Raw genomic sequence first — 72,089 nt, 5'->3', positions numbered from 1 at the left:
TCAAAGGAGAAAGCTTCCAGTATTGCTTTTGCTGCTCAGAGTTGGAGTTCAACCTGTTTGGTGATAGATTCGGAAAGGTAATCTGCACTCTTGCTTTCTTCTTCGCTTTTTTGTCTCAATTCCGATTCGGGAACTTTTTGGAATTTTACTGCTTGACAGTTATTAATCCTATTCTTTTTACTGCAGCGACTTAGAGGGAGCATTGATTGATTTTTTTTTTTAACTGCCTGTGACCATGTGAAGGAATTCGTGACTTTCGTCTAAGTAAAGCAGTATCCATAATACTTCCAGCCGGTAGACCATCAACGAAAGAAGTCTTGAAGATGTTGATCGGTTGCAGAGATCCGCGGGCCAAAGCAAGGACGATCGTTGGTATCTATGATGATGCTCCACTTTTTGTGAATTCTTCAGTCAATGGCCCCCATCAACCACAAGAACTTCCCAAGAAAACTCCCCGAAAATGAGGATAGTCGGCAAGAACCCTTTCAATGAGGTTAAAAGCACATTAATCTTATAGGCTTCTGTTTTCTTATTCAGTCCGCTTTGATCACTTGCAAGCCATTCAACTGTCGAATTATAACTCTTGCTTTTGCACAACCATGATATTGAACCACATTCACATCTGGAGCCCAAAGCGCAAACTCAGTGAGCCAATTGCCCATCCGTACCCATTGTCATCAGCCACGCCGGTAACAAAAGCTCTTTTACCTTTCAAATTAATTGGTAATATTGGAATTTGGCTTGTTTTCACGGTTTTGCCTGGCCCTTTGTTGTTTGTTGCAGGTTTTGAAGTCTGTTCGAAAAATCTTCTAGATAAGATCGTCGGTGGCAGCGTCGACGGATATTGTTGCTTCATCACGTACAAGTATTTTTGACTGCTTCAATAGAGTTCGGCCAAGAGAAACAAGTTGCCGTTGTCCTACACTCTAATTGTCTCCATCTGCTTTTTTCTATGTTCAAATTGTGGAGAAAATTGCATCTGATGTTGCCCTTGCATCTGACCCGTTTCTTGCATTGCAGGTATTGATGTGGGCTTGTTTTGGCGCAGGAGGCTGGACAGGTGGTTTTGGTTGTCTTGCATAGCCATTGCAGTCATAAATGCCGGTGTCTTGGAAATTGATGCGACTGGAGAGTGCAGCTGCTAAGTTTTCCAAATCTTCCCTTGTATGGACAGCACTTAGGGACACTCGCAGCCCGCATGAGTTAGGAGGCACTATTGGTGGATATTATTATGGGAATTACCGCGTATGAAAGAGAACATGCAGAGCACCAAATGAAGCTACTTGAAGCTCAAAATGCTGCATCTGAAATTTCATTGGATGAGACAAATACTGATTCATAACTTCTGTATCTTGATGTTATCATTGTTGTCAAATTTGTATGGTCAGACAATTGTAACAAACTTAATGCAATTTTACGGCAGCCTGATCAAATGTGCCTTCAATCTATGTTCCGTGAGCATCATAAACAAGAGTTGTTTCTTCTAAAGACGTGTCAAGCACACAATGTGATAAAATAAGTGATGCATGTTCCACTCCCACATTTCTAAAGAAATTGGTATTAATATTTTGTAGGCATCCAAAATAACATCATGATCAAACCAACCCAAACTAGATGTTGTATTCAGCTGACGAAGAAGTTTGGCCACCGTAACACTTAATGACTCTTGAGTAGCAGACTGGCCCACATGAATGATTAATTAAATGAGCGATGCTTCCTGCTCTAGTGGCATCAAAGTCTCTTTGATGCATGCTCTCATCATTAAATAATAAAGGATGTAAAACAGATGACAAAAAAGCAACAATCGAAGCAACTCTTTGCTTGTTGTAATTTATATGTAATATCCAAGATGAATGCACCAAATTCCAAGTAAATTGTGCATCTATCACATGACTACAGGAAACAACTGCACTTGGTGTCACTTTGGCAACTAGCTCAAATAACATTCTGAGTGATCTTAGCATGGATAAAACAGGACTTCCTCCAGCATTTTCAAAGCTCTCAACGAGATCACCAAAAATGCATCTCAGAGTGTCATCTGAGAAGAAAGTGTAGTTTTCTTCCAAATGAATCCCATTTTTGAGAGCATGAGAAAGAACTGACAGCAACGATTCAGGCATGCCCACTTAATATCCAACAAAATAGCCCTTCGAGATCTTGCCAAAATTCCGGGTCCTAGGAGATCATTTGGCGCTCACGAAAAAGGAGTACCATATTAGAGGAATAAAATCATGAGGACTAAATGATGAATGAAATGATGATACGAATATCAGGGTCAAAATCAGGGTGTGACAGTTGCCCCTATTTAAGTATCTTCAACTAGAGAATATGAAGTAGGACACTCTTCATATGATCATAGTGGGAGATGGTTAAATACTAAGAAGACCCGGATTTTGATCCTGAATTCCTATGACATGATGTGATATGATATGATATGACATGATATGATATGATATGGATATGCATGGATATGCATGGACGCATGATTCTTTTTTTTGTAATTTTATCTGCTAGGGATATGATGGACCCTTGACAGGAGATGCTAACAGACAGACCAAACTGTGGGGAATGCTGATGATCCACAGGGAGACAGACAAATGGTAAGAAACAACTTGCTGGGGAAAACTGTCCCGCTTGGAGAATCAGGCACACTGGGGAGTATTCAAAATGAGGTTTGATGAACGACACTTAGAATACAACCGAATAAAGGAAAAGATGCTACAACAGGTTCATAAACGACCTGACAACGCTGGGGAAAAATCAAGGAGAAAACTCTTCAGAACAGGTTCATGTATGAACTGACACCGGAATAAGGAGGTTCAATGACACTTTCATACATGACCTGAATAGGATTGAACAAAGAATCTTCAGAGTAGGTTCAAGCATGACCGGACCCCGGAATAAAAAGGTTCAATGACAGGTTCATATAAGACCTGAATAGGATTGAACAAAGAATCTTCAGAGCAGGTTCAAGCATGACCGGACCCCGGAATAAAGAGGTTCAATGACAGGTTCGTACATGACCTGAATAGGATTGAACAAAGAATCTTCAGAGTAGGTTCAAGCATGACCGGACCCCGGAATAAAAAGGTTCAATGACAGGTTCATATAAGACCTGAATAGGATTGAACAAAGAATCTTCAGAGTAGGTTCAAGCATGACCGGACCCCGGAATAAAAAGGTTCAATGACAGGTTCATATAAGACCTGAATAGGATTGAACAAAGAATCTTCAGAGCAGGTTCAAGCATGACCGGACCCCGGAATAAAGAGGTTCAATGACAGGTTCGTACATGACCTGAATAGGATTGAACAAAGGATCTTCAGAGCAGGTTCAAGTGTAACCTGACCCCGGAATAAAAAGGTTCAATGACAGGTTCATATAAGACCTGAATAGGATTGAACAAAGAATCTTCAGAGTAGGTTCAAGCATGACCGGACCCCGGAATAAAAAGGTTCAATGACAGGTTCGTATAAGACCTGAATAGGATTGAACAAAGAATCTTCAGAGTAGGTTCAAGTGTAACCTGACCCCGGAATAAAAAGGTTCAATGACAGGTTCATATAAGACCTGAATAGGATTGAACAAAGAATCTTCAGAGTAGGTTCAAGCATGACCGGACCCCGGAATAAAAAGGTTCAATGACAGGTTCGTATAAGACCTGAATAGGATTGAACAAAGAATCTTCAGAGTAGGTTCAAGTGTAACCTGACCCCGGAATAAAAAGGTTCAATGACAGGTTCATATAAGACCTGAATAGGATTGAACAAAGAATCTTCAGAGTAGGTTCAAGCATGACCGGACCCCGGAATAAAAAGGTTCAATGACAGGTTCGTATAAGACCTGAATAGGATTGAACAAAGAATCTTCAGAGCAGGTTCAAGCATGACCGGACCCCGGAATAAAGAGGTTCAATGACAGGTTCGTACATGACCTGAATAGGATTGAACAAAGAATCTTCAGAGTAGGTTCAAGCATGACCGGACCCCGGAATAAAAAGGTTCAATGACAGGTTCATATAAGACCTGAATAGGATTGAACAAAGAATCTTCAGAGTAGGTTCAAGCATGACCGGACCCCGGAATAAAAAGGTTCAATGACAGGTTCATATAAGACCTGAATAGGATTGAACAAAGAATCTTCAGAGCAGGTTCAAGCATGACCGGACCCCGGAATAAAGAGGTTCAATGACAGGTTCGTACATGACCTGAATAGGATTGAACAAAGGATCTTCAGAGCAGGTTCAAGTGTAACCTGACCCCGGAATAAAAAGGTTCAATGACAGGTTCATATAAGACCTGAATAGGATTGAACAAAGAATCTTCAGAGTAGGTTCAAGCATGACCGGACCCCGGAATAAAAAGGTTCAATGACAGGTTCGTATAAGACCTGAATAGGATTGAACAAAGAATCTTCAGAGTAGGTTCAAGTGTAACCTGACCCCGGAATAAAAAGGTTCAATGACAGGTTCATATAAGACCTGAATAGGATTGAACAAAGAATCTTCAGAGTAGGTTCAAGCATGACCGGACCCCGGAATAAAAAGGTTCAATGACAGGTTCGTATAAGACCTGAATAGGATTGAACAAAGAATCTTCAGAGTAGGTTCAAGCATGACCGGACCCCGGAATAAAAGGGTTCAATGACAGGTTCGTATAAGACCTGAATAGGATTGAACAAAGAATCTTCAGAGTAGGTTCAAGCATGACCGGACCCCGGAATAAAAAGGTTCAATGACAGGTTCGTATAAGACCTGAATAGGATTGAACAAAGAATCTTCAGAGTAGGTTCAAGCATGACCGGACCCCGGAATAAAAAGGTTCAATGACAGGTTCATATAAGACCTGAATAGGATTGAACAAAGAATCTTCAGAGCAGGTTCAAGGATGACCTGACCCCGGAATAAAAACAAATGGACTTCGACCGTAAGCAATGGACTACAACCAGCTTTTAACGGATTTTGCCAATAACAATTGGACTTGAAAATGACCACGAAAACCGGATGTTGGTTTAAGGATACCAACGACAAACTGGAATTAGAGGTCCAAGGGCATAGGATCGACAACAAGACCTGGATCAATGCAAAATGAGCACGAGATACATTTCGGCTATGCATGATTTGCATTTCCTTTTATGCATAATATATGAATGATCATGATTATGAGAATGCTGACACTTGACAGACTGGGTGTTTGTAGAGACAGAGATTCTGATTTATCAACACCAATAACTCATACTCGTGCAATTAACAGGCGCAACTATCATGACTGACAGTTATAAATAACCAAAGGTCCATCCTTCTAGAGGATTCATGAGTTGTATTCCATGGGGACTTTTGTTGGTGATCCTGGAGTATTTATGCAAACTTTGAGCCTTTTGGGGAAGCAAATGATTTTCCTTCGATTTTCACATGTATCAAAGTAAATTTGTTCTAAGTTTCAAATTCTTTTTCCAAGTTTCAAAATTTCATTATTAACAAATAAATGACATTTTGCATAACAAAAGAAAGCATAGATGAGCACAAATTGACAATGATTGGGAAAACTTGTATTTTATTCAAGAATGGTAGCACACAAATGGCGTAGCTCCATAGAGTGTTACAAATTTTTGAAAATGGCAATAAGGAAAGGTTTACATTGAATTCAGTGACCACTAACATCCTTAATAGGTATGATTCCCCCAAAAACCTTGCTTCTAAGGGGAGTGACTGGATTAATCTTCCACCTCAAATTCTTCAGTGTAAATCAGTAACAACTGATGCAGTTTATGCCTTTATGCCCCTAACTTTTGCCTGGATCGCCCTTTCGGGTTTTCAATCCACCGGGACGCTCTTTTTTGCCTAAGTCGCCTTTTCAGGTTTTCAACTTAGCGAGCTACCAATTTTTATTCATCCCTAACTTTTGCCTGGACCGCCCTTTCGGGTTTTCAGTCCACCGGGATACCCCTTTTTTTTTTGTGCCTAAATCGCCCTTTCAGGTTTTCGATTTAGCGGGTTTTTATTAGGCATAGTATTTTTTAACTGCATCAGAGTTCACGGGATGTGAGAGTTCTTCATCATCCATAGTTGTGAGAATCAAGGCTCCTCCGGAGAAAACTCTCTTTACAACATATGGGCCTTCATAATTGGGAGTCCACTTCCCACGTGAGTCTTTGTGTATTGGCAAGATCTTCTTAAGCACGAGGTCTCCTTCTCTGAATTCCCGAACACGTACTTTCTTGTCAAAAGCCCTTTTAAGCCGTTTCTGGTATAATTGTCCATGGCACAAAGAAGTCAATCGCTTCTCATCTATGAGGTTCAACTGATCAAATCTATTTTGAATCCACTCAGCCTCTTCTAGCTTGGTCTCCATCAAGATTCTCATTGAAGGTATCTCTACTTCAATTGGGAGAACTGCTTCCATCCCATATACTAAAGAGAACGGGGTTGCCCCTGTTGAAGTGCGGACGGAAGTCCGATATCCATGCAATGCGAAGGGTAGCATTTCGTGCCAATCCTTATAGGTTTTTACCATTTTCTGCAGGATCTTCTTGATGTTTTTATTAGCGGCTTCAACAGCGCCATTCATCTTTGGACGATATGGTGAAGAGTTATGGTGCTCAATCTTGAAGCTCTCGCATAATTCCTTCATGTTCTTATTGTTCAGATTCGTCCCATTATCTGTGATGATCCGGCTTGGAATTCCATAACGGCAAATGATCTCTTTCTTGAGAAACCGTGCAACCACTTGTTTTGTCACATTAGCATAAGAGGCGGCTTCTACCCATTTGGTAAAGTAATCAATGGCAACCAGGATGAAGCGGTGACCATTGGAAGCTTTAGGCTCGATGGCGCCAATCATGTCGATGCCCCACATTGAGAAAGGCCAAGGTGACGTCAAAACATTTAGTAAGGTCGGAGGCACGTGTACCTTGTCGGCATAGATTTGGCATTTATGACATTTTCTAGCATAATTGAAACAGTCAGATTCCATGGTCAACCAGTAATAACCAGCTCTCAAAATCTTCTTGGCCATGGCATGTCCATTGGCGTGAGTCCCAAAGGATCCTTCATGAATCTCCTTGATCAACATGTCCGCTTCACGTCCATCCACGCATCTGAGCAGAATCATGTCGTGATTTCTCTTGTACAACACACCATTGCTCAAGAAGAATTTGGATGCTAATTTCCTCAATGTTTTCTTGTCAAGGGTTGTGGCATCTGTTGGATATTCTTGATTTTGCAAAAAGCATTTGATGTCGTGAAACCAGGGTTTACCATCGGCTTCCTCTTCAACTGACTGGCAGTAGGCAGGCTCAACTTTCCGCTCGATTTGAATGAGAGGTGCTTCATTATGGAATCTGACTTGGTACATTGAAGCCAACATAGCCAAAGCATCAGCAATTTGATTCTCAGTTCTCGGGATGTGCCGGAAAGTGATTTCGTCAAAGTATTTTATTAATTCCATGACATAGGCACGATATGGGATCAACTTGGTATCACGAGTTTCCCATTCGCCCTTAACTTGGTATATCACCAAGGCTGAATCTCCACATACTTCAAGGATTTTGATTCGGAGATCAATTGCCGCTTCAATGCCTAGGATGCACGCCTCATATTCTGCTATATTGTTCGTGCAATCAAAACACAACCTTGCTGTGAAGGGAGTGTATCCACCATTTGGATTCAACAGGACAGCTCCTACGCCATGCCCCATGTAGTTGGAGGAACCATCAAACATGAGCTTCCACCGAGATCCGGGTTCTGGTCCTTCATCAAGTCCTGGGATTTCACAATCCTTTACTACCATAATGTCTTCATCAGGGAAGTCAAATTTCAACGACTGGTAATCTTCAACGGGCTGGTTTGCCAGGTAATCAGACAACACACTCCCTTTGATGGCTTTCTGAGACACATATTGGATGTCATACTCAGATAGTAACATCTGCCAACGGGCGAGTCTTCCAGTCAAAGCAGGCTTTTCAAAGATGTACTTTATTGGATCCATTTTTGAGATCAACAAAGTAGTGTGGCAAATCATGTATTGTCTTAGACGACGAGCGGCCCATGCTAAAGCGCAACAAGTTTTCTCCAAGAGTGAGTATCGGGTTTCACAATCGGTAAATCTCTTACTTAGATAGTAGATAGCATGTTCCTTTCGACCGGTTTCGTCATGTTGTCCCAACACACATCCCATTGACTTTTCAAGCACAGTTAAGTACATAAAGAGTGGTCTCCCCTGAACAGGTGGAATTAGAATAGGGGGCTCTTGCAGGTATTGTCCGATTCTTTCAAAAGCCATTTGGCAATCAGAATTCCATTCAACTGCTTGATCTTTTCTGAGCAACTTGAATATAGGCTCGCATGTGGCCGTCATATGTGAGATAAACCTCGAGATATAATTCAAACGTCCCAGGAAGCCTCTGACCTCTCGCTCGGTGCGTGGAGCAGGCATCTCTTGTATAGCTCGGACTTTGTCAGGGTCCACCTCAATTCCTCGTTGGCTAACAATGAAACCAAGCAACTTTCCGGATCGGACACCGAAGGTGCATTTAGCAGGATTTAGTCGTAGTCGAAATTTCCGAAGACGCTCAAATAGCTTTTGCAAGTGGTCTATGTGATCCTCTTCACTTTGAGATTTTGCAATCATATCATCCACATAAACCTCAATTTCCTTATGCATCATATCATGGAAAAGGGTGACCATTGCTCTTTGGTAAGTTGCCCCAGCATTTTTGAGACCGAATGGCATTACCTTGTAGCAAAATGTTCCCCAAGGGGTGATGAATGTGGTCTTTTCCATGTCTTCTGGATCCATCTTGATTTGATTATAACCCGAGAATCCGTCCATAAAGGAGAAGACTGCGAACTTAGCAGTGTTGTCTACCAGAGTGTCAATATGTGGCAAGGGGAAATCATCCTTTGGACTAGCTTTGTTTAGATCCCTATAATCAACACACATCCTGACCTTGCCATCCTTTTTGGGTACTGGCACAATGTTGGCTACCCATTGAGGGTACTTTGCAACTGCTAGAAAACCGGCATCAAATTGACGTTTCACCTCATCACAAATCTTCAGAGCCATGTCGGGTCTTGCTCTTCGGAGCTTCTGCTTTACTGGCGGACAATCTGGCTGAAGTGGTAGCTTGTGGACAACAATGTCAGTATCTAAACCTGGCATATCCTGATATGACCAAGCAAATACATCTACATATTCATGTAGCAACTTGATCAATCTTTCCTTGATGCTTGCCTCAAGCGTAGTCCCAACTTTGACCTCTTTCTTGTCTTCCTCGGTGCCAAGGTTGATCGTTTCCACTGGTTCTTGATGTGGCTGAAGGGCCTTTGACTCGTGCTCGAGCATCCTTTCCAGTTCTTCAGGGAAATCACAATCTTCCTCACTCTCCTCTTCCGCTTGGTAAATGGGGAGTTCAAAGTTATAGGAAGTAGCGGGGTCATCGAATTCAACTGGTTTATTGATTATTCTGCATGTGTTTTTAATGATGTTTTTTTTTAGAAAAATGGAAATAAAATGCAAAAGAAATAAAAAATATTTTTGTAGTTTTTGAAAAGATTGCCATTTTAAGAAAAACAACAGATAAATGAACGACAAGAATTTGAACAAAATGCTCTTTATTTGTCATAATGATTTTTTTTGAAATTCAAAAGGGGCCCTACAAATGATCCGTTAGCCTTGGGCAGAGCTAAGGATTTTCAAAAAACACACAAAGGAAAACAACAATTACTTTGACACAGGAAAAACTTCTGGAATCTCAACCGCTTCCCAGTTTGTCAAGGCGGCTTCACACCGGTATACCAGATTCAATGCTTCTTCATCTTCAGTGTCATCTTCCACTGCACCAACTTGTTCTCCATGGATAAATCCTTTGCTCAGGAAAACTTCTTGAATGCTCCGCACACGGTCCTTTGCAGGGACCAGGGCTCCTCCATTAGCAGAAGGCTCGTACCCCAAACCAAAACGGTCATTCTTCTCGTTGACATTGATGACTTGCCCCCAACCTGCAGGGCCTCCACTTTCAACTGCTGATTTTGCGCTCTTTAAAGAGGCGAATGACAAACTAGCTTTCTCAACAGGATCCTTAACCTCTTCAAGTGTAGCATTGGATATTTCAAGGGCTTGAAAGGAGGTTTCTAAGGCATCCTCATCAGCCTCAATATAACGGAAAGAGGAGAGTTGACTGATGATAAAGTCCTCTTCGCCTGAGACAATAACAAGCTTGTTATCGACAACGAACTTCATCTTTTGATGTAGAGTAGAAGTCACTGCCCCAGCGGCATGTATCCATGGGCGTCCCAAAAGGCAGCTATAAGCTGGATTTATGTCCATGACTTGGAAATTGATGGGGAATACATGCGGTCCAATCTGTATCGGCAACTCTACCTCCCCCACTACTGTCCTTCGAGAACCATCAAAAGCTTTTACCACAAGCGCACTAGGTCTCAACTCTGAACCTTGGTAAGACAGCTTAGCAAGTGCCCTCTTTGGTAGAACATTGAGAGATGATCCAGTGTCAACTAAAACTCTGGCTAGAGCATCTTCTTGACATTTTATGGACACGTGCAAAGCGCGGTTGTGATTCTTCCCCTCTTTGGGCAGCTCTTCATTACTGAAGCTTAGAGTGTTGCAGGCTGTGATATTGGCGACCACTCCATCGAATTGGCCGACCGTTATATCCTGGGTAACATGAGCCTGAGCAAGCACTTTTAGCAGAGCTTCCCTATGAGCTTCGGAATTCAGAAGCAAGGACAAGATAGATATTTTTGATGGCGTTTGATGCAACTGATCAACTATCTTGTAGTCAGATTTCTTTATTATCCTTAAGAACTCACTTGCTTCATCTGTTTGTACAGCCGGCTGTGCCCCTCCCTGTTCTGGGGTAGGATTTACATTTACAGCTCCCCTTGTTGGTTCTTGAGGGTTGACATTAACATTGGGAGTATAAATCCGACCACTACGGGTCATCCTGCTTGTTCCTGCGATATTGGTGATGTCGGCGTCAACATTCTCCACACTTTTCTTACTTTCAGTGGCCTCAGCTTTTCCATCTACCACTCCATCTACCACTGTTATGCCGTACTTCCAGGGTACTGCCTTGGTACTTTCAAAAGGAAATGGTGTAGGCATGCATACCACCACAGGTGATGGGTGAACAACGTCTCTTCTATGATAAGTCACCTCAAACGGTTCTGGTATATTAAAAACAGGCTCAATGACCGAAACTTCCTCATTAATTGGTGGACCAGAAATTTGCAAAACGCCTTGATCCATCAAGTTCTGAATATCCTTTTGTACTACCTTACATCCCTTCGGCTGAATGGCACATTCTTCACAGTTATCATGACAAGTATCAATCAATCTAGCCCTCACCAATCCTGCATGAAGTGCTAGCAACGGAGTTTTGACATTCTCCACATTCTTGATTACACACACATCAGAAGCATCTTCGACGGCATTGACGTCACCATGTGCTGGCAAAGGGTTGTTCTTGACATTGGGTCCGGCGTCTCGAAAGGACAGAATCTTCTTTTCAACCAGGTCTCGCACAATATGCTTTAAAGCATAACATCCTTCTAAATCGTGTCCCGGGGCACCCCCATGGAAAGGACAATGAGCGTCTGGATTGTACCATGGAGGTAAAGGATTTGGTGGAGGACCCAAAGATCTGGGCGTCACTAACCCTTTCTGTAGCAATGACGGGTACAATTCAGTGTACGTCATAGGAATTGAAGCAAATGGAACTCTACTTCTTGGTACCCTGTTTTGATTTTGAGGATTTTGTGGTCGAGGAGCCTGTGCCCTCGGCTGTTGATAAGCAGGTGGCGCGGGCGCTTGCTGATATATCGGCGCTTGTTGAGCAGGAACAGGTTGATAAACTGAAGCTTGTGGTTGGTTAAAATTTGGTGTGACAGCTGCCACATACGGTTGTTGGACATATTGTACTGGGTAAATTGGTTGTTGTTGAGAAAATTGGTGTTGTTTCTTCCATGACTGACTCCTTCTTTGGCTGGTTGACACTGCATTCGTATCCCCCTCCTTCTTTCTTTGAAATCCTCCAGGAAACTTTTTGGCATTACTACCAGATGTTTCAGAGGTAGTCGTCATCTTTCCATTCTTTAATCCAAGTTCGACCTTTATGCCTACAGCGACCAGGTCAGAGAAACTTGCAGATACGCTACTTACCATTCTTTCATAGAACACAGGTTTAACTGTATCCATGAACCAATCCGCTAATTCCTTCTCAGCCAGAGGTGGTTCGACTTGCGAGGCCACTTCCCTCCATCGTTGCGCATACTCCTTAAAAGACTCCTTGTCTTTCTGGGACATACTGAGTAGTTGTCTCCTATCCGGGGCCATATCCATGTTATACTTGTAGTGTTGGATGAAGGCATCAGATAAGTCCTGGAAACACCGAATCCTACTCTGATCCAGGCTTAGGTACCACTTGGAGGGAGCACCCCTCAGGCTATCCTGGAAGCAATGTATCATGAGCTTGTCATCCTCTACATGCGCAGCCATTTTTCGATAGTACATAATGAGGTGACTCTTAGGACATGAGTGGCCCTCATACTTATCGAAATCTGGGGTCCTGAACTTTGCTGGGATCACAAGACCGGACACCAGGCACATCTCCTTAGCTGTAGCACCAAAAACTTGGTCACCTTCCATAGCCCTCAATCTCTTCTCAAGCAGCTGGTAGTTCTCCTTCATCCCTCTTAGGTCCTCCTGCCTTTCCTCATCTTCATCTGAAAAGTCTGGGGCGTGTTGTTGGTCCTCAAAGTAGGGTTGCACGTGTGCACGAACGAGAGGAGGTGCGAACGTGTGAACCACCGGATGGTTTTCATTGATGGTCGGTAAAGGAGCTGTCTGCTGAGCAGATGGTGCAAAACCAGGGGCACCTTCAACTGCAGGAGTGAAACCAGGAGGTAAACCATAGGTGGGCCAGGTTGTTGGTACCGCCCTCGCAGGTTGGGGTTCAATCGTTGGACCGGCGATTTCAGAAACAACCGTTGTTTGGGTGTCAAGCTTTGCCCTGATAACCTGTAATATCTCCATGACCTGCCCCATGTTTCCACGCAGGTCTTCTAACTCTGAGCTCACTCGCTCCAATTCATGCTCTTGATCTGCCATCCTTTGACGAGCTCGGGCACGAGTATTGTATTGGTGTTGAAAATTCAGCGTGAAACTGGAGGAAGAAAGGACAGAATGAGACTCTGTTTTGAAAATGCATGAATGCATGTATGGATGCATTTGGTTTGCAAAACTCTTGGTTAGTTTCAATCATTCATTTCAAAAATGTCACAACACTTGTTTGCAAATATTCAAAATAATAAGGAAATGAAACACAATAAAATGAATCTCAAAAGCAATTTTTTCATTAATCTCATATTCAAGTTCAAATACAAACAACGTGCTCATGGTTTATGGGCTTTCCGAACCGTAGCCAGGTCGGTAGTTAACCCTTCTAACATTGCCTTACAAAACTTAATGAAATTATAGACTTGATGCGGTGTGTTCTCTGGACACATGCACCAATCCGCTTCTTGCAGCTTCTCAGGTAGCTCACGCATGATGGAACTCGCAAATCCGGACAGCTTCAAAAATTTGCCCTTCCACTCAGTGTACAGCCCTTGGAGATCTTGGATAATGCGCACATCTTCAGCCTTAGTCACCTCTATGTCCCTATAGAGGTTCCTCCAATATCTGCATTCATTCAGCAACACCATATAGGCAGCATCCTGATCCCCACCTTCAAGTGCTTGGATTCTAGCATCGGCTCGATCCAAATGATGCTTCAACCGTGTGCACACTTTCTCTGACTCTTCGGTCTTCAGCTTCTCACGTTCTAGAGCATCCTTGTACTTCTGAATTGTATTCTCCAATTCACGAGTACGAATCTCAGAAATTAACCGTGCTTCCCTTTTCATCTCAAGGGTCAGCTCCAAAGTCTTGTTGAGCTTTTGAATCCGGAGTAAAGCTCTATCCAACTCCTCTTCCTTTGATTTGAACACAGACTTAGTGCTAAAGAGTGCTTGTCCAAACTTTTCTCTCCTCGCTTCAGACTCTCTAGCTCTTTTGTTGGAGACTTCAAGCTCTTTGTCTTTCTTTTGTTGATCGTCTTTCAAGTTCCCATTCTCCACCGAGACTCGGCCAAGCCTGATTCTCAAATCAGCATTTTCCAATTCCAACTCCTTGATACGATTGTTGAGCTTCTCCACATCTTCAGGTAATATGGGCTCTGGCTCAGGAATCACTGGATAGATAGAAGGATCAAATGGATACGGGAGTTTAATCATCTGAACCCTCTCTCTAACCCAACAAGTGTAAGGCTCTTGGGCAATGACATTTCTCCTACCCAACTCCTTACCTTTTCTGATAACTGCTTGCCAAGACCTCCTGATCTTTTTCACCATGGGATGACCCATTTCAACACCATGTAGGATGAAAGGCTCTAGAGCTTCAACTTTTGGAGGGCCATTCATAGGGTACCCATGCTGCCTCAGAGATAACATGGGGTTATAGTTAATGCAACCCTTGGTTCCTATTAACGGCACATTAGGGAAGTCTCCAATGCTGACAATCACATTCTCGGTTTCCCAATCTCGGATATACCACTTAACGTGACTGGAGGTGAGGGAAGCCAACTTCTGGAAAGGCTTAAGTTCTTTGGAGACAAAAGGACCTTCTTCAGGCATGTGGGATCTGAACCAAGCATGTAACAACTGTGCACAACACAAGATGATTCCTCCCTTCCTCTCATGACGATCATGGAGAGTGTAATAGAGATCTGCCAAGAGGAACGGTACAGGGTTACCAGAGAAGAAAATTCTCACCGCCAGGTGGTCCACAAAATGGTCAATATTTGGGAAGAGGACTATCCCATATACCAACACGGCTAACACAGCATAAAAGGCTTCCCAATTCCCTTCTTTTTCCATCTTCTTGGCCTGATCTTCCAAGAACTTCCTAGAGAAACCACTGAAAGGTCCTTTCACATCCCAATTATCCACTACTTCGGAAACTTTCAGACCCAACGCTGAAGCTATTCTCTCGGGAGGGATATCTTCATCGAGCTTAGGAAATGGGTTATGGTTCTTCAAGTTCCGGCCTATGATCCTCTCAACTTCCTCCAAGGTAGGAGCCAACTGGAAGTCAGAAAATGTGAAACAACGGAGAGGTGGATCATAGAACTGAGCGATAGTCACTGCGGTCATCATGTCCATCTTCTCATTTAGGATGTCAAGAATTCTTCCATAGTTTTGTACGAAGCTGTTGAGTTTGAGGGGTGTTACTTTAGCACTCAACTTCTGTAGGCTGGTAAGGTCCACGTTCTTGTATTTGAACTGAAAAGTAACCCTTCTCTCAGGATTCATCTTGCTAACAAGTCTTGGATTCCTGAAATAATGCGAAACAACTAAGAGTTTTGCTTTTTATGCATATGCAATGAATGAATGGATGCAATGCCTTTTTTTATTTTTTTATTTTTTTTTGGATAGGTTCAACGGTTCGAGGTATGGATAAATTTGATTGCTTTCCAAAACGGGGTTCTCACCGGGTATGATCTAGGGCTTTGTTACAAAGGATCCCCAGAGTCATTGATTCACAAGACTGTTTGACGCTTACGGGAAATACTTCCCGGTCGTCAACTCCATCAAGGGAATCTATTCTGGGTGAGGTTCTCGTACCGACTCTTACGAAGCATACACCTCGCGAGTCCGTACTACGTAACCATCGACTGGGTTCTAGACAGGGTACTCAGAGTCCTGGATTCAAAAGACTGTTTGACGCTTACGGAAAATACTTTCCGGTCATCAACTCCATCTAGGGAATCTATTCTGAGCGAGGTTCTCGTATCGATTCTTACGAAGCATACACCTCGGGAATCCATACTACGCAACCATCATTTCTAGTCGGCCAAAGGTTTAATGTTCTAAAAGGTTCTTAGAGTCATGGACCCCTTTGAAACATCGCCGCTTACGAGGTATACACCTCGGGCGACAATATTTGCAAAAGGATCTACTCTAAGTGAGGTTCTCGTACCGACTCTTACGAAGTATACACCTCGGGAGTCCGTACTACTCAACCATCGTCCTATCTTATGTTTTTTCACTCTAGACTCGGGTGTAGAGTCTTTCCCACATGGTTTGCAATCAAATACCCAAGTACCAACAATCACAATAGAACCAATATACAACAGATATCAATATAACAATAAAGATATTAAAAGCAATAAATAAGGAAAAGCCACACAATTAAACAAACAAAGGCACACAAACGTCCTAACTAGGCTTGACTCACTTAGGGATTGTCTCCCCAGCAGAGTCGCCATCTGTCGCACCTCGAAAAAAATGGGGATACGACTTCAAAGCGAAGCGCGATCGCACGCTCGCAATGATGGACTGAACAGAGTCGCCACCGAACTTTATTTATTCCTAAAAAGGAAAGGGAAAATATCGATAAAACCCAAGACAAAAGAAAGGATAAGATATGGTCATCGCAACCAATATCCGGGTTCGGGAGTCGATTACGCAAGGGGAAGGTATTAGCACCCCTCACGTCCGTTGTACTCAACGGGAACCATTAGGTCAGTTGTGTGCATTAATGTTAGTTTGAAATGTTAGGCTTTTCGAATTATTAGGTGGGAAAGAAAGGAAGAAGAGAGAAGAGAAATGTTTTTGGATTTTTTAACGAAGGACTAAACCTAAGTTTTTTTATTAGTGGGCCTGACAAGATTTACAAATCCTGCTCCTACGTATCTCAAAAGAGAAATCAAGGCTTACGTAGTTCTGGGTAGAAAAATGTTTGTTTGTTGGTCGATTTCAGCGAAAGCTATATTGTATTAATCGACGAAAACATTGTTTTACCCAAAACAGATGAGGAGTGGACGCATACCACACATCGAACGGATTTATAGATCTACATTCGGAAAAGCGTCGTTTATCTCTACTCAACAATCGTGGCCGAAACATTGTTTTGTATCACTTAAGACAATATATCTTTCGTTTATGAAAAAGGTTTTTGATTAATCGCACGGCGGCGAGAAAAGAGTTTGATTGGTTGGATGTATTTTGAGTGATGGCGAGGACTTGGATGAGCGAGATATACATCTCGAATCCTAGCCTCAGGAGTGCATGGTATACACCATGTTCCATTTCCATCTTTATTGAAAGAGATTAAGATAGGAATTAAGTATTTTGGAATTTGATTGTGAAAGGGTTTGAAGAAACCGCATTGACAATTTTAGACGATGGCGAGAGTTAAGATTGGCGAGGCATACGTCTCGAATCTTAACCTCAGGAGTGCATGGTATACACCATGTTCCATTTCCATCTTTATTGAGAAAGTGTTAAATAATAATTAGGTATTTTAGGTTTGATTGAGAAAAGGTTTAACGAAACCACATTGACAATTTTAGACGATGGCGAGAGTTAAGATTGGCGAGGCATACGTCTCGAATCTTAACCTCAGGAGTGCATGGTATACACCATGTTCCATTTCCATCTTTATTGAAAAGGTCTTAGTTATGAATTAGTATTTTTTGAGTTTTTATTATGAAAATGGCTTGACATTGGATCAAGCATTTGATGAAGTTTTTGAAAGGGGATGGAATAGGAGGGAGAAATGAGTTGGTTCGTTTATTGAGAAAGCACTCGACGTTGAATCGAGTCACACTTTTGTATTTTTTTGAAATTTGTTGATTTTATTCTGGTGTTAGTAGCTAATTAAACAACCAAACAATAAAAGGAATAAAAAGTACAAAATTATTACACATTGGGGGAGTGGGGTACATCTTGTCAAATGGGGATTAAAAAAATCATGAAATAAATAAAATCGGGCCCAAACAAATAATGCATGCGTGTAAGTGCAAGGGAACCGGCTCATTGTAAGAAAGCCCAAGAGTAAGCTATGTGAGGTTGACGGCGATGCTTAAAAAGCAATCGACTTACAAGGGTGTGAAAAAGGGGGGGCTCGATGTTAAATCGAGAAAATATGATTTTTATAAGTTAAAAAAAAATGGTTTCGAATGCATGATGCAATAAAAAAAACAAATCAAATTATTAAACAATAATAAATAAATAAAAAGAAATAAATATGAATAATAAAGCCTAAATATAATAAAAACAGAAAAACTACACCTAGGAGTATCGAACCCGCTACCCTAAAGATCTAGAAGTCACTCCTCTCCACCAGGCCACTTACCAACTAATTGTTATTTTAATACTAATTTAAATATATAAACTAAAATAAATTAAAAAGGATTAAAACAAAAAACTAAATAGAAAGAGGACTGTTAGTCTACTAGTAATCAAACCCAGCCGCATGGCTGTTGGGTTTACCAAGAGGGATAGATTGGAAAACTAAAACATTTATTAACTAACTAACCTAGGAACATTAAAGGAAATTTTTTCATAATGTTTTTTTTTTTTAAAATTAATTACTCTATTTAATTAAAAAATGAAAAAAGAAAATAAAGAAAGAAACACAAAAACGGATCTGTCTCTCTCACGAAGCTCGTTCACTCTCCATCGCTCAAACTCACTCTCTCTGCCTCGAACTCTCTCAACCTTGTTCTCTCTATCGCTCTCAAACTTACCCTCAATCCCTCATCTCTCATCGAAACTCCCTATCTCGAAAGCTCCCAAACCTCACGCCTTCCTCAGAATCGCTCACGATGCCAACGAAACTATGGTTCAAAAGAGGGTCGAGTGAAAATCTCACCTTCAGCGGTGAAGATAGCTCCGATGATGCTTTAATCCTCCTTCCTCGCCTCTCTAACCCAGGTTTGTTTTTATTGATTTTGGATTTTGGGTTTTCTGATTGGCCGCCGTTAACTCCTCTCAATTTTTCCTTCTCTCAGTTTTTTCTTTCTGGCTAGGGTTTGTTTGAATCGCCTCCGCCCCCTCCTCTCTCTCACTCGCTTCCTTTTATGCTGCGGATTAGGGTTTCAGTTGGTGTGACTGGCTTTCAAAGGAGAAAGCTTCCAGTATTGCTTTTGCTGCTCAGAGTTGGAGTTCAACCTGTTTGGTGATAGATTCAGAAAGGTAATCTGCACTCTTGCTTTCTTCTTCGCTTTTTTGTCTCAATTCCGATTCGGGAACTTTTTGGAATTTTACTGCTTGACAGTTATTAATCCTATTCTTTTTACTGCAGCGACTTAGAGGGAGCATTGATTGATTTTTTTTTTAACTGCCTGTGACCATGTGAAGGAATTCGTGACTTTCGTCTAAGTAAAGCAGTATCCATAATACTTCCAGCCGGTAGACCATCAACGAAAGAAGTCTTGAAGATGTTGATCGGTTGCAGAGATCCGCGGGCCAAAGCAAGGACGATCGTTGGTATCTATGATGATGCTCCACTTTTTGTGAATTCTTCAGTCAATGGCCCCCATCAACCACAAGAACTTCCCAAGAAAACTCCCCGAAAATGAGGATAGTCGGCAAGAACCCTTTCAATGAGGTTAAAAGCACATTAATCTTATAGGCTTCTGTTTTCTTATTCAGTCCGCTTTGATCACTTGCAAGCCATTCAACTGTCGAATTATAACTCTTGCTTTTGCACAACCATGATATTGAACCACATTCACATCTGGAGCCCAAAGCGCAAACTCAGTGAGCCAATTGCCCATCCGTACCCATTGTCATCAGCCACGCCGGTAACAAAAGCTCTTTTACCTTTCAAATTAATTGGTAATATTGGAATTTGGCTTGTTTTCACGGTTTTGCCTGGCCCTTTGTTGTTTGTTGCAGGTTTTGAAGTCTGTTCGAAAAATCTTCTAGATAAGATCGTCGGTGGCAGCGTCGACGGATATTGTTGCTTCATCACGTACAAGTATTTTTGACTGCTTCAATAGAGTTCGGCCAAGAGAAACAAGTTGCCGTTGTCCTACACTCTAATTGTCTCCATCTGCTTTTTTCTATGTTCAAATTGTGGAGAAAATTGCATCTGATGTTGCCCTTGCATCTGACCCGTTTCTTGCATTGCAGGTATTGATGTGGGCTTGTTTTGGCGCAGGAGGCTGGACAGGTGGTTTTGGTTGTCTTGCATAGCCATTGCAGTCATAAATGCCGGTGTCTTGGAAATTGATGCGACTGGAGAGTGCAGCTGCTAAGTTTTCCAAATCTTCCCTTGTATGGACAGCACTTAGGGACACTCGCAGCCCGCATGAGTTAGGAGGCACTATTGGTGGATATTATTATGGGAATTACCGCGTATGAAAGAGAACATGCAGAGCACCAAATGAAGCTACTTGAAGCTCAAAATGCTGCATCTGAAATTTCATTGGATGAGACAAATACTGATTCATAACTTCTGTATCTTGATGTTATCATTGTTGTCAAATTTGTATGGTCAGACAATTGTAACAAACTTAATGCAATTTTACGGCAGCCTGATCAAATGTGCCTTCAATCTATGTTCCGTGAGCATCATAAACAAGAGTTGTTTCTTCTAAAGACGTGTCAAGCACACAATGTGATAAAATAAGTGATGCATGTTCCACTCCCACATTTCTAAAGAAATTGGTATTAATATTTTGTAGGCATCCAAAATAACATCATGATCAAACCAACCCAAACTAGATGTTGTATTCAGCTGACGAAGAAGTTTGGCCACCGTAACACTTAATGACTCTTGAGTAGCAGACTGGCCCACATGAATGATTAATTAAATGAGCGATGCTTCCTGCTCTAGTGGCATCAAAGTCTCTTTGATGCATGCTCTCATCATTAAATAATAAAGGATGTAAAACAGATGACAAAAAAGCAACAATCGAAGCAACTCTTTGCTTGTTGTAATTTATATGTAATATCCAAGATGAATGCACCAAATTCCAAGTAAATTGTGCATCTATCACATGACTACAGGAAACAACTGCACTTGGTGTCACTTTGGCAACTAGCTCAAATAACATTCTGAGTGATCTTAGCATGGATAAAACAGGACTTCCTCCAGCATTTTCAAAGCTCTCAACGAGATCACCAAAAATGCATCTCAGAGTGTCATCTGAGAAGAAAGTGTAGTTTTCTTCCAAATGAATCCCATTTTTGAGAGCATGAGAAAGAACTGACAGCAACGATTCAGGCATGCCCACTTAATATCCAACAAAATAGCCCTTCGAGATCTTGCCAAAATTCCGGGTCCTAGGAGATCATTTGGCGCTCACGAAAAAGGAGTACCATATTAGAGGAATAAAATCATGAGGACTAAATGATGAATGAAATGATGATACGAATATCAGGGTCAAAATCAGGGTGTGACACCGTGTCAATAACCACTTGTCATTCGTTCAGGGATATTTTTTATTTATAACTGTTTTGTGAGTAGCTAAGTAAGGTTCAACTACACTAATATTATTCAATATATATAAATGTGCTTCAAGTATTACATCTTGATCCATTGACTTAACATTTAAACCATGAGTACCTTTACCTTCAAATCTGTCAGTATGATGAGACTTTGGAATTCCAATAGATGTTGTTTCCGATAAATAGTTTGAACAAAACTCAACATCTTCTTTTGTTATGTACCTTTCAACGATCGAAGCTTCATCTCGGTGATGATTCTTCATATATCCTTTAAATATCTTCATATATCGCTCTATAGGGTACATCCACCTTAAATAAACCAGACCATAAAATCTGATTTCTCTGACTAGATGAACAAGTAAGTGAACCATAATGTCAAAAAATGATGAAGGAGAATACATCTCCAATTGACACAACATTATTTTAGCCTCAACTTCTAATTCATCTAATTTTTTAAAATCAAGAACTTTATTACATATAAAATTGAAGAATAAGCACAATCTGGTTATACTTAGTCTTACATTTTTTTTGGAAGGATGCCACAAGTATCCACTGGTAGAAGTTGTTACATCAAGACATGAAAATTATGAGATTTTAAGCAATTAACTCAAGGTCTTTCATTGATACAAGTTTCTTGATGTTTGAAGAGTAACCTTGGGTAACTTTGATATCATGCAAACACTCGTAAAAACTCTTATTTTCCTTTTTAGATAGAGTGTGACATGCCAGAGGCAAATAAAATCTTTTTCCTCTATCTTATGGAGCCAATTGTTGTCATATACCCATCTCTACCATATCTAAACGAGAATTCTTATTATCTTTAGTCTTACTTGGAGTTTTTTAAAGTGTTCCTATCAAACTATCACACACATACATCACATCAAAACAATGTCTTACGTCGAGTCTAGACCAATATAGAAGGTCAAAGAACACCAATCTCTTTTTCCAAATATTTCTCTCAACGGGACCATCTTTATTCTTTCCAAACACAACATTAAGGTGAACGATAAGGATGGTTGAGTTTTAGAATTTTTTGATGCTCAAGGTAAACAATCTTTTTTCTAATCTCAAGCTGGTAAAAACATGTATTGGATTCACATATAGGACACACTTTATGTCTTTTGACACCATTTCTGACCAAATTACCATATGCAGGAAATTTGTTGATTATGCAAAATAACATTGCACGCACCTTAAACTTTTCACCAAAATATGCATCATCAATGTCAACACCTTTATCCCACAAAAGTTTTAAATCATCAATTAATGGACTTAGATAAACATCTATGTCATTTTCAGGTTGCCATGGTCCAGAAATCATCATAATTAACATCATATACTTGTGCTTCATGCTCAACTAAGAAGATAGGTTGTAAATCGTGAGAAGAATAAACCACGAAGAATGGTTAGTATTGAGATTACCAGAGGGGTTCATTCCATCTATGACAAACCTAAGCCTAAGGTTTCTTGGCTCAAGGCCAAAATCATGAAATAATGAACCATTTTTCTTCCATTGCAAAGAATAAGCTACATGGAAAATGTTTCCATCATATTTTTCTTTCATCTGCATGCCATCTAATATTCTTTGTGTCATTCACATTAGCAAAAAGTCTCTCTAACCTTTAAATTATTGGCAAGTACCATAACACTTTAGCAGGAGGACGCTTCTTACTAACATTATCATTGTCATCACCATTGTTGTTCTTTAACTTGTAGCGCGAGTCACCTTATTCTGGACATTGATCCAAATTTTCATACTTTTTCATGTATAATATGCAATCATTAAGGCATGCATGTATTTTGACATACTCCAAACCCATTGGACACAATATTTTCTTGACCTCATAACAATGATCTAACAATTGTTATCTTATAGTAACATTTGTTTCCACAAATCAAACAATTATGTGAAACTTTTATCTGACCACCCGCCTTTTGCCTTCAAATTAAACAATTTTAATAACACAGAAAATCGTGTAAAACTGGTGCACCCCTTATATAAGGTGCATCTTTGTCGCTACATGAAGTATAATAAATATGGGATTTCATATAAGACAAATCTCCAATATCATATATCATATCTTTTAGTCGATCATCCATATCTTCATCATCTTCATCCATTTGTGATGTCGCATTTTGATTATTATCCACTTCTCCATGGCACGTCCATGTTGTATAATTTTTACATATTCCATCACACCATAGGTGATGTAATATTTCTTTCTTTGGCCGTTTTTTGTTATCCCCTCAAACAACACAAGGACAATAAAAGATACAATTATTGTCAAGAACATTTTTTTCAAAGAATTCAAGGAATTCAAGAACTCATTTCTCATACACCGGACCTAATCTACCAACTTTCATCCAACTACGATCCATAACAAATTCTAAAATTTATACCAAAAGACTGATGTGATTGACACACTAATGTTACACACACAACATCCTAATATGAATATATGCACATGATTTGAATAAAATTTGAACATGACAACATGAATAAAATGGTAACACCTAAAGCATATTAAAAAAATTGCAACATGAATATGGCAACATGGCAACACCTAACGCATATTCACAAAATCTTAATAAAACATGAACGTGGAAACACGAATAATACACATGACATGTCAATGTCGAAAGCGTTGATTCATGAAATGCAACAAAATCCAGCAACATTTATCTGTTAAAAATAAGAAACCAATAACCCTAGCAAAGAAGATAAGCATTCATAAACGTCAGAGAGAGAGAGAGAGAGAGAGAGAGAGAGAGAGAGAGAGATAGAGCATGATAAATAACCCCAGCGAAGAACATAAACATTTAGAAGCGTAAGAGAGAGAGAGAGAGAGAGAATGATAATGTCTCATAATTCGAAGAGGATGACGATTTCGTTTTCATAAATGATATTCGTTTCCAGAAATGAATGAAGATGGTGAAGATTTCGCTATCGTTGTCATCTCGTTCGCTAGGGCACCCTTGTGTGTTATGAACGAAATGAAGTACCTGTTATGTTTTAATTTTGTGGGAAATAATTTCACAACCGTTGCAAGCTTCAAACATAGTGAAATATGGAACATATAACCATAATTTAATGAAGCAACCGTAGTTGTTATACTTTCAATTTTTAAATAACAATAAATATGAAGAGACATGCACTTATTTTTATTGAAAAATGGAAAAATGTTGATGATGGGATTCGAAGCTTGTCATCAAAATTCTATGACCACGACTAGTTTTAGGAACCATGCTGAAAAGTTTCAAAATAAAATTATAAAAAAACATGCGTATAAAAATATGATATGACTACGGTGGAAAAATGGTCGTTGTAATATTGTGTCACCGAAAATATATTTTCTAGTAGTGCAAAGACTTTGCAAAAAAGAAAAATGATTAGTAACTATCCAAGAAATATCAAAAGCAAGTATAAAATAAATTTCCTCTCCTCACAAAAAAGGTCTTTTCTCTCCTTAACATCCGAAACATCCAGGATAACTCGGGTATTGATGAGCCATCTTTTCTACATGGAAGACCCTACATTTTTGGTACCTTTATCCTATTCAAAACCCAGGTTTTCCCAAAAGGTCACCAATTTTTCCTTCACTAACGTCTCTTAAGTAGTCAAATTTTGAATGAAGACGACATAGTTATGCAACTCCCAATTAAAGTTATTTCAGGTTCAATATTTATTAATACTACCTCTGCACTTGGAAGATAAGGAGGCAATGGCGCCATCCAGAGTAATTTCTCCCCCATGAACCTTGTAGAAAACAGAGTGGGTCGCTGGGGTTCGAGGAGTCACTAGGAGGAAATCATCTTTCATATAGCCCCTAAACATCTTAGTCGTTTGGAGAAGAAAACTTATTCCTTGCCCACATAGAAGATCCTTGGAAGTGTGCGGCACAAAGAACAAGTTGAAGACGAAGCCAAATGACAACACCTTTTCTTGGTAGTCGCACCGATATTGAAATACCTTGGAAAAGGACCATGAAGACAAGTGGAGCTGAGAAGGAGCGATGTTAATATGCTTAATTAACTCCTTTTAAAACCCGATGAGGGGAAATCTAAACTTCATCCTTGTAAAACGACATTTATAGAAAGGGACCGAGTAATTGTCAAAATAGTTGCAAATCCTCTTGCCAACATGGGAAACTAACCAATAAAAGGAAATAGCCACTTTTATTTTAGCCTTTTCCACCTTATCGACATTGTCAAAGAAAGATATTATCAGGGGTGTTCATGGGTGCGGGTTGACCCACAAACCCACTGACCCAAACCGAACCAACCCATAAATTCTCTGAACCCATTCATTTACGGATATACCCAACCTAACCTATAACAACCCGTATAGTTTTGGTTAGAGTATCGGATTTGAGTTTTGCAACCCGCAGACCTGTTGACCCAACCCATTGATGTGGTTTTAGTAATTTATTTTTATTTTTATTATTATTTTAAATAAAAATATAAAATTAATATATCGCTAATAACCATAATTTTTCCAAATTTTATTCTCCACCAATACTACTACTAGACCAATGAATTTACGTAATTCTAAAATTAAATATTTTTATTTTTTATTTTCTTTTGTATCATTTCTAACTTATGTATTTTATGAAAATAATGTGCCTTGTTGAATTTTATACTATAATCAAGTGTTAAATCGTGATGATTAACTTTACTAGATATTATATAATGTGTTTCATCAAAATTGAGTGTTATAAATGAATATGATTGTATTGAGTTGTCTGACATTTTTTTAAATCGACAAAAAAAATCATAAAAAAATATATTTTTATTCGAAACACAACCCATGAATCCAACTCAATCCAACCCAACCCAATCCGCAAATAAACAGGTCGGTTCAGGTTAGTTTTGATAATAAAATTGCGGGTTGGACGACGAACCCAACCCATTGAATTTTGAACGGGTTTGGTAACGGGTTAGGCCAAACCCGATCCAATCCAACCTATGTACACCCCTAGATATTATGCCCACCAACTCAGGATCCACCCAAAGGTACAACTCGACGTCTGTCGATGATAGTAAGTCTCCACGTCCCCACTTTACCACTTCTTCCCGGTTGTCATACAAAAGGTAACGCATGTCAAAAACTACATTATTATTCCTAAAGACAAGATTATCTTTAAGTTATATATCACTAAGATCTTGACCATGTACCGTCCTAAAAGTGTTGCTAAAAAGGATAGCTCATCGCTCATCTAAAGCCTCTATGAATGCATTTACATCAGTGTAATATTTGATGGATGAAACAAGACAAGCAACCACTTCCCTATAATATAGATTACATGAGTTCCCATATGCATCTCCTTCAAAATCCCTAAGAGGAAAATCACCACATTGTACATAACTCCCTCCGGACCTAGAACTATCACTCATCACAATAAAACTGGGGGAAATCAGGGCCATTAATTTGTAGAGGTTTAGTATGTGGAATATCATGATTCTCATTAATTGATAATACTGGATAATTCCCCCCTACCATCTTCGTTTGTATTTTCACACATTTTCTAAGTCATCCATGATAAACGCTACAAAGGATAAATAACAAATACAAAGGAAAATATTAGAAAGTGGTACCTAAGCAAGAGATGGAGTAAAAAACTACTTAGAGCAATAAGAGTTTGGCAATGGGGTTGGACCATTAATGATAAATCCTAATAAGAAGAGAGTATGTCAAGAAACAGGAATTACCAGGACTTTGAAGAAGAAGAGGAAAATGTCACATGATTACAAAGTTCAATTACGAGAGGGAACACAAAATTGTTCGAAAAGTCCGAGCAACCCTTATATAATGGACTAGATGAAACAAATCAATGTTGTAGAATGAAAGCAAATGGAAGGTAAAAAATCAACAGTCCAAGTGATACCTCGAAAAACATAACGATATTTGAGTACACTCGAGCACCCTAGGTTGAAGCGCTACACCATAACATATAAACCTAAGGCCATGTACAAAGAAACTTATGAAACGTCTCAATGATGAGATGGAATTTAATGGACTTGTCCCTAGCTCTTTTCCACCTCTTAACACATGATCACGGTTAGACGTACCCTACCCAACTCCTTCGAAGACTTGATAACAAGCTTTGGGGGCAACTATTCTAGGTCGACCTCAAGTCCATACAAGGAAGACCCAATTTTGCCTACCACATAAATATTGCCACTTGAGCAGCAAAAATATATGATTTTTAATTCATAAGTCACTATATCCCCTTTACTAAAATTGATTTGGGCATTAAAGTGTTAACCTTGTAGATTCATCCCGCGCAAACACTCAAAAACAGCTTACACCACCACTTCTAGGATCTGCATAAACAATTATGATTAATATGTATTGTAGAAAACCCAAAGTCCTACATTGATTGAAAATAGAGCATTAAAAGAGTTTATATACACAAATATCCCTCACCTAACAAGTCGGTTTTATAAGGACAAGTTAAGTCAAACACTAATATAACAAAACAAATGTTAAATAGTTTATATCACATAATTTTGACCATTATGACTAGGGCCGGCCCAATAAAACTGGATACCTAGTTCTAATTTAAAAATGGATCAAAGTTTATAAAAATAAAATTATAATAATTAAAATTTACACATAAAAATATAATTATATATTAATAGAAATAAGATTTAATTATAATTATATTAATTTTGATCAATCTTATTATTTTTAATGTATTGCGTTTTTATTATAGTATATTTTTAATTTATTTGATTATTTATAATATATATTTTTTATATTTATTAATATTAATGTAAAAAAATTAGATTTTTTAAAATTTTGAAGCATTCTAAAATTTAAAGCCATGTGCTAAAGAGTTTGTTGCTCTGCACAGAATCGAACCTGATTATGACAAAATATAATTTTTTAACACAAAATATTTTACACATTTTTATCCATTAACATTTCTTCTATATTTTACATTTTATATAATTTTAATTTAATAGCTTAAACACTACACTCAATACTCTGAAATAGTTTTTATTTTTATTTTTAATTGCTGTTGAATAACAAAATTCTTTCTTGAACGTAATTTTTTGAAATAATAGTTTGGAGACTACAACCTTACTTTAACGACATTGTGAAACAATGTCACCACATTGAGGTAAAGCTCTAAGCACCTTAATCCTCCATGACTAAAATAAAATTTGTTTCAAAAATAAATGTTATTTTTAACTTTCAATATAGAAAGGATTATTATTTTTTCAATTGAATTCTTTAATTATTATTTTACGCATTATTTCTAATATGATTATAAGGTTAATTTAATAAAAGTGTAAGATTTATGATAATATTATTACATTATTTAATATGTGTATAAATTTTTTTAACAATCATTTTAAAAGGAGAGGGTAATAATTATTATTAGTAGGGATGAAAATATGTCAGACCAACTAACAATGATTTACGGGCTAATCTACGCATGATTAGACTAGGCCAGACTTTTTCTTAAATAAAAAAGACACAAACTTTTTTATAAGCTTATTTAGCACGGTTTTAAATTGTCACCCCACACTTGCAAATTTTCAATATATCTAAAAAAATCATTTTTTTTAAAATTGACATGTTTTTATCCTAAATTTGCTATCTATTGAAAATTTTCTATTTTTCCATTTTTTATCAAAATTTTCAAAAATTTCTGATAAAAGATGAATATTTCCTAAAATAATTTGAAAAATGCCGAAATTTTCAAAATTTCACCGATTTTTTTTAAAATTACAGATAAACAATCGAAAATTCCAAAATTTCAAGTAGACTACAATACTTTTCAAAATATCCGTTAATATTAAAAAAAATTATTTTATTTTATTGAATATGAATTATCAAAAAATTTACTTTAATTAAAATTTTCGATATAAATTGATACATTTAGAATTTCTGATAATATTTGTAAACGTAAATTTCAAAAATTTCGATATACCAAAAGTTATAAATACACTACAGAAATTTTATCAAAAATTTATTTCAGGATCAGTTTTAAAATTCTGAAATTATGGAGAGTGTAGCTTTAAATGAGGTAGTGACAAGTTAAACTCATGCGGTAAGTAAGAAAAATCTTTTAATCTATCATGCCGATCTATTTTAAAAAAATTAGATAACTTTATTATTATATTGTATTTTATACTTTAAATTAAAATACGAAAATAAATTTAATTATTTTGAAAATTTTATGAAAATAAATTAAAAAAATATTATGAATAATTTTATAAGTTGTTTTCGTAAGTTCTTAGTAATAAATAGTATCACCAAATTTATGCTAGTATGTAAACTTGAATGATTCAATAAAAATAAATATTTAATTTTATTGATCTTTTAATTCGTTAGTCTATTTAATATAATTGAATTTCTTATTTACAAATATTCAAATGAAATAGATTTTTAAATAGATTAATAGGTGAATGAGACCTTCGAAAAGATTAAATTCACATATAAAAATAACTTATATGATAGACTACAAAATCTAATAGGATTGAGCCTATTCCCACCTCTAATAACTAGTCAATAACAATTGTGGAATTCCACCGTCAAGGTTTTGTGCTTTGAATTTTCAATGGTGAAAAACAAACCTTATTAACGTCACTAAGCTTTAAAAAGTGGTGAAATTTTATAGTCATTATTTATTTAGTTTTTATTCCGTCAACTTATATGTTTGTCTGCTCGTTCAGTTTCAAAGTGATTGACATTTTCTAAGTTCACCTAACTCATTCACTCTTTTTTAATATATTTTACATCAACTTATTTATTTACGTTCACTCTTTTATCCTATAAAACTCACGTGAATTTTATTATTTTATATAATATATATTATTATGAGTTTTATTAGAAAAAGGCGGAAAAAAAATAGTGTAATTGAGATGAAATAGTTAATTAGTAAAATGGTTAGACGGTCTTGGAAGAGTCATGACCAGCAGCCTCCAAGTGGTAGCTTGAATTATCAACCAGCTACCACACTATTAAAACCTACGTGTGCTTATGATAAACCAGAAAGAACCTACTGTTTCATTTTCATGTTTCAACCATAACATGATACCATTATTCCTCTTTTTCACACTCATCATCACCACCATCTTTTTGCTACGTCGAAAACAACCCAAACATGACGGGAAACATCCGCCTGGTCCACCGGGCTATCCTGTCATCGGTAACCTCCACATGTTAGGCACCCTCCCACACCGTTCCCTCCAAGCCTTATCCAAAAAACACGGTCCCATCATGTCACTACGTTTAGGACAAGTTCCAACAGTCATAGTCTCTTCATCTTCAGCAGCCGAACAATTCCTCAAAGCAAATGATGTAGCTTTCGCTAGCCGTCCAAGACTCGAAGCCCCGCACTGCCTAGCTTACGGTTCTAAGGGGTTAGCTTTCTCTGAATATGGCGGGTATTGGCGTAACATGAGGAAGATTTGTACTCTGCAGCTTTTAAGTACTTCTAAAGTCGAATCGTTTTCGTCTTTGAGAAAGAGAGAAATGGAGTTAGCTTTGACGTTGTTGAAGAAATCTGCGAGTTCGGGTGAGGTTGTTGATGTGAGTGAGTTTGTGCATGATGTTATAATGGATATTGTGTGTAATATGGTGTTGGGGTGTAGTATCGACGAGGTTTTTGATTTGAAGAGGCTAATTCAACAAGGGATGAACCTTTCTGGTGCTTTTAATCTTGCTGATTATGTTCCTTTTCTTAAAGTTTTTGATCTTCAGGTATGTATATCCTCAAAGACGGCTCTGATGATTGAGTCAAGGATACACCTGACTTGAATCATGCCTACAGTTTCTTGATTTCAAATCACAAACTTTCTGACTTGAATAATTTTGCGTTGACTTTTATTGTCAGGGTTTAAGAAGAAGGTACAAGAGAACTCATAAAGAACTTGACCAAGTGTTGGAGAAGATAGTTAAGAAGCATGAAGAAAGCTCAGAAAAACAGAATGGAGGACAGAAGCATAAGGACTTTATAGACATTCTACTGTCACGGATGAACCAGCCGATCGATTCGTCTGATGAACAAAACAATGTCGTTGATCGAACAAATATAAAGGCTATAGTCTTAGACATGATTGCTGGTTCATTTGAAACTTCTGCAACCGTCGTGGAGTGGGCTTTATCCGAGCTCATGAGACATCCAAGAGTAATGAAAAATCTCCAACAAGAGTTAGATAATGTCGTTGGGGTGAACAAAATGGTGGAGGAAAATGATTTGTCAAAGTTAAGTTACTTAGATATTGTGATCATGGAGACTTTAAGATTATATCCCGCGGGACCACTCGTGCCACGCGAGTCAACGGAAGATGCTGTGGTTGATGGTTATTTTCTACAAAAGAAATCTAGAATAATTGTGAATATATGGGCAATAGGAAGAGATTCTAAGATATGGTCCGAAAATGCTGAAGAATTTTATCCAGAGAGATTCGCGGATAAAAATTTAGATTACCGCGGAAATGATTTCCAGTTTATACCGTTCGGTTTTGGTCGAAGAGGATGTCCTGGAATAAACTTGGGACTAGTTACGGTTAAACTTGTTGTCGCTCAACTGGTACATTGTTTTTCTTGGGAACTTCCCTCGAATATGACTCCGAATGATTTGGACATGACAGAAAAATTTGGTCTCTCAATCCCAAGAGCCAAGCACTTGCTTGCCGTGCCAACATATCGTCTTCACGGGGAAGCAACATGACGAGTCGAGTTTATCATAGTTCAAGGAAGGATTGAACTAATGGAAAGTTGTACTATAAGCACCCTTGTAGTTTTCAAGACACTGAACTAAAAATTGTATTCTTTTCTGATATAATGATATAAATCGAAAAATTTGTATACATTTTAACAATACAATGTAAAAAAAGTGAAGTATTTGCTCTAGCTCTAAAGATTCATCTCGCATTCGCCAAAGCGGATTCAACGATGCAGTTACTGCAAATAATTTTAGGATCTGAAGCAGTTGAACAATCTGTTCCAAAATCCAGTAGGGGTCACAACAACTGGTTCAAGGGGGTCCTTAAAGTTAGCTTTCTCACCCAATTCTTCAAATGAATCCACCAAGTTTTGAAGCCTTGCTACAAACTCAATCAGAAGCGATGTAAACGTCGTTAGAGACAACGAACTAGCACTTTCTAAAGTTTTCGATTCTTCCACTTTTGCCTTCGCATCTGGTTTGTAGTAAACATGAGCAGGCCAAGACTGTGGTTGTTTCATAGACATGTTTTCATTGGCAATAGAAGCAGGCACAGCTGAAATATTATTATTATCCGTAGTTTTTCCATCCCAATTGTTTTGAACTTCAACCGATCTAAGATCAAGTACAGCTTCACTTAGAGACTTGTACTCTAGAAATTTTCTATCTTGATCCATGTTAAAGAGGCCCTTAGAATTACTATTATCCGTTTCTTCTCTGGGACGGCTTCCGATTTCCCAGAGCTCTGAGTTTACTAGGAGGTAAGATTTTTTATCGATCTTCTGTTGCAATTCTTCGGCCGCTTCGTGTACTTCGTATAACAAATCTCCCCTGCCTAGTTTCTCCATCTTCTTGACTTTGTTTCCAAGTTCGCGCAACACTTTTGCTCCTTCGGAGCCTACCCTCTTCAGCTCATTGCGGAAAACCTGTCTCTTTTCAGCTGGAGCCTACATATCAAGAAGAAAGTTTGTATTTTTGTCGCATCGAAAACAAAATTTAAGTTTCAAATGCACTGCAATGATTAGAAGTACCTGAATTTCAGAAAGTATGCATCCATGCATGGCCATGACCATAAAAGCACAATGTCTTAGAGCTCCACTTACTTTGACATAATTCTTCCATGGATAATTAAGACTTTTGTATCGACCATGAGGTGGTTCCCACACAGCAAATCCCAGCTTCGATCAATAACACATGTGTCAATGAGTCATTTATGATGAAAAATAGAATACTCATGAAAGAGACAGAAAAATGAAGTAGACAATACCAATGAGTCCTCGTTACTTGTTGATTCAACAGCTGATCTGTAGCCACTGTAAACTGGATCCTCAGCAGCAGCTTGATAAGTTAGAATTTTGGACGGAACTTTCTCGTATTCAACACAATTAAGATAGTGATTTACAACCCCTGAAAACAAGTTCAACAAAGTTGTTCAAATTCAATCAACCCATGAAACAAGATTAAGCAGCAGAAAACTAAATAAAACTCCACCCATTCCCAAATATATAAATTATGGTTGCAGACGCGGATATGACCTCAGACCTTAAGACGGGCACAGACACACTCTCAGGTCCCAAGCCTTCACCAACAGGTCAACCCATGAGGGTTGCGTGCAGAAAAAATCTTGATTCATACCAAAAAAATCTACTGCCAAAAATGCTTTTAAGTTATGGTTGCAGACACGGATATGACCATTGTGATTGTAGACAATGCAGGTCGTTACGTCATGAATTTATGTTTTATTAGCTTAAAATCTTATAGTTTTTTACTTACATCAGAAGTCACATATCTTCTATTTTTTTTCTTCGAAAACCTCATGTATAGAAACGAAAGATAGAAAAATAATTTGAGTGAACACAACATAATTTGTTGCAGCGATTCACTGTTCTGTTACAACGTTGATCACAATGAAATTGCAATCTGATGTAGTTATAACTAGAAAGACTGCTTTCAGAACTTGAAAACGTGACCTACAAACCACAAGCCATCAACTTTACCATTTTACAGAGGCGTGGTCTCACATGATATTATATAGTGACTACAAATAAAACGTGATCATAAGAAAAATGTTGAAAAATACCTTCCAAAGAAGTTGCAACACCCATGAAATTCTTGGTCACAAGATTATGCAGATCCTCACCAGCCCAGATAGGATATATGCAGACATTGACTCCCAAAGATACAGCAGCGCCAAGTGCAATGAGCAAAAATCTACTTATAGATGTTTCAAGAAATTCCCCCGTATGATAACCAGAGACCGTAATGTAGCAATAAGTAATCAAGAACACACGGAAACCATACTCATAAGGCTTCAAAGTTGGGTAAAGTTTCGCATAGGTAGCACAAAATCCAACAACAAACGTATTAATAATAACTATAACTTCTTCCCAATCTCCAGCCAATGCCGATAACTCTCCCATTCCTACCGCAAGTCCTCCAGCCGATAACGTCCCTAACCCTCTGTTAAACCCCTTGCTAAATGTCGCTCCTGCAAAATTGAACACACAATCAATACAATAGGTAAGTAAAGTTTGATCAACAATTGTTATGATTTTTTTTGCATGAATTAACTACATGAATCAGCTTCTGCATAAAATCAAACACATACCCTGCAATTATATAAAACTTAAAAAACAAATTATTTACAATGAAAACAGAATTACCTATGCTGAATTCAAAAACGACTACAACAGTTAGAATAGCCCAAACAGAGTGACGAGTCAAATCCTGAAAGGGTTCTTTAAGAAAAATCAATAGTGATATAAGAATCAAAGCAAGAGCCATTTTAGCGGCAAAGATAATCTTCCTCGGATCAGAACGACCCATTTCGTAGGCCATCTTAGCAACACCTTTCACCTTCTGCTTAAAACTCATCATCCTAGATTGTTCTTGTTCTTGTTGCAAACCAACAATATCACTGCCTTTCACCGGAAGAAGGTTCTCCTTTTTATCAGATAAGTTTGAAGCCATAATCGATTACTTTGTTGCTAAGCAAAAGAGAAGAATGAGGATGAAATGCTAGTTATATATTGGGAAGAGAAAAAGAAGAAGAGAGTATATATATGAATGAAAGTGAAGATATGTGAGAATTTTGTGGAGAATGGATACTATAGAGAAACAGAATTTGAGGATTTTTTATGAATGGTTCCCAAAAAAACAGAACTTTTCATGGTTGGATTGTTTTGTTTACGGAACTATATAACAAACAAACGAGTTTGAACACGTGACATGATAGTCACAAAAACCACAACCTTATATATGAAACTAGATTCTATGCTCTTATTCTATTAGTAACCGCTTGATATTAATCAGATAGTTTAGAAAAAGGAAAGTTATTTTTTTTATATTATAATTTAAAAATGCTAGTTTAGAATAAAAACGGTCTGATCTTGATCTGACGGTATGGAATGGTTGGCTGCATGGTTTTAGGAACTGCGTAACTGCAGTAAATTGAAGTACCGTATATTGTTCCGGTCAACATCACTTGGTTGTTTTATTCTAGACTATGCTCTACTTTATTGTTATTTTGTTATATTGGAATTAAATGTTATTTTCTTCTTTTATCTTTTATTCATAGTATTTAGTTTTTACGTTTTATTCCTAGTATTTAGTTTTTATTTGTTTTTGTTGTTTATCTTTTATCTAGTTTTCTGTTTTAATTGTTAATAAAAGGTAAACTTATTTAATTTTGTACGAGATTAAAGTAAATATTATTAAAAATGAAAATGGACAATAATTATTAAAATGAATAAAAATATATATTAAATAATAGAGAAATGAAAAAAAAGTTATATTTTAATCATTTTTGGCGATCTTATTATTAGAAAAATATTAACATGGCGTATGTTAAAAATATAAAATATGGAAATATCTTTTTGGAAATTGCACTTTTTTAATTTTACATATTTAATATAATTTTTTATTTTTTAAAATATTTAATACTTCTTTTTGTTCTATTTATAAGAGAATATTTTCTTTTTAGATCTATTGAGTAGTTGATGTATTTGATATATATATAATAGATCATATACACGGATTACTCAATGAATATAAAAAATATATATTTTTCTTATAAATAAGATTAAAGAAAGTATTATCTTAAGAATATGTTGACTCCATGAATAACTTTAAAATGAGTTATTTCACTTAATAATTCAATATTAATAGACGCTCTTACTATTTTTATATTATATTAAAAATTAAACACACAAAATTTCATATAAATTTAATAATTGTAGTCTTCTTAACTATTATTATTTACTTATATTTATTTAAAGTATATTAGACGATTGTCCTTGCTAGAAAATACAATAAGAGTATTTCTGTAATTAGATGGTTATATGTGTTGTTTAGGGTTGTATGTGGGGTTTACAATTAGCTCATGCAGAGTGATGAAAAATTATGTATATATGTTTTATGAGTTAAAATGATATTCCTTTTCGAGCTCTAAGGATAAGGTATTTAAAGAAGCTCATTGGACTTGCTCTAGAGAGTGATGAACTTCACTCCTCTTTCTGAAACGTGGAAAACAAGAGAGTTATTACCCCTATATCAAGAGAATCACAATTATCCTCTTTGACTCTTTCTCCCCGTCTGTTATGATGGAACACGCCAACTCCCGCATTCACTAGGCAAATCGATAATGGAAGTGAGTTCATATGGGCCCAAACCAATTAGCAGGCGTCAGACGACTACTAAGACCCAAGAGATGTCATGACCCAATTAGGGAGTCATATTGCTCCATAGGAAAGCTCGTCCTTGCCGGCATGTTTTGCCTTTCTTATGTGAGTTGTCCCTTCTTAAGGCCTAACATAATTATAAAAGTACATAATCCCTCAAGCACGGGGGCTTGTAAAGGACAAAGTGATTTAATTTGATTGTTTCCAAACTTCACGCTTGGGTTAACCCCAAAGAGCCTTTTGGATCATTATCATACCCCAATTTTAACCCTCAATCAATAAACTAATGTATTCACCAAACGTTCGCATTATCTACTCGTCATAGCATGCATTTATTTCCGTATAATGCTTAAAGTGTCGACTAGAATAAATTTTCGGATCTACAGACATATCAGTTGAATCAATTTTCAAATGTATGTAAAATTAGCGGGCGAAAAATTTTAAGATCGGACTTACAGCTTTCAGTTTTATTAATCTACGGTTCGCATAGTTTAACCTGGCGTGCTCATTTTATTTTTTCGACTCCTTTTGTAGTTGCATTTTGATCAGCCTGAACCTTTTCAACCAGACACTTTTTATTGAAAAAGTTGATCAAAACCTATTTGTTTACCATAAGTTTATGTCGCGCTGGTCATTTTAGTGCATTCATTTTATTTTTTCGAACATTTTCATGTCCGATTCTTTTTCATTTTTAATACTTTTATTTTTTCTTTTTAGCCAAAATAATTAGAATTAATCATGTATCTAGTTTGATTTTATCATACTTATTTTAAATTTTTTTAATTTTTAGTTAATTTAATTAGTTTGAACTCATGATGTATTAAAAATCACTAAGAGGGAATTGTTGGCATTTGAAAAATTGGGAAACCCTACTAATAAGCATATATACGCTAAATGTTGCTGATGAAGAAAAAAAAGGAGAAACTCTCACCAAAATTGAACTCACGGCGCCCATTGGCAAAGGCGAAAACAAAAGTAAAAGCTAGAAAAAAAGAAGCAAAAGAGGTGTGAGATTCATTATTATATTCATTGTGAAACTACACATTTCCATACAATGAACCAGATATGCTTGGATCTTCATTTTTTGAACACCATGTTTTTCCAATTGACACCACTCACACGCGTTTCCTTGAATTACTACTTTAATCACGTTACCACACACGAGAAACCTTCTCCTACGATTCACGGTCGTCTAACAAACCACCGCATTACCATTATATCGCGTTCGTCCTCCCCCTTTGTCTCTCTATCTCTTCCGGAACCACCTCAACAGAGAACATATCACCACCACTACTACAAACCCCAACCATCAACCTTTCATCTCTTTGTGCCGGTTTTACCACCACCTACACCAAACACAACCCACCCACTCACATCTTTACAGCTAAACCTCCTTCGTAACCCAAACCTATAACCTTCATCATAAGCTTTCGCAAGTGTTTGAAATAAACCAGTATGTGAAGCTAGCAGAAATATACCTGAATGTATCGCACGCTCGAACATACAACAAAGTTGCCATCGAACTTTATTTATTCCCGAAGGAAAGGGAAAACATCAATAAAACCCGAGGGAAAGAGATATGTTGGGTAAGGAAGTCGGTTATGCAAGGGGAATGTATTAGCACCCCAAACATCCATGGTATTCCATGGGAACCGTTTTGATTGTTCTCTCTCGAATAGGTGTTATCTAAATATTACTCGCAAAAGAATGGGAAAAGGAAAAGAAAATAGATAGAGTGCTCGGTGATTATTGGGGCCCTCATGCCTACGTACCCTCATAATGCAATGAGGAATTCAGAGCTCCATAGTTCAAAGAACTAGTGGTAGGAGGTGAAAAGAAGTGTGATAAAGGTATGGTCTGAACCAAAGGATAGTGTTTTCAACTTCAACAAAGGGGAAATATGAACCCAAGAGTAAAACTGATATGAACCAACAAGTGAGGGCCTACAACACTGTATTGGAACAACCGAAAAAGATTGAATTAAGTGTTTGGTTTCATAGCACAAACAACTTTTGGTTCACCAGGCGGACTGTTATTAGGCATCCTAAAAGAATGAGTATGAGACGCACAAGAAAGTATTGTTGGGTGCAAGGAAGAATATATCACTTGCTTGGATACAAACAATTCGAGATCAAAGGAGAATAATATCTTGGATCCATGAAGGAATAAACTCTGAACCGAAGAGCAAAAGAGGTATTGACTAGGACGTGGAGGAAACTAAGCATACCCACTCCTGTCACAGCAAATTAAATGTTTGGGGACATTCCAAACAGCTCTTAGTTCACAAGGCAGCCTATTCATTAGGCGTCCTAAAAACATGAGTATGAGACCCACAAGAAAGTATTGTTGGGTGCAAGGAAGAATACATCACTTGCTGGGATACAAATAATTCGAGATCAAAGGAGAATAATATCTTGGATCCATGAAGGAATAAACTCTGAACCGAAGAGCGAAAGAGGTATTGACTAGGACATGGAGGAAACTAGGCATACCCACTCTTGTCACAGCAAATTAAAAGTTTGGGGATAATCCAAACATCTCTTAGTTCACAAGGCAGACTATTCATTAGGCGTCCTAAAAGGATATGAATGGAATCCAAGGAAAAATTATATTTGATCTAAAAGAGATGGTATTGATTGATGAATGAAGAATGATTGATTAATAAATAATGTAGATTGATAAATAAGGTAGCTCGCGAAGAATCTGAGTTCTCCTGCCTACGTATCCTTGTAGTGTAATAAGGAAATAAGAGATTTCGTAATTCTGCCCACTAGGACTGAAAACAAGGTGATTGATGAGGCAAAAGAATATTATAGAATGATTAAATTGAAATGATGGAATATACTTGATAATTATTTGATAAGAAACACACTAAAGTCTATGAGTAAAGGTGGATACGATGAGCGCTGGGTCATTCGTCCCATACCCAAAGATATCCAGAATGGGGGTAGGAATTCTCCAGTCCCACTCTTTTTTTACTACTTAAGGCTCGTGACATGTAATTCTCGTCTTAACTTTCAAATTGGTGAAGGAGAATCCTTGTTGTTGTTTCTTGTATTGATGAAGACCTTATCAATCGTTCAATTCGAATTGCACTAAAGTCTATGAATAGAGGTGAATACGATGAGCGATGGGTCATTCATCCCATACCCAAAGATATTCAGAATGGGGGTAGAAATTCTCCAGTCCCACTTCTTCTCTATTACTTAAGGCTTGTATCGTACAACTCGATTCATGATTGATAAGTTGTTGATGTAGTCCTTGCTTGTTGTATTGCTTTGTAAGAGAGAGAGAGAGAGAGAGAGAGAGAGAGAGAGAGAGAGAGAGAGAGAGAGAGAGAGAGAGAGAGAGAGACTCGCTAATAATATCTTTAAACTGCACTAAAGTCTATGAATAAAGGTGAATATAATGAGTGTTGGGTCATTCGTCCCATACCCAAAGATATTCAGAATAGGGGTAGGAATTCTCCAATCCCATTCCTTCTCTATTACTTAAGGCTCATGCTACACGATTCTAACTTTGATTTAACAAGCTCTTGAAGTTTCCACCTTTGATGTACTTGTATTATCCGCTGCTCGATATGACTGAGGATGCCTTGATTGAGAATCTTGACTTGAGGCTTCGAGTTCCACAGCTTAGAAGAAAAAGTCTTCTTAAATGACCAAGGGTCTTTTGGTCATTAATTTAGACTGTAGGATTATACAAATTCAAAGGATTTAATTGATCAAAATCACTTTTGATCAATTCGAATCACGGGATTTGATTTAATTGGAAATCTAGATTAATTCTAATCTAAGGGTTAGAAATTACAAATCTAGCCTAAGGGAGCATGTTATAGTTAGTCACAAATCTTGATTAAAACTCTATATTGAAAATGTTAAGGGAACATGTCATTGTTAAGAATTGATTAAAATTCTAATGTCAAATTCTAGTCCTAAGGGATCGTGCATTTATATGGTCAAAAATGGTAAAATAAAATCCTAAAGGGTAAAATAGTCATTTTGCAAAATATTGATAACCAAAATCTTAACAAATCAACAACCAACTAAAGCGCTAAATCTGAATCCTAAACCAAATTAATTAAACTTAATTAAAATTAAATGTTAATATTTCCAAAATCTAGTCTAATTCTAATTATTTCTAATGTTCTAATTAACTCTAATTCTAGATATCTATTATTTCTAATATCTAAAAGCTTTCAATATCCTAATTAAATTTTAATTAAAATTCTAAGGTCTAAGGTAATCCTAAAATTCTAAAAAAAGTGAATTAATCCTAATTAACTTCAATTAAGCTAAAGTCCTAATTAACCAAATTCTAACCAAGAAATAAATCCTAATTAATCTAGTCCTAATTGGATTATCCTAATTAACCTATAAACATGATTAACAAGGTAAAAATCAAGAATAAAAAATAGTAAAGAAAAGAGGGGTGCAGGCCTGTGAATGGTGGTATGTTGGCCAAATGGGTTGGGCTTATGGTCGCTGGCCCACCAGAAATTTCAGTGACACGGCCTGTTATGTGACAATGGGGGGTGTAACAGATTGATGGTGTGTGTGTGAATGCTTTTGACATGACTTTTCTTGGGCCAAAGGCCTAAGTCTTCCCTCCCAAACAAAGATTGGGTTCCTTCATCATGGATCCGTATCCGAAAGCCCAAACCCGCAAGTCCAACGCTTCACTTTACTTCAATGCTAAGTCATAACACACGCACGCTTCTAGCATGGAGACTCAAGCATCTTCGTTCAGCATCGACACGAAAACTCCTTCACGGCACCATAAAAACAAACTCAACCGAAATCTGGAATTCAATGTCACCCCCGACGAAATGTGAACGAGGTGAGTTCGTTTTCACCACCATCGAATCGAGTTCACCCCTTCATCATTCTCGCGCGCGAATAAATGGATTGAAAAGAAGAAGAGTGACCTACTAGATTTGTGAATCGTACATGCTGTGTTGAGGATGACGTCGAGCCTTTCGGATTTGCCTTCTGTTTCTATTTTTCCAGGTAATCTTCACTCTTATTCTTCTTGTTTGAATTATGGTAAGGGAATAACGTGAAACGGTGGATCGTGTTGACAAATCTTGGGTTCAACAAGTATGCGCTTGAGATTAATTCAGCCGGGTGAAAGCCTTGAGACAAGGAGGTCGTGCAAGGAAGTAGCAACAATAGGTGAATTGAAACGGGTGACTTGACCAATCTTTGGTCATGGTTTTTGGAGGTGCTAGAGTAAAGAACAAACTTAGGGTTTGTGGGATTTGATTTATCATCTCTTATATTCATACATTTGCAAAGTAAGACTTATTATATTAATATCTCAATTCGAATTCGAATTAAGGGAAGACGTACCCATAGCAAGATCGATTAAGGAGCTTCCTAAACAAATCCTTGCGTACTCTCTCTCTCTCTCTCTTGCTCTCTTTTATTTTTCGATTCACAGATTGTTGGTTACTTTGATCTCTTGATCAACATTATTTGGATAATAACTTTTGAAGTCTTTGTTAATTTGTGTTGTTGTAGTAATCACATACAATTTGGTAGTGATTATGTTTCTAAGAACTACAAACACTATACTAATATCCAAACTTTGTTGATTGCACATAAAATGTTTGACAAATTGTTTCAATTAGTTTTTCGTGTGTTGTTATCATTGGAGATGTCAGATCCATTGTTAAGCATTCTTACATACTTGGTCATCTCATCCAGTTTGGAATTCAAGAGTACAACTTCAGTCTTCAACTTGGAGATGGTTTCCACATGTTCTCCCTTTTCATTCTCCAGCTGAGCTATGACTTTCTTCTGGCTTTCAACTTGTCTGCACACTTCTTCACTTTTGTGACATAACTCTCTGTAGGTAGTGGCCAGCTCTTCAAAGGTTACTTCATCATCACTTGACTCTTCATCAGAACCCCATCTTCCTGTCAATGCAGTCACAAGTTTTGCAGCTTCTTTTGTTTCACTTTTATCAGACCAAGAGGCAGAAAGACTCCTCTTTTGTTTCTTAAGGTAGGTCCCACATTCAGTTCTAATGTGACCATACCCATCACATTCATAGCATTGAACTCCTTTTCCTTCTTTGGGCTTTTCTTCTGACCTTGTTCTTCTTCCAATATTGTTGGATTTACTGATGTCAGATGCGATGTTCTTGACATTGGCCTTAGATCTTACATCCATATTTTTCATAAGTCTGTTGAACTGTCTTCCCAGCATTGCTACCTCATTTTCCAGATCTTCATCAATATCTTGACCACCTTCCTCATCTTCCTCTTCAGTGTTTGACATGAAGGCTATGCTTTTGGCTTTCTTTTCAGATCCATCACATATTCCCATCTCAAATGTTTGGAGGGATCCAATTATCTCATCAACTCTCATATTTGAGATGTCTTGAGATTCTTCTATGGCTGTCACCTTCATAGCAAATCTCTTAGGGAGTGACCTGAGTATTTTCCTTACTAACTTTTCATCTGACATCTTCTCTCCCAGAGCTCCAGAGGAATTGGCAATTTCAAGGATATTCATGTGAAATTCATGAATATTTACATCTTCTTTCATCCTTAAATTTTCAAACTTGGTAGTGAGCAGTTGCAATCTAGACATCTTCACTATAGAGGTGCCTTCATGAGTGGTTTTGAGAATGTCCCAAGCATCTTTAGCCACCTCACAGTTGTTTACCAATCTGAAGATATTCTTGTCTACTCCATTGAATATTGCATTCAATGCTTTAGAATTTCCAAGGGCTAGATCATCCTCCTCCTTGGACCATTGTTCTTCAGGTTTCTTATCAGTTGTGGCTTCTCATTACTTAGTAACTACTGGATGTTCCCAGCCTGTTAACACAACCTTCCAAGCCTTATTATCAAGAGATTTTAGGAAAGCTACCATTCGAGGTTTTCAATAGTCATAGTTAGATCCATCCAAAATTGGTGGCCTGTGAACAGATCCTCCATCTCTCTCCATGGTACCAGAAAGTATCGTCCCTAGATCTCACCCAGAACCAGAGCAGGATGCCTGCTCTGATACCAATTCAAATTCTAGTATCAGATATGAGATGTTGAAGGTAATGTCACGACACTAATATATGAATAATACAAACAAGATAAAGATAAAGAATAGTAATACAAGAGACACAAGCAATTATTAACCCGGTTCGGTGCAACTCACCTACGTCTGGGGGCTACCAAGCCAGGAAGGAAATCCACTAAATAGAATCAGTTCAAAGACTCTCAGTAAACTACACAAGTTACAGTCTTTTTAATCTCTACCCGTATGATTTCTACCTAAGAACTCTTAGATATGAGATCCCACTCACTCCCCCTCAATCACACCAGTGATAATAAACAAGAATTACAATGAAAAGAAGACACTCTTCAAAGACACACACTTGATCTTACTTAGCAGCTTCAATCAAGTAGACACACACTCATGCTTAAAAGCTTAGAGTGACAAATTACAACTCAATAATCAGACTAATTCAATCATCTATGGATGAATTGAATGACTTACAAGTCACACGACCACACAAGACACAAACCCTTATTCTCTATCAATATTTCGCTCTGTGTTTCTTGTGTATCAAATCAGGTTTTCCATGTCCTTTTTATAGAAGCATTCAGCTGGGCTTGGACATCATAAAACCCTAAAACTATTTTCCATTCAAATCTTCTTATGACAGTTGGTTAGATCTCTTTGGAAAATAAGTTAAATCACATTGTAATCATTGATTGATTGCGTTTGCAATTAACTCATCAACCAAACATAGATTGCCATTGTAAGACCCCAATTTTGGCCCTAAGATCCCTCATGGCATCATATCATATCATATCATTGCCTCAAGGATCATTGTGCACCTTGACTCCTTCCCTGTGGGTGGGCCATCTTTTGAGTGTGGTTCTTGATCACCAAGCATGTTTTGCATTTGTATATCATTGTTTTTCATTTGTTCACTAACCAAAAGTACAAAAATATGTCATCTAGCCTTTGCCTTGCAGATGAAGAAATTCTAGGTCAAGACAGTCAATGCATTTCAATGAGCAATAGATGGTGGCCATTCTGAAGAATTTGGGCACCATGATCATTCATAAGAGTTCATATGAGCTATGGTGTTATTTTAAATCAAAATCTCAGGTGGTAGAGGCTTGAACCTCATCAAGGCATTCTTCAGTCAACTGAAACCCTAGCCAGTCAACTGCCAGGTCAACTGTGGATTTGGAGGTGGGAAGAGCCTAGAAATACTTCATTCATGTTCAAACAAGTCTCATTTGACATTTCAAACATCAACATTGAAGAAAATAAAGTCAGATGAAAACTTTCCAAAAATAGAAAGTGACCTATAATTTGGAATTGCCAAAAATGGAAAGGTTTTCTCCTCAAGATTACATCATCAAAAATGCTTCAAATGAAATTTTGTTGAACATGAAAGTTGTAGATCTTTCTCTCCCATTTCCAAAAAGTCCAAGATCATCCATTTCTCATGTGTGGTTAAGGAGATATGATCAAAACATGGCAAAGTGTACATGGAGCTGCAAACATGCATAACTTCTCAACCAAATGGCCAAATGAAGTGGTTCTTTTTTGTACATTCTTCTCTTGACCTATAATCTCATAATCTTGCATTGCATTGCATCATTTCTCATTTCATGATCACTTGCAAAAATCTTGATTTTTGGAGGGAATTTTCACAATTTAAAATTGGTGATTCATTTGAATATTTTACAGTTGCCAATGGTTTTGAAATGCATTTTTAAGTGAAATTAACATGAATTTCGTGCACTGTTCATTAACCATTTCCATGCAAAGGTGAAAATGCCAATTTGTCCAAACACCTCCAAAGTTAATCATTCATTAGCATTTTGGTTAAACATGATTAGGTATGACTAATTAGAAGTATATATAGCATAATCATAACATAAAATCACAACCACAATTCATTTTTTCAGATCTAAAATTTTTGCTCTCATTTTTCTCTCATTTCTTCAAAGCAATTCCATAAGTTCGTGCTTGATTCTTCATCTAGCATCATCATTGATCATTATTCAAGCAAGAATCATTTGAATCCGTGCATCTTGAAGCTGCTCCAAGCAAGAACATCAACAATGGTGGATTCATCAAACTGTTGATTCGTGATCAATTGAGCATCAAGAACTTCTCCAATACACTACACAAGCTTGCAAGAGAAAGATCCAAGCATTACAAGGCCAGGAACACACGATTTTGAAAGCTACTCTTCAAGAGGTGTGGAATTCGACTCTCTCTTTTCTCATTTTTGTTATATGAATGTTGTAGATCTCGTTTGTGTGATGATTCTGAGCTTTGTTTCATTTAAAACCATGCCATATTCACTGAGATTTGATAGATTAAAGTTTCATGTTGATTTTTATTTCGCTCGATTCATGCATGATATGATGTTGTTTGATGGAATTGTTGTTGATTATTGATGCCTGATGTTAGATCTACATGATGCATTGCTTAATTCATGTTTCTGGAGAGTTTGAGTTTTTCTGGAAATTTTTTGATGAAGATCATGAAGATCTTCATCGTGTTCTTGTTTGCTGGAAATTACCTGCGAATTCTTCCATGACCTTCATAGCCTTTCCTACGAATTTTCCTACGCGTTCATGAGTTTTTCCTGCGGATTATGAACTTTTGCATGCGCCTAGGGTTTGGTTGTGTCATACCCCAAAATTTGCCCGTTAATTTTGCAAGACATTTTTCAAGGCACTCCAACTCATTACTCAAGGCATTGATCTTAAAGGAACAAAGACCCAGCACACAGGTGGTCAAATCCAGAAAATGGCTTAAAATGGCTTGCTCGCTAGGCGAGCAAAATCATTCGCCTAGCGAACTCTTCGCTGCACCACTCGCCTAGCGAAGCTTGCGAATACCAGAATTTCTAGGCTTCATTCTGAGCCCATTAGGTCACAAAAACTATTATAAATACCAAGGACCTCATTCAGAAAAAGGAGATCAGTCAAGACAGAAGGAGACGGACAGAAACCCTAACAGAAGCAACCGAGCAAACCCTAGAGGCTAACCAAGAGAATTCAGAGCAACCCTAAAGGAAACCCTAAAGGCAACTCATCTGCACAAAGGTTACCTCCGCCCAACTCAATCCGACACCAATTCTAAGAGTGATCTGCCAATTCAACGTTGCAATTCAATTGCCAACAGGTTTGCACTACCATTACCGCTTTATGCTTTTAATTTACATGTGGCATTATGATTGAATTTATAAAAATATCTTAAGTTTTGCATGTGGATTTAAGTATGCATGGATGTCTTGAATGTTTTACCATGTAATTGTTGTAATGGATGCCATAGGGTTTGGAGCTCGCTGAAATCGTACTGTTCTTAAATTCAAAACCCGCAGCCGTTCGTTAGCACATCGCTAAGCGAACCTGTAGCGAGTGTTCGTTAAGCCCTCGCTAGGCGAGGCAGCAGCGAACGTGATAGTCGCTGACTTTTCTGTTCTGATCTTTGCTAATCTAACATGTTTTATCATAGCCATGCATTGTTTACCCGACCCTATTACTGTTGTGATTCCTTTTGTTAGGTGCAATCTTCGATTGCACTCTGATTTGGTATTCTGACCTGTTTGCTGAATTTTGTAAGGGTTCACATACTCCCGGAAAAGGTAGCTTGCTAGGTATTCCACTTTATTTGTGGGATACCCTTGTGGAGATTCATCCTAATTACCTAATTGATTATAATATGGAGATTCATCCTAATTACCTAATTGATTATAATATGGAGATTCATCCTAATTACCTAATTGATTATAAAATATTGCCTTTGAATATGTGATCTTGGCCCTCTCTTTGTTGCCTTACGGTATTACGGTCATGTCCCGCGAATGTGGGGATACACTTAACAAAGACCCTTCGATTAAACCATCATGTCCCTATAAGATAAATCATAGTCCCTCGGATGTTGCCTGCGAATATATGATTTTGTCCCTCGATGACCCGTCGCTGTAGCCTACGGTTGAATGATGATCGTCCCTTCGAATGCTAAGGTATCCTTACAAGTGTTGCCTTCAATGACCAATCGATGACCCTACGATGTCCCTTAAATCCAAAAGGACAAGACTACTTACTTCTCAATAGTGAGGACAGTTTTACCCTCATAAGGATAGGAAATACCCATAAAGACCTGGGGTAGGTATAACTCTTAAATGCTGATGCACAACTTAAAACACTTTTTCACACCTCACACTTTTCAAAACATCTATTAGAAAATCACCACTTGGTATACATTCGTACTAGAATCATTGCCAAGTTATATTTTTCTAAACAACTTTCAAAATTAAACGAGATAAATACTTTGTATACATTCGTACAAGAATCATTACAAAGTTAAACTCTCTTTTCAAAACGTTTTCTAAACAGTTCACCAACACTTTTCAGACAAGAAAAACATAAGTGATCAAGCATTTAAGAGCCCATGGATAACTATGGATACAAAGGGTGCTAACACCTTCCCTTTGTATAATGTACCTCCCGAACCCAAAATCTAATCAAGGTCTTTCCTGTTCTTTTTCGCCTTTCCTTATTGGATAAAAGAAAAGTCGGTGGCGACTCTCGCTAACCGCGACATTTGCTTTCCAAAGCAAAAACACACAAAGTCAGTTCACCGTATGACAGAACTGGCGACTCTGCTGGGGACGCTTAAAAAGAGAGGTTGCCTTAAAAAAACAAGATCACTTATCTGAATTGTCTGATTTACTTTTAAGGGATTGCTTGGGTATTTTATGCTTGAGTGAAAGATCCTACACCCGGATCTAGTGTACCTTAGGTAAGTAGCAAGAGATCATCGCGACTATCCGGCGTATACTGGAATGGTTAAAATGATGGCTACGGTTAATGTGACACTTTGGATGTCCTGATGTTCCTCATGTTTACTTGAGGAGAAATTTGGCGTCTGCGTGGTGTCATCAAAGCATTAACCAGACCTTTAGAACCCTAATTGACTCATCCTAGCCATTAGAAAGTAGTGAGATAACTGACTTCGGTTCCGACTGGGGTTGGTTGAGACTCGATACTACACTCTTTGAGATTGGACTTTAGGGAAGCTTTGGTCAACCACTTGGTGTTGCACTGAAGTGGACTTAAAGGAAGGTCAATGATTGGAGATCCTTTTAGAACCCGATTACTATTCTAGGATAGGTTGAACCAACCAAACTTCAGTGGGGAGGGTACTTACCTATGGAACTCATGCAAGCCTTTAAACTTAGGAATGACTGTTGTGTGACTTGCTTGTGCTTGTTATTTACATAACATCATAACATCATAACATCATGGCATTGTACTAACCATTTCAAGGACTTAGGGATTTAACTTTGCTCTGTAACAGGGCTATGGCTTCCAGAAAGACCATTCAGATCAATTTTGTAGCAATCTCTCCTCAACTAAAGAATTTAGTGTCAGAACTTCCTGATTAGGCTCAGTTCATCAAGAAACATGGTTCTCTCCTCAATTTGGTTACCACTGGTTTCAAAGAAGATATGATGAGAGTTCTATTCCAGTTCTTCGACCCTAAACATCATTGCTTCACCTTCCCAGATTATCAGCTGGTGCCCACATTAGAAGAATTCTCCAGGCTGCTTGGGATACCTATACTTGATCGAACACCTTTCAGTGGTTTAGAAAAGATTCCGAAGTCTGAAGAAGTTGCCGCGGCTTTACACATGACAAAGTCCGACGTTGAAACTAATTGGGTGACAAGAAGTGGAGTTAAGGGTTTACTTGCCAAATTTCTGATAAATAAGGCCCGGGAATTCTTAAAAATTATGGATGTCCATGCTTTCGAAGATGTCCTAGCATTACTAATCTATGGTTTGGTGTTATTTCCTAATCCAGACCAATTCATAGACATGAATGCTATTAAGATATTTCTCACTCATAACCCGGTGCCTACCTTGCTTGGAGACATTTTGCATTCCCTTCACACCCGTACTATGAAGAGGCAAGGGACTCTCATGTGCTGCGTACCTTTATTGTCTAGGTGGTTTATTTCGCACCTTCCTCAATCAGTCTTGAAGAACGAGCAGAATTTGAAATGGTCTCAAAGGATAATGTCGCTCTCCCATTCAGACATCCGTTGGTGTCCTCATCTCAAAGAAGATGTTATCCTCATTGACCGTTGTGGAGAATTCCCTAACGTACCACTCCTGGGGATGAGGGGAGGTATTACTTATAATCCGGCCTTAGCCCTACGTTAATTCGGTTGTGCTCGAAGAGATGGTCCACATGAAATAATTATCCAAGGCACTGTGTTTGACTATGACAATGATTCTTAAGGTCTCCGTCAAAGGTTTGTACGAGCTTGGGGTATGGTGAAAAGGAGCACTTTAGGACAGAAAAACTCTATTCCTATGGAGCCTTATCTCAGATGGGTACGCGCAAGAGCTCGTAAACATGTCATGCCATATCTTGCGGTCGGACCGCTGATTGTTGAACCAGGAGTTGAAGGAGGTACTCCTCAGATCATTCCTTATCCAGATATGCCTACCGATGTTGAAGAATTGAAGAGATCCTGGATCCAGTTGAGAGAGGAAAGGGATACTTTTGAAGCCCAGTTCTGTGCTGAAAGGAAGAAAGTGTTAGAACTTACCAGCCAGCTTAATGAGGAACGAAGACTCAATGCATATCTTCGCCCAAAAAGAAGCCGTCCCTGGGAGACTTGAGCTTTCATTGTATTTTTTTTATTATTTTGTTGTAATAAACATTGATTAAAGAAATTATTAATAAAAGTTCCTTTCTCGGTGGTTTACGCAAAGTTAAATTCCAAAAGTCCTTGAAAACATTTCATACATTGCGTAGCATAACATAACATTGCATAACAGGTATTCTAAAAGATCAATATTCTCACGGTCTTCCTTCTAAACAGAAAAATGGCCCTCGAACAAACTGTCAAGGATCTCCAGGCTCAGAATGCTCAATTCCAGGAGATGATCTTGAGCTTATCCAAGGGGCAGGAGGAACTGAAGGCTCTTTTGCTCGAGAAGAAGAAGGACAAGAAAGCTGTGAGTTACATTAACCCGGGAAGAAGGCTTAAAGGACAGGCCGTAGGAGTCAAGATTAGAATTCTGAAGGATCAAGAAGAGGAGACAGAGAATGATTCAGAAGAGGAGAATGTTGATCTCTTTAACCATGAGGACGACGATGAAGATTATGAGAATGAACAGTACTCTCCAAGAGATGGCAAGTACAAGTTGCTGGAAGAACGTATGCTAGCTATGGAGGGTCAGAAGGCGCCCGGTCTGGATTTCGAAGGCTTAGGTCTGGTCTCTGATGTGGTCATTCCTCGCAAATTCAAGATCCCCACTTTCACTAAGTACGATGGTGCATCTTGTCCTCAGATGCATCTGAGAGCTTATGTGAGAAAGATTCAGCCGTATACCACTGATAGGAAGCTATGGATCCATTTCTTCCAAGAGAGTCTATCTGGCACACAGTTGGAATGGTATTATCAGCTCGAAAGCTCTAACATCCGCACCTGGACTGATTTAGCAACAGCTTTCTACAAGCAGTACCAGTATAACTCTGAACTAGCGCCTACTCGGCTACAGTTGCAGAATATGACTATGGGATCTAAAGAAGGCTTCAAAGAATACGCTCAAAAATGGAGGGATTTGGCTGGCAGTGTCAAACCCCCTATGACTGATCGAGAATTAGTGGACATGTTCATGAGTACACTGACTGGCCCATTCTACAGCCATCTACTGGGAAGTTCTTCATCAGGTTTCACTGAACTTATATTGAAAGGTGAACGTGTTGAAAGCGGCATTCGAAGTGGAAAGATACAGGCGACTACCTCTGCAAGCACCAAAAGGTCCTACCAGGGGAGGAACGAATCAAATGCTGTGTACGGTCAAAGGGGTCGTAACAAGAAAAATCGTGACCATACCATTGGAGCAGTTACGATTGCAGCACCGCCATCTCAAAACTTCCAGCACAGACAAGACAGGCCAAGAAGGCAGTTTACCAAGATCAATATGACTTTAGCACAGGCACTGCAGGGTATGCTAAAAGCAAATTTGATTACCCTCAGAGATCCTCCTACGAATCCCAACACTACTTCTCCTCGTTATAATCCCAATGCCAGGTGTGCATATCACTCCGATAGCCCCGAGCATGATACAAACGATTGCTGGTCGTTGAAGAATAAGATTCAGGATATGATCGACGCTGGAGAAATTGAATTTGATCCTCCAGAGACTCCTAATGTCATCACTGCACCTATGCCTAACCCTGACAAGACTGTTAATGTCGTGGATGACAATTCTCACATTTCTAATGTAGCTGACTTAGCATCTCCTCTCCTGACCATCAAGAAGAACTTATTGCAAGCTGGTTTATTTCCAGGTTGTGCTGAAAATTGCGATCTCTGTATACTCCGACCCAATGATTGCTTGAAGTTGAGAAATGGTATTCAAGGGCCGATGGATGATCGTACAATTCTCTTCGAAAGGGTTCCTAAGGTGGAAAACCCTATTGAAGAAATATCTGTGATTTCCAGATCCAAAGTTCCAGTAAAGATTACCGCTACTAGAGTGCCTGTGAAGATTACTGCTGAGCCCAAGGTAGCTCCCCTAATTGTTACTGCACCTGGCCCTATACCGTATTCCTCAAGCAAAGCCATTCCATGGAATTATGGAGGTGATGTTTACATCCACGACATAAAGCAAGTTGATAATTCTGCTAATCCTAATGACATTGTTGGGACTAGTAAAATTACTCGAATTGGAAGGATCTTCTCTCCAGAAATCTCACCTTCTACCCTTGAAACTCGAGGAAAGGAACCAGTCAACCCTTCTCAGTCAGAGACACCGGTCGAAGTTACTACCGAAGATGTTGCCAAGCAGGAAATGGAAGAAGTGCTGAAAATCATCCGCAAGAGTGATTTTGATGTGGTAGAACAGCTGGGGCATACTCCGTCTAAGATCTCGATGTTATCCTTGTTATTATCTTCTGAATCTCATGCAAATGCGTTGATAAAATTCTTGAAGACCGCTCATGTACCTCAAGAGACATCTGTCGACCAGTTCGAAAATTATGTTGTTAACCTGACTGTTGACAATGGCCTAGGTTTTTCCGATGCTGACCTGACACCAGCAGGAAAGAATCACAATAAAGCTTTGCATATCTCCATTGAGTGTAAGGGGATCACTCTGTCTCATGTGTTGATCGATAATGGCTCTTCTTTCAACGTGCTACCTAAAGCTGTGCTCGATAAACTTGACTGTAAAGGCATTGAACTGAAGCCTAGTGACGCTGTGGTGCGTGCTTATGATGGTGCGAAGAGCGTTGTCCATGGTGAAGTGGTTCTCCCTATCAAGATAGGACCTCAAGTCTTCAACACTACCTTTCACGTAATGAACATTCGTCCTGCCTATTCCTGCTTGCTGGGACGCCCTTGGATTCATGAGGCAAGTGTTGTAGCTTCGTCTCTCCATCAGAAGTTGAGGTATCCAATAGAGGGTAAGATTGTCACTGTGTGTGGAGAAGAAGAGTATATTGTCAGTAGTGTGCATACCTTCAAATACGTCGAGATGGATGGTGAATTCTTTGAGACTCCTTCTCAGTCATTTGAAGTAGTTCCTCCGACCGGTCCTGTCCTTAAGCCAACTTCCTGTGTGCCCAAGGTTATTCGTGCTCCTCCTGCTATGATTTCTCTGAAGGACGCTCAAGCCGTGGTTGAAGATGGTGGTCGTACTGGCTGGGGTCAACTGATCGATGTACCGTACAAGTCTGATAGATTTGGCCTGGGATTTAGCTCTGAAAAGGTGGTCAAAGATCAGATTAATGTTGTAGAAGATGCTGATAGGGATTGCGACCTGGATATCTGGATTTTCCCAACAATTGGTGACGGACTCAATAATTGGAAGGCTGAAGACACTATCCCGATTTCCTTTAGTCAGGAGTAATTGTTTTTGTCTATTTTAGTGTTGCAAATTTTTAATTTTTACAATTGGACTTCTTAAAGCATTGTGTCTATGCCCGGGGCACAATAGCTAATTTGTTAAGGGTTTTGTCATTTTCATAAGCATATTCACATTCAATAAATCAATGGACCTTTTGCATTCAAATATTGCGATCTTTATCTTTCCTGTCATCTTCCAAACAAGCTATGTTTTCTTACACACACTCACGTAACAAATTGCAGATCCATACCCACTCTGGATCCTGTTGATAATAGTTCTACTACTGTTCATTATGACTTTGAAAATCCAATCTACCAAGCCGAGGATGGAAGTGAGGAAGATTGTGAAGTACCTGGAGAACTTGCCAGACTGTTACTGCAAGAAGAAAGGACTATACAGCCGCACGAGGAGTCAGTTGAAACTGTAAATCTGGGAACCGAAGTAGACAAGAAAGAAGTCAAAATAGGAGCAGGCTTGGAAAACAATGTCAAAGGAAGATTGATTCGGATGTTACATGACTATGTAGAGATTTTTGCATGGTCTTATGAAGACATGCCAGGACTGGATACTGATATAGTAGTGCATCGGCTGCCAATGAAGGAAGATTGTCGTCCTGTTAAGCAAAAGGTTTGTCGCATGCGTCCTGAAATGTCTGAGAAAATCAAAGCCGAGGTTATGAAACAATTTGATGCAGGTTTTCTGGCTGTTACTTCTTATCCTCAATGGGTTGCTAATGTGGTACCAGTGCCAAAGAAGGATGGTAAGGTGCGAATGTGTGTAGATTACAGAGATTTAAATAAAGCGAGTCCCAAGGATGACTTTCCACTTCCGCACATTGATGTTCTGGTAGATAACACCGCTCAACACAAGGTATTCTCATTCATGGATGGATTCTCAGGTTATAACCAGATTAAGATGGCGCCTGAGGACATGGAGAAAACTACGTTTGTGACGCAATGGGGCACTTTCTGTTATAAAGTAATGCCATTCGGTTTAAAGAATGCAGGGGCAACGTACCAGCGTGCTATGGTGGTTTTGTTCCATGATATGATCCATCATGAAATAGAGGTATATGTGGATGACATGATAGCCAGATCTCATACTGAAGAAGAACATCTCGATCATTTATACAAACTGTTTAAGAGGTTGAAGAGGTACAAGTTGAGATTGAACCCGAACAAATGCACCTTTGGAGTAAGATCCGGTAAGCTCTTGGGCTTTATTGTCAGTGGTAAAGGAATTGAGGTTGACCCGGCTAAGGTGAGAGCTATTCAAGAAATGCCAGTTCCCCGTACAGATAAAGAAGTCAGAGGTTTCTTGGGACGCTTGAATTACATTGCCCGATTTATCTCCCATTTGACTGCTACCTGCAAACCCATCTTCAAACTACTGAGGAAAAATCAAGAGATGATATGGAATGATGAATGTCAAGAAGCTTTTGACAAAATCAAGAAGTATCTCCAAGAACCTCCAATTCTGATACCACCAGTTGAAGGAAGACCTCTAATCATGTATTTGACCGTGTTAGAAAATTCAATGGGGTGTGTGTTGGGGCAACATGACGAGTCTGGTCGAAAAGAGCATGCCATATACTACCTTAGCAAAAAGTTTACCGACTGTGAAACAAGATACTCACTGCTTGAGAAAACTTGCTGTGCTTTGGCTTGGGCTGCTCGTCGACTAAGACAGTATATGTTGAATCACACCACTTTATGATTTCTAAGATGGATCCTATCAAATATATATTTGAGAAACCTGCCCTCTCCGGAAGAATAGCAAGATGGCAGATGATTTTAACAGAGTATGATATCCAGTATACTACCCAGAAAGCAATCAAAGGGAGCGTGCTAGCTGATCATTTGGCTCATCAAGCGGTGGATGATTACCAATCTATGAATTTTGAGTTCCCAGATGAGGATGTCATGCTTGTCACTGATTATGAAGAACCTGGACCGGATGAAGAACCCGAACTGGGATCCCGATGGACTATGGTTTTTGATGGATCTTCTAATGCATTGGGCAATGGTGTTGGTGTTGTAATCATTTCCCCCAAGGGTTGCCATACGCCTCTCACTGCTAGACTATGTTTTGATTGTACCAATAATATGGCTGAGTATGAAGCATGTATTTTGGGACTCAGAGCTGCTATAGACCTAAGAATCAAGTTTTTGAGTGTATACGGAGACTCAGCATTAGTAATCAGTCAGATCAAAGGAGAATGGGACACTAAACATCCGAATCTCATCCCTTATCGAGAGCAGGTGTTGACGTTAATCCTACATTTTGAAGAGATTACGTTCGAACATATTCCACGAGAAGAGAATCAGTTGGCGGACGCATTGGCTACCATGTCATCCATGTTCAGAGTCAGATGGGACAGTGAAGCTCCCATGATCACCATTGAACGATTAGATGAACCGGCATATTGTTATGAACTTAATACTGAGGGAGTAGAGGAGAAACCTTGGTTCCACGAAGTGAAAAGACATTTAGAAACTCAGGAATACCCTGAAGGGGCATCCATCAATGACAGAAAATTCCTGAGGAAGTTCTCCGCTAAATTCTTTTTGAGTAATGGAGTATTATACAAACGTAATCATGATTCGACTTTGCTTCGCTGTGTGGATAAAAAGGAAGCAGAAAAGATTATGGAAGACATGCATGACGGTATTTTTGGGACTCATGCTAGTGGACATACGATGGCCAAGAAGATTCTGAGATCAGGGTATTATTGGTCTACCATGGAAGCTGATTGCCACCATCACTCCAGAACCTGTCACAAGTGCTAGATCTATGCGGATAAAGTACACGTGCCTCCTGCTCCATTAAACGTGTTGACAACCCCTTGGCCCTTTGCAATGTGGGGCATTGATATGATTGGAGAGATTAAACCTACTGCTTCCAACGAACATCGTTTCATTCTTGTTGCTATTGATTACTTTACAAAGTGGGTAGAGGCAGCCTCATTTGCTTCTGTTACCAAGAATGTGGTGGCACGGTTCATCAAGAATAGTCTTATTTGTCGATATGGCATCCCTGAAAGAGTTATCACGGACAATGGCACCAATTTGAACAACAAAATGATTACAGAACTCTGCACGCAGTTCAAAATAAAACACCATAACTCTCCTCCGTACCGGCCAAAGATGAACGGCATCGTGGAGGCTGCTAATAAGAATATCAAGAAGATCATACAAAAGATGACAGTAACGTACAAAGACTGGCATGAGATGTTACCGTTTGCTCTTCATGGTTATCGCACTTCAGTATGCACTTCGACAGAGGCAACTCCTTTCTCTTTAATCTACGGAATGGAAGCCGTCTTACCAGTGGAAGTTCAGATTCCCTCTCTAAGAATCATGAAAGAGGCGGGCTTAGATGAAGATGAATGGATTCAGACTCGACTCGATCAGATAAATTTGATTGATGAGAAGAGACTTGCGGCTGTTTGTCATGGGCAGATATATCAGAAGCGCATGACCCAGGCATTTAACAAAAAGGTCAAGAGACGGGTGTATCAAATTGGCGACTTGGTAATAAAGCGTATCATTCTACCACAAGGTGATTCTAGAGGCAAATGGACTCCCACATACGAATGGCCATTTGTGGTTAAGAAGGTATTCTCTGGTGGAGCCATGATACTTGCTACAATGGATGACGAAGACTTCCCACATCCCGTGAACGCAGACATAGTTAAAAAATACTACGCATAAAAGAGACCTGCTAGGTCGACATACCTAGGCAAAAGTAAGGGCATCCCGGCGAACCAAAAGGGTTCGGGCAAAAATTAGGGATAAACATGTAAAAATGTACACCCGGCAAGTCGAAAACCTGAAAAGCTGGCTTGGGCAAAAAAGGGTATCCTGGTGGACTGAAAACCTGAAAAGGCGGTCCAGACAAAAATTAGGGATTAAAGCGTATGACTATGTCCCGTTCTCGGTCAGCTTCACCCAAGTCAAAGGGACTGAACAAGCCAATCATTTTTATCCGACAGCAGGAGATGAGAGGCTTGAAGACATAATGACAGTAGTGGAATTAAAATCAATAGGACTTTTTCTGCATAGCTTTCTCTTCGTTTTCTTGGCAATTTCCTCTTACTAGGATTTCTGTCTCCTTGTACACAAATTGCCTGTTTATAGGCCCTCTTTCAAAATCAATACAATTTTGTTTCCAAAAAAAATGCTTTTGTTTTACTTTCTCTGTTTTGTTTGCGTAAACGTCCATTGATTTAGATTGAATTGATATATGCATTTGAATATGATCGATGTTTATCAAAAATACATGCATAAAACGGAAATAGCAATTACAAATAACTTCAGGATCGAGGAGAAGGTCTAACCATGCGTTCTAATGAATTCGGTTGCTAATTCTATTCCCCAACAAAAACCAGCTATTTCCCAGAAGAGGTTGGCATCACCAGACAGACTAGTCATCTCTTCCATCCCTAGCCAGGCTCTGTTGAGTGTTTCCACCATCAGACAGAAATCAAGTATCCCCAACTAAGAAAGGGTCATCAATACAAGTATCTCCAACCAGAAGATGGGGATTTATTTTCCCCAGTGGAGTCGCCAGGAAAAACTTTTCAGACGCATAATTCATTCATTACATTATTTCACAGCATACGCATGCATACATTGTTCGCATTTATTTTCATAAGCATACAATATCTCATGCATCATGACATGGCATGAAGCTAACTTTATTTTTCAGGTTAATTATCCTCCAGATACAGTCAAAATAAAGATCCATTCAGACGGACATCTTTATCGATTACATTTACATCTTTCAGATATAATCCACATGAACATCCGTTCGGACAAGCACTCTGATATTCTCCTAATGGTGGCATCTTTAAGTCCATCCCAGACATTTATTGCAAATACAACATGTACAAATATTGTCAGATATAGCCTAACGTACGGTTCATTCTGATTCAGCCTAACATATGGTTCCTCCAACTGCTCCAATACGGTCTAGCGTACGACCCATTTGGATGTTCATCCCCACGGATACGATCTAGCGTATGATCCATTCTGATCTTTATTCCTCCGATACTACCCAGTGTACGGTACATTCTGAAACGTGGTCTAGCGTACGACTACCCTTTCATCCTCAAATACAGCATGATGGATGACTCATTCTGCAACTCGGATACGATCTAGCGTACGATCCATTCTGATCTTTCATCCTCAGTGAAGTCACCGCCTAAGGGACAACTCACTCTTCTATTCAGATACGGTCTAGCATATGATCCATTCTGATCCCTTATCCCCAGCAGCGTATAACACACTCTGACTCCCCAACGAAGTCGACAGCCTAATGGATGACTCACTATACGGTCTAGCGTATGACCCGGTATGACACCCATGTCTTTAGATATCGTCTAATGTACGACGCAATCTGAAGCTCTCATCATCAAACTTCCGGGATGGCATCTTTAAGCCCATCTCTATCAAGACTAACTGTTGATTAACGAGTGAAAATTTTGGGGCATTCTAAGTGTTCAATAATCTTCCACCTCCAGACCACGAATGTCGTACATACCATTCTAACTCTCTCGGTTCAAGAATATTGAATAGGGGCAGCTGTCAAACCCCAAAGTTTGCCCGTTAATTTTGCAAGACATTTTTCAAGGCACTCCAACTCATTACTCAAGGCATTGATCTTAAAGGAACAAAGACCCAGCACACAGGTGGTCAAATCCAGAAAATGGCTTAAAATGGCTTGCTCGCTAGGCGAGCAAAATCATTCGCCTAGCGAACTCTTCGCTGCACCACTCGCCTAGCGAAGCTTGCGAATACCAAAATTTCTGGGCTTCATTCTGAGCCCATTAGGTCACAAAAACTATTATAAATACCAAGGACCTCATTCAGAAAAAGGGAGATCAGTCAAGACAGAAGGAGACAGACAGAAACCCTAACAGAAGCAACCGAGTAAACCCTGGAGGCTAACCAAGAGAATTCAGAGCAACCCTAAAGGAAACCCTGAAGGCAACTCATCTGCACAAAGGTTACCTCCGCCCAACTCAATCCGACACCAATTCTAAGAGTGATCTGCCAATTCAACGTTGCAATTCAATTGCAAACAGGTTTGCACTACCATTACCGCTTTATGCTTTTAATTTACATGTGGCATTATGATTGAATTTATAAAAATATCTTAAGTTTTGCATGTGGATTTAAGTATGCATGGATGTCTTGAATGTTTTACCATGTAATTGCTGTAATGGATACCATAGGGTTTGGAGCTCGCTGAAATCGTACTGTTATTAAATTCAAAACCCGCAACCGTTCGCTAGCACATCGCTAAGCGAACCTGTAGCGAGTGTTCGCTAAGCCCTCGCTAGGCGAGGCAGCAGCGAACGTGACAGTCGCTGACTTTTCTGTTCTGATCTTTGCTAATCTAACATGTTTTATCATAGCCATGCATTGTTTACCCGACCCTATTACTGTTGTGATTCCTTTTGTTAGGTGCAATCCTCGATTGCACTCTGATTTGGTATTCTGACCTGTTTGCTGAATTTTGTAAGGGTTCACATACTCCCGGAAAAGGTAGCTTGCTAGGTATTCCACTTTATTTGTGGGATACCCTTGTGGAGATTCATCCTAATTACCTAATTGATTATAATATGGAGATTCATCCTAATTACCTAATTGATTATAATATGGAGATTCATCCTAATTACCTAATTGATTATAAAATATTGCCTTTGAATATGTGATCTTGGCCCTCTCTTTGTTGCCTTACGGTATTACGGTCATGTCCCGCGAATGTGGGGATACACTTAGCAAAGACCCTTCGATTAAACCATCATGTCCCTATAAGATAAATCATAGTTCCTCGGATGTTGCCTGCGAATATATGATTTTGTCCCTCGATGACCCGTCGCTGTAGCCTACGGTTGAATGATGATCGTCCCTTCGAATGCTAAGGTATCCTTACAAGTGTTGCCTTCAATGACCAATCGATGACCCTACGATGTCCCTTAAATCCAAAAGGACAAGACTACTTACTTCTCAATAGTGAGGACAGTTTTACCCTCATAAGGATAGGAAATACCCATAAAGATCTGGGGTAGGTATAACTCTTAAATGCTGACGCACAACTTAAAACACTTTTTCACACCTCACACTTTTCAAAACATCTATTAGAAAATCACCACTTGGTATACATTCGTACTAGAATCATTGCCAAGTTATATTTTTCTAAACAACTTTCAAAATTAAACGAGATAAATACTTTGTATACATTCGTACAAGAATCATTACAAAGTTAAACTCTCTTTTCAAAACGTTTTCTAAACAGTTCACCAACACTTTTCAGACAAGAAAAACATAAGTGATCAAGCATTTAAGAGCCCATGGATAACCATGGATACAAAGGGTGCTAACACCTTCCCTTTGCATAATGTACCTCCCGAACCCAAAATCTAATCAAGGTCTTTCCTGTTCTTTTCCGCCTTTCCTTATTGGATAAAAGAAAAGTCAGTGGCGACTCTCGCTAACCGCGACATTTGCTTTCCAAAGCAAAAACACACAAAGTCAGTTCACCGTATGACAGGTTGAAACGACCGTGTTTTGGTCGTTGGCGCGCTTTCCAGTTCAAATATGGCCTGGCTTCGATTCCCCGCTCCATCATTTTCCAAAATGCCTTGTTGAATTATTTCATATGCTTCTTCATTCACATTCATGCTTCATCACTCATTTTTTAATTTTTCTCTTCACTTAAAAAATCATAACTCCATAAATATGCATCCAATTAATGTGTGGTTTTTTCCATTGTTCTCCTCATGATGTCTACTATTGTTTGGCTATTTTTCCAGAATTTGTGCTCGGTTGGAATTTAAATTTGCCTAGGGTTTGTGTATGCATATGCTATCATGTACCTTGCTTTCCATTTTCTTTGTGAAATAATGATGGTTGATCCAATGAATGTGAAAATTGACATGCTTAAACTATACATCCTAATTGACATTTTGGTGTTGAGTTTGCATTTTTAGAATTTTTGGTTGTTGAGATATGATCTGTTTAATGTAGGTGTGACAATGTGTGTCACACCATTTCTTGTCCAACTTGTTGATTTTCTTTATCATGCCAATTAAATGCCAAATGATGTGACTTTTTGCATGATGCCTCTTTTGGATGTTAGGAATGATCATGAATTTTTGTAGAATTGTTGGATTCATTTCTGATTTGTTTGGGATTTTTCTTGCTGGTTGACCATGTTTGAACTTTTGATGAGTGTTGAACTTTCATGATTTGTGAAATGCTTATGCTTTATCATATGAACTTGAAATTTTGCAAATTAATTATAGACACTTTGAAGTTTATTGTGGATTTGGTTTGAGTCATTTATCACTTGTCATTTCTGTTTTAGGATTGCCTTAAGTTGATGTATCAAATTGTGCCTCAATTGAGCTTGTTTGTGCTTGCATTGACTTGATGAATTTGATTGCCATGCTTATACTTGTCCAAATACCATGATATTTGGTGTGTTGATCCTTGGATGTGTGATGTTTAGCCATGATTTTTATTGAGATTTATTGAACCATTTTGGAATTAATATGCTTGTGTTCATTCTGTTGCTTCAATGTGATTCCAACTTGCATGCTTTGCCTTATTTGATTTGTGAAATGAATTTGGTTGATGCTGTTGACATGAGACCTTTTGGATGATATTCTTAATTGATTAAGGTTGATTATTGTCAATTTTCATGTTCTGTTTTGAATTATTTCTCCTTCTTTGACCCTAGGCCTTGTCCTAGTGGTTTGCTTCTCATGTTTGAGTTTGGTTTTCAGGTTAAGGAAGCACATGGCCATAATTGGATTGATTCACTTGATTGAATGGTTTATTTGGTTGATGTTGGCTAATCTTGATTTGTTTTGTAGGTGGCTTTTAGCTCATTTGAGTTGAGCTTGTGCTTTGCACATTGTTGCTTGATTGTTGACTATGTCTGTTGACTGTTGATTCTTAACTGTCTGTTTGACTTTTTGACTTGAATACTGATTGAGTTGGATTGTTTTCAGGTACTTAGTTGCTTAAGTTCATATTGAACTTGCTTTTGCTTGGTTGCTTAACCACTTAGGTATAACCTTTCTTCTTCATGTAGTCTGGAAGACCTGGCCTGTTACTTAGCCAGGCACCTGTCTGAAGTCCTCCTTAAGAGGCCATGTTCTTGTGTGTTTATTTTTGTGCTAAGCAGGAAAAGTCCTTTGATAAGGCAATTGGTAGATAAAAGAGATGTGTAATCCATCTCCTACTATTTTGTGTGTCATCCCTTTGCTCACATTACATGTTGATGCATTGTGGATCCTAACCCAAGATCTATAGAGTCAATAACTTGTGGAGAAGAGTTCCTACTTTCTGAACTCCCACACCTTCTAATATTCAAAGCTCTCCCTGACCAGGGATAGAAGCTATGAGGCACACCCCTCATCTCCTTTTCATCTGCTTCACCTTAACTCTCAATGTTAAGGTTAAGAGCAACATTTACCCCATTCCAGTTGACTGTAAAGTCTAACCTTGCTTGAGCCTAATTGCTTGTGTATAGTGTGTGCTAAATGACATCATTGATTGCTTGTTGGTTCCTCCATTTGTACATGCTTGCTTGTGTGCCTTTGTGCATTTATCATCATTAATTGCTCATTATTGCATGATCATCATTTCATATCTTTGTGACCATCTTTGGTTTGCCCATTGAGGAATCAACTGTAAGTCCATTAATTGGCCATTGTTCCTATGATTTGGAAGGGATTGAGTGTAAGACCATTTCATTGGCCACTTATGTCCTCTTTGCTTATTGCTTGTGTCTGTTTGTTGTATGTGAGGATTCAATTGTAAGTCCATGTTGTTGGCATTTGTTTCCCATGATCATCTGTTGGAGGTTAGTATAAGTCCAGATAGATTGGCATCTGACATCCATGTTTTGTTTTGTTCTTGGGAGATTGGTATAAGTCCAGATAGATTGGCATCCGGTATCCTGTTTTCTTTCTTTTCTTTGTGAGACTAGTATAAGCCCAGTAATTGGCATCTGGTATCATTGTTTCATTTTAGGAGATTGGTATAAGTCCAGTAATTGGCATCCGGTATCCATTCTTTTGTGCTTTCAGTGAGATTGGTGTAAGTCCAGTAATTGGCATCCGGTATCCATTTGTTTTGCTTACTTGTTATTGCTCATTGCCTATTCCAAAGGACACACTTGAATCATCTTCTATATGATTTCAAGAGGTGAACCCTTCTGAGAAGTCTTACACTCTTTATCCATTCACCCTCTTTGTTCCAAAACCCCTTTTCACATGTTGCTTTCAAAACTTGAAATAAATATTGTGCAAACATCTTCATCTCTTTTCAAATTAGAAACCTGGGTCTTAAACCCTTGACTTTTCAAACTTCACTTTTGATAACACTTTCTTTGAATTGAATTCTAATCATACTTTGACCATATTTTGTGAATATTCATAATCAATTAACTTCACTCATTCAATTGTTTTGTGGCTTTGTTCATTCTTGATATGTTTTCATACATTAGCCATAGGTTTGATTTATCCTAGTTGGTTGATGTTAATCTCACCTTTTGTCCTTAGTGATCGAACTGTAAGACTTCCGTACTGAAAACAGGGTTAACCCCTCTAGTACGTCGAAGCTTTTCTCACATGGTGGACTTGTTGTTTGTATAAGGTTGAGTTTTCTCCCGTGGATAACGAAAGACCTTAGGGTTTTTGTTTAAAAATCAATTCACACATTTTTGGAAATCTTTTAGCCGAACTACGACGTTTTGATCCTTACCTTCCATGGAAAGGTACGTAGGCAACGGGTTCATCCGTTCAAACACAAAAATAATAAAAATTGTACATTCTTTTCTCATCATCCCATTCATGTTTGCACAATAAATATTTCATAACAAATAACATTTCATTCAACAATTGTGAAAAGGGCTCCCTAGGAGTACCTAGGACGTTTTGGGTGCCTAACACCTTCCCATTGCGTAATTTACCCCTTACCCAGATTCTCTGATCTTTTCATTAGTTTTCTATGTGTAAAACTTCTTAGGCTTTTGTTCGCTTTTTAGCCAATCCTTTGGATAAATAAAAGTGCGGTGGCGACTCGATTCATTGTATGCTTTGCTTTTGGTTTAATCAATAAATCATAAAGTGACGAATACACCACTACAGCCATTAAAAGCGCAATCACATTACACATAACATTCACACTGAATGTTCTATGTACAAATGTCATGACATCGGGTCTGACATCCTGGAACAATCCTGCATAATTCCATTTAAAATTTCCAGCAGGTACATTGTATCAGATGTCATGACATCATGTATGACATCCTGACACAATCATGCATAATTATATTTTTAAACCACCAGCAGGTACAAGATATCTTATGTTAAGACATCACATGCAACATCTTGTGAACACTCTTTGTTTTACCAAAATTGCTGCCAACACTTAGAACCAACAACTTTGATCTCTTGATCAACATTATTTGGATAATAACTTTTGAATTCTTTGTTAATTTGTGTTGTTGTAGTAATCACATACAATTTGCTAGTGAATATGTTTCTATAAACTACAAACACTATACTAATATCCAAACTTTGTTGATTGCACGTAAAGTGTTTGACAAATTGTTTCAATTAGTTTTTCGTGTGTTGTTATCATTGGAGATAAACCGTTACTATAGTAGAGTATTCGATTTAGTGCTTGAAGTATTGATTAATCAGCTTGTGGATTATTATCATACCATTGGTACCCATACACATATCTGGGTTTTTCAATAATAGGTTCGGTTAGACGATTTTGGATCCGGAAAATATTTGAAACTTGCTTCCGCGTTATAAATTTTCCTAAATAAAAATTTTAAATAAATTTTTACCTTGGGATCTATTCACCTCCTATAGATCTAGGTCTATCATCTATAAGGAACATTGGGCCCAACTGATGAGGCCCGCAATTGTTGATGAGAGTCTATAAGGGAGGTATGCATGGCATTAAGGGTGTAGGAAGCAAAATGTATGGGCCTTGGCTTGGTTGGGAGACCCAACGAGAAAAGAAAAGGGAGTAGAGAGGTTCAGTAATGTTAAAATCATGTTTCAATGTATTCAAGTCTCCCTCTCATATATATCTTCTTCATCGGTGGTGGCTCCTTCGCGTCGGAGGCGGCAAAGTTGATCAAAACAACCAAAAATCTCCACCAAAATAAGCCTCTCAAAGTCATCTTTCTCATTCTGACCTTAAATATTCCTAAAAATCTCTCCATTTTCCAAATGGAAACAAAAACCTAAGAACCCTAATTATAAAAATTGAAAATTAAATCAAAGAGGAGGGAAATATGAGCCAGTAACCATATGACTTTGATTCCCCTCAATTGAAGCTACCTTATGGCAAGGAATTTGAAGCAAGAAGAATAGGTGGAGTTTGATTTATCAGGAAGACTATGGCTTATCCCATGATTTGTTTAAGTGAAACTGATGAAGATGAAGAATAAAAGAAACCAGATACTCAGGTATTTACTTAGATTATTTTTCTCCTCTTTTGCAGCTATTCCTTATCTTCTTCTTTAGATATTAGTCTGTAGGTTATGATTCTTCTGTTATTATTGTTGCTACTATGTGTGTGATAGGAGAGTGATTAAGTAGAGATTGATGGAGAGCAGAGAGAAAAAATCAGAAATTTTTGGTTTTTTGCTTTACCTTCTTTCGATTCCATTACAACAAAAGTATACTCTAAATATATTGTGTGTGCTTCTATGTACTATCTTTGGCTTGCTTTGTATAGATTTTATTGTCATTTCCTATCTTTATTACATTCCCCATTCAACAAGATGTATCCCTCCCCCTGGGTTATATTGCTTGCCTAACTTTATCGCTTTATTTTTGGTTGCTTTGTCATCTCAGTTATTGCTAATTTAAGAATAAAATTAACCGCTTTCAAAAGAACAAAAAAACTTGGTCTAATATCGGGTGATCCTTCTCAAACCGATTAATTTCATATTGAAGCATTTCAAACCATTTCCCAAATCAATGTAACTTTAAGTTTCTTTTCTTAATTAAGCTTCAGATGAAAAAGGAACGGGAGGCATCTAACTCGCTAATTGAACGATTTACGTTTTCCATATTACTTGAACTTTGGCCTTCCAATTAAAATACTCTAATCAAACTTGGATAAAGGAATGGGTGGCACACAACTCATTATTCCTCGAATAAGCAAGTGGGAGGCGCTCGCCTTGCTACTGCAAATATTCGACTTCCACAAACAATTTTCTTAACTAAATTGGACGAAAAGGGAAAGGGAGGCATTCACCTTACTACTCCATGGATAAGAGAATGATTCACATGCACCATATTTCTTGAACTTTCTCCGTCCTTCTAAAAATTACTCAACAAACCAAACTTGTATTCTACCCTTGCGTGACTTTGAAAACCTTTTCAAAAACGAGTATACTTTATCCATATCGACGTGAAAAAAACAAAGGCTTTAGCCTCCAAGAGCGGGTAACAAGCAAATGTTTAACCAATCGATATGTATAAAGGACCACTCCTTAAAAGCAACCAACAAAAAGTTCAATGTTATAAAGAACTACGTAGCCTTGAGTTCTCCATCACACCTGAAGATACGTAGGAGCAGAATTTTGAAATCTTATCAGGCACATTAATAAAAAACCCGAAAAATATTTCTTTCTTTTTCTCGTTCGATAAGTAGAAAAAAACAGTTAACAACAAATAACATTAAGTCGCAAATTTATCTAAAAGGTTCTCGTTAAGTACAACGGACGTGATGAGTAATAATACCTCCCCCTTGCGTAATCGACTCACAAACCCGAATATAGTTGTGATGACCATTTTATTTTTTCTCTTAAGGGTTTTATAAACATTCCCCTTTCCTGTTTTGGAATAAATAAAGTTCAATGGTGACTCTGTTTGAATCATGTTTCCGTGAGCATGCAAACGCTTCATGAAAGATCACGTTTTTCAAGATGCGACAACTAACGACTCTGCTCGGGATACCAAGCTCCAAGCTAGAGAGAGTCAAGCCTATTTTAGTTTAATTTGTGATGAATGTTAAAAATGTTGTTTGCTTTCTTCCATTTTTGTTTGTCTTATCTTATTGTATTATTTTTGCTATCTGTCATTTGGTTCTCCAATACTATGATGGGTGATCTATGGGTTTGATACATATTGTGAGATAAGCTCCATACTCGAGCTTTTAGAAAAACCTTAGAATCGAAAGTTATGTAGTATTGATTTGAGGTGTTTCCACCTCGTTGGAACAATGAGAAGACTCCACCTAAAGTATATCTATTTGGAATTTTCATCAAGATGTGGCTAGCCCACTATTGCTTTAAAATTCTAATTAAGATCCACGACTCTAGGAACCTCGCCTTAACCAGGAGCTTGTTACTAGGGTCGATGATTGTTCAGTATTGAACCGAGGGGTCTACACCTAATTGGAACAATATGAAGATCCCACATAGAGTAAATCTGTTTGGAGTTTCCATCACGATATGGCTAGCCCACCTTGCGAGGAAATTTTGAATATGGTTCGTGACTCTAGGAACCTTGTCTAGAATAAAAGCCAATTTTCAGGATTGGTGATTATGTAGTACTGAACCGAGGGGTCTACACGTTGTTCGAACAATACAAAGATCCCACTTAGAGTATATCAATTCAAAATTTTCATCAAGATGTGGCTAGCCCACTATTGCAATGAAATTTTGAACATGATTCATTACCCTAAGTTATTTCCTTGGAAACGTAACCATAAATCCTACCTATAAGGTTCCTATAATAAGAGATACCAATTATTTACACGTTTTATGAATGACCTGAAAATACGACATACCTGTGATCTTGAGCATGTCATTGCATTTTTGCATATAAAAAAACCAATATTCATGCATGCATCTAATACGCATCATGCATATCATTTACCAAAAAAGACTCATTTCACCTTCTATTCATAACCATCTAGCTGATTACTTGACACTCACTCAAAACTTGAAACATGTCTCGAAGAGCTACGAAAGAACTCCACCAAGGTCCAAATTCGCTAAGAGAGGAAGCCAATCGGTTGAAAAGTCGAATGAGCTTGGTCAAGGATATAATGCAAGCTTTGTCAAGGAAAGAAGGAAACCCCATACCATTGGTGTCAGCATAAATGGTTACCTATCTGCATCTATGCAACATCATCGCTGATCAAAGGAAGATACAATCGTGAACTTTCCAACTCAAGCGCCTCAACAACAAGCTCCTCAACAATATCAATAGCAAGTACCTAAACAGTACCAACAAGGTTAGAACCAGAATTGCAATCGCAATTAGACAGGTCCCCGAAGGCAACCTCGCTTTGATCCAATTCCGATGATGTATATTGAATTGCTTCCTCAGTTGATTCAGAGATCTCCAGTGTTCCCCAAGAAGATTAAACCCATGGTAAAATACCCATATAACTTATACCATAATGCTATATATGTATACTATGTAAGGACATGGTTTTGACTTTCAATAAGAACGACCCAATCATAGACATCTTAATTACAAGGTTATATAATGGTGATGTCAAGGGATCCCCAAAGACCCTTGAAAACTCTACCTACTAGAGAGATGTCGAAACTTTGCTCAGGAAAAGTTAGGATACTCAAGCAGAAAAGAGATTCCAGATTCTAGCAAGGGGAAGCCACCCACAACTCCAGTTTACTATCATCATTCAGTACCTTCCAAGCATCCACATCAACAACCTCTATCTTCTCCTTCTTCACTTTATAATTTGAGTTATCAAAGCCAAACTCACACTGGATTCAGACCCTATAACAATCTAGAAAGAAAGGATGCCCCTCTTGATCTAATTCCTATACCATATGGACAAGTTTTGATGTATTTCTTTCAAAACTCGTTGGTGGACCCCAAATCCCTTAAGCCTCTACCATCATAGCTCTCACCTGAATATGACCCTAATTCTAAGTATGGATATCACACTGGATCAGTGGGGAACCCTATGGAAGATTGCAGGGCATGCAAGGCCAAAGTCCAAAAGTTGATTGACGACATGAGTCTAGTTTTTAAAGAAGACCATCCAAAGGCCAGGTGCGAGTACCATACTGGAACAATGTGACGTTCTATTGAAGAATTCATGGGTTTTAAGATCAAAATGCAAAGGTTAATTTACATCAAGTCACATGCTTTTAAAAAGGAAAGCCCGGTCGCAAATGCTTTGACTCCTAAGCCAGGTAGTGAGGAAAGTAAGGGATCCCTGAAACCCCTTGAGATCTTGTACCACAGGGAAGACATCAGACAAACTGCAAGTGAGATATCTCTATTTCCCTGTGAAAATGCTGAGGTAACTCCATGGAGTTACAACATCACCACCCATGCAAATCGAAGCAAAAAGAAATAGAGAATGGATATGAAGAGGCTGCACCTTGTGGAGAATCTGAGAGGGAAGACTCAGAGGATTGTCACATCAGTTTTGGAGAGCATGATGACCTCAAACTGTGGGTCGGGAAAGGTCGGTAGGATATGAATCAAAAAAGAAGCTCATCCTCAATGCTATCACTCATTGGGTTGTTTCAATCTTATTTGTATTTACCTTTGCATGTTGAATGTTTATTTTCTTTTAGGCATTGTTATTTTCTTTAAATGGTAATATTAATAAAGCAAGCATGTATGTTTTGAATGAGTTCATTCGTATTCACTATGCATATATTCATATTTTTTTTTTCATTTTTATAAAAATAAAAAAAGCAATATTTCTCCACTTCATGTTTCTTTATCAAACTGTTGTTTTAAAAAATATTGGAGGGAAAATGATGAAAACGAAATACCCAAAGTTGCTGACGGTATGCTTTTGAATAAAACTTTGTTGACGATGTAAGGCATTGTTTCAACTCCCAAACATTTGAGATATAAGGAAGATAATCATTTGTCAAACCCTTTGAGCCTAGAAGTTGGTGTTTCTTTCTGTACAAAAAAACCTTTTAATTTTAACCAGAAGAAGAGTAGTTTTCAGTTAATTCGGCTACACATTTGAATCTCAAGAGAATCATTCTGAACGCCTAAACGGTTCAACTCGTTAGGTTCATCTTGTTAGGTTCAACTCACTTGCTTCACGGACATAAAAGCCATTTTTTAACTCTATTTTTTATTTATATATTTAAAATTTTAAATTAATATATTTTAAAAAGAAAATATTGAAATAAAATAAAAGTTATAAGATTGGAAATTATATGATGTTGATTTTATTTGTATAATTATTTTTATAAATATTTTTTCTCATTTGAAAATATAAATAATCAATTAAAACTACTAGATTAAAAGAAAATATAGGGCTAAGATTTAGAGTAAATCTTTAAACTTACTCTTAACGATAATATAATCATTTTCATATATAATTGAGTTGACTCATGAACCTAACGAGTCGAGCTATGTATAGTTCAAGTTCGACTCATTTAGGTAACGAACTTATTTTTTCACTCATATTCAACTCATTTGGTTCATAAATCTAGTTCAACGATTTAATTGTCGAATAGAGTTTTGAACCATTTTTGGGTTGATTCAGTTCATTTCTAACCCTAATTGTCATAAAAAAGAATAGTGTTGAAGGAAGATTTGTTAGGGGAAGTTTTCTTATCAAGATAATCACTAGAAAACCTCTCTGTATTAAAACTACTAGATACATTTATAACAATTGGAATATAATGACTAGTAATTGAAAGGTTGGAGTTTGAAGTAGCGAAGATTTATTTTCTAACGAAGGGAGAGGAATTACTAATCCCAGAATAACTACACATGTTTAAGGGGTGATCATTTATATGAGCCATAGCGAAAATAAAGACTGAAAACGAGAAAATGAGCTTAAGGTAAGACTAATACATATAGAGAATGAGAGCAAGCGAAGAAAGTAGAGGTTAAATGTAAAGTCAAAAAACTCAGTTCTAAAAGAAAGCAAACACAGGCAAAAGCTTCTTAAAAAGAGAGGAAAAATGCTATCACAAAAAAGGAAGTTGGCTCTTAGGAGTGGCGAAAAGTTCACCCGTAGAACCAGTAAATCCTTATATATAGAAAGCGAGTAGTAAGTCAGATAAAAAAGAAGATGTTGTAAGACCCTAATTTTGACCCTAAGATCCCTCGTGCCATCTCATCATAAGCATTAGCATTGGGATCATACCTTGGCATCCTCCTTACCCCTCATTCATTGGGTTTATATTGGGAGAGATCACCAAGCACCATGTGATTGTACCATACTTTGTATTTTATCATCTTTACTAACTAAAATACCAAAAATATGTCTTTGCATTTGTCTAACTCTTTTGAAGGTAAGGCACATGATCAACTTTGATCTATCAAGTTCACATCTAGGGTTTAAGACCCTCATTGCTAAGAGCTCAATCAATAAATGGTCCACAATGGCTCTAGACATCATATATGAGTCCCTATGATCTTTAAATGGTATTTTGATGAAGAATTCATCAAGAGTTTGGAATTGGTTTGCAGTGGAAATC

At 38.2% G+C, this 72,089-nt stretch overlaps 2 protein-coding genes across 2 annotated transcripts; one reads left to right on the top strand and one right to left on the bottom strand.

Moving 5' to 3' along the window:
* The first annotated feature begins 30,276 nt into the window (after window positions 1-30,276).
* Window positions 30,277-32,174, top strand: LOC127105808 (cytochrome P450 CYP736A12). The gene is made up of 2 exons (XM_051043012.1): window positions 30,277-31,019; window positions 31,153-32,174. Exons 1-2 carry the CDS (start codon window positions 30,297-30,299, stop codon window positions 31,990-31,992), a joined length of 1,563 nt encoding a protein of 520 aa, XP_050898969.1. The 5' UTR covers window positions 30,277-30,296; the 3' UTR covers window positions 31,993-32,174.
* On the bottom strand, window positions 32,075-35,154 carry LOC127105807 (aluminum-activated malate transporter 9). Its single transcript, XM_051043011.1, has 5 exons — window positions 34,650-35,154; window positions 34,067-34,474; window positions 33,254-33,393; window positions 33,018-33,164; window positions 32,075-32,933 (listed from the first exon to the last, which is right to left on the bottom strand). Exons 1-5 carry the CDS (start codon window positions 34,954-34,956, stop codon window positions 32,238-32,240), a joined length of 1,698 nt encoding a protein of 565 aa, XP_050898968.1. The 5' UTR covers window positions 34,957-35,154; the 3' UTR covers window positions 32,075-32,237.
* Window positions 35,155-72,089: the final 36,935 nt, after the last annotated feature.

The sequence above is a fragment of the Lathyrus oleraceus genome, chromosome 7 (genome assembly GCF_024323335.1).
Source record: "Lathyrus oleraceus cultivar Zhongwan6 chromosome 7, CAAS_Psat_ZW6_1.0, whole genome shotgun sequence".
In the NCBI taxonomy this organism is placed as follows: domain Eukaryota; kingdom Viridiplantae; phylum Streptophyta; class Magnoliopsida; order Fabales; family Fabaceae; genus Lathyrus; species Lathyrus oleraceus.
This window is presented reverse-complemented; position numbering and strand designations above follow the sequence as displayed.

What these genes read in the sequence shown, in the direction of transcription:
- LOC127105808 (XM_051043012.1), top strand. Translation starts at nt 30,297, where the DNA reads ATGATAAACCAGAAAGAACCTACTGTTTCATTTTCATGTTTCAACCAT. An exon ending in TTAAAGTTTTTGATCTTCAG is followed by an intron (nt 31,020 to 31,152) that starts GTATGTATATCC and finishes TTTTATTGTCAG; the next exon opens with GGTTTAAGAAGAAGGTACAA.
- LOC127105807 (XM_051043011.1), bottom strand. Translation starts at nt 34,956, where the DNA reads ATGGCTTCAAACTTATCTGATAAAAAGGAGAACCTTCTTCCGGTGAAA. An exon ending in TGTTGCAACTTCTTTGGAAG is followed by an intron (nt 33,394 to 34,066) that starts GTATTTTTCAAC and finishes ACTTGTTTTCAG; the next exon opens with GGGTTGTAAATCACTATCTT. An exon ending in CAAGTAACGAGGACTCATTG is followed by an intron (nt 33,165 to 33,253) that starts GTATTGTCTACT and finishes TATTGATCGAAG; the next exon opens with CTGGGATTTGCTGTGTGGGA.